The sequence below is a fragment of the Macrotis lagotis genome, chromosome 1 (assembly GCF_037893015.1).
Source record: "Macrotis lagotis isolate mMagLag1 chromosome 1, bilby.v1.9.chrom.fasta, whole genome shotgun sequence".
Classification (NCBI taxonomy): Eukaryota; Metazoa; Chordata; class Mammalia; order Peramelemorphia; family Peramelidae; genus Macrotis; species Macrotis lagotis.
Genome location: NC_133658.1, coordinates 455,205,576 through 455,277,664, shown reverse-complemented (window position 1 = coordinate 455,277,664; position 72,089 = coordinate 455,205,576). Strand labels below are relative to the sequence as shown.

Here is a 72,089-nt window from a genome sequence, read left to right as displayed (position 1 = left end):
ATAGCAAATTAGAAATTCTAAAAATTAAAGGAGTAATTAATAAAATCAAAACCAAAAAAACTATTGAATTAATAAATAAAGCCAACAGTTGGTATTATGAAAAAAACAATAAAATTGATAAACCCCTGGTCAATTTGATTAAAAAAAAAGAAAGAAGAAAACCAAATTAATAGTATCATAAATGAAAAAAGGTGAACTCAAAACCAATGAGGAGGAAATTAAATTAGTAATCTGAAATTATTTTTCCGAACTCTATGCCAATGAATTTGATAATATAAATGAAATGGAAGAATATTTACAAAAATATAAGTTGCCCAGGTTAAATGAAGAGGAGATTAAATACCTAAACAACCCTATCTCAGAAAAAGAAATTCAACAAGCCATCATTGAACTCCCCAAGAAAAAATCTTCAGGGCCTGATGGATTCACAAGTGCATTCTACCAAACATTTAAAGAACAATTGGTTCCAATTCTATATAAATTCTTTGGAAAAATAGGGAAAGATGGAACTCTGCTAACTTTTTCTATGAAACCAATATGGTGCTGTTACCTAAACCAGGAAGAGTTAAAACGGAGAAAGAAAATTATAGACCTATCTCCCTGATGAATATAGATGCAAAAATATTAAATAAAATCTTAGCAAAACGATTGCAACAAGTTATCAACAGGATAATACATTATGACCAAGTAGGATTTATTCCAGGAATGCAGGGCTGGTTCAATATTAGGAAAACTGTTAGTATACTCAATTATATCAACAACAAACCTATCAGAAATTATATGATCATATCAAAAGATGCTGAAAAAGCTTTTGACAAAATACAGCATCCATTAATACTAAAAACACTAGATAGTGTAGGAGTAAATGGACTGTTCCTCAGAATAATTAGCAGTATCTATCTGAAACCATCAACAAGCATTATATTCAATGGGGAGAGGCTAAGATCAGGGGTGAAACAAGGGTGCCCATTATCACCACTACTATTCAATATTGTATTAGAAATGTTAGCAGCAGCAATTAGAGAAGAAAAAGAAGTTAAAGGAATTAGAATTGGGAAGGAAGAGACAAAACTCTCACTCTTTGTAGATGACATGTTGGTCTACCTAGAGAATCCCAAGAAATCATCCAAAAAACTACTGGAAACAATTAGCAATTTTAGGAAAGTTGCAGGTTATAAAATAAACCCTCATGAATGCTCAACTTTTCTATATATGTCTAACAAGATAAAGCAGGAAGAGTTAGAAAGAGAAATCCCATTCAAAGTAACCTCAGACAATATAAAATACCTGGGAGTCTATTTGCCAAGACAGACTTAGAAACTTTTTTGAAAACAATTATAAAACACTTCTCATACACATTAAATCAGATTTAAATAACTGGGCAAATATCACCTGCTCATGGATAGGTAGAGCTGATATAATAAAAATGACTTCTACCAAAAATAAACTACCTGTTTGGTGCCCTACCAATCAAAATTCCAAAAAATTACTTTAATGAGCTAGAAGAAAGTTGTAAGTAAATTCATATGGAGTAATAAAAAGTCAAGAATTTCCAGGAACTTAATGAAAAAATATGCAAAAGAAGGGGGCTTAGCCCTACTTGATCTAAAATTGTATTATAAAATATCAGTCATCAAAACTGGCATTTGCTAAGAAATAGAGTGGTGGACCATTGGAATAGACTAGGTGCAAAAAGCAGGAAACAGTTATAGTAATCTGCTGTTTGATAAACCCAAAGAGTCCAGCTATTGGGATAAAAACACTCTTTGATAAAAACTGCTGGGAAAATTGGAAGTTAGTCTGGAAGAAAGTTAGATTAGACCAACACCTAGCACCCTTTACCAAGATAAGATCCAAATGATTTCAGGATTTAGAAATTAAAAAAATACTATAAGCAAATTAGAAGATCAAGGACTAGTTTAACTGTCAGATCTATGGAAAGGGGAGCAGTTTATGACTAAGGAAGAGTTGGAGAACATCACCAAAAACCAACTAGATGATTTCAATTACATTAAATTAAAAAACTTTTGCACAGATAAAACCAATGTAACCAAGATCAAAAAAAATGTAGTAAATTGGGAAACAATCTTTACAACTAATGATTCTGACAAATGACTCATTTCTCAAATATACAGAGAACTGAGTCATATTTTTAAAACAAAAAGCCATTCCATAATTGACAAATGGTCAAAGGATATGCAAGGCAATTTACAGATGAAGAGATCAAAGCAATCCACAGCCATATGAAAAATTGCTCTAAATCAATAATTATTAGAGAAATGCACACCTCTAAGACTGACCAATATGACTAGAAAGGATCATGATCATTGTTGGAAGGGTTGTGGGAAATCTGGGACACTATTACACTGTTGGTGGAGCTGTGAACTCATCCAACCTTTCTAGAGAGAAATTTGGAACTACACCCAAAGGGCAACAAAAATGAGCATACTGGGGTAGCTTGGCGGAGTAGTGGATAAAGCACCGGCCCTGGAGTCAGGAGTACCTGGGTTCAAATCTGGTCTCAGACACTTAATAATTACCTAGATGTGTGGCCTTGGGCAAGCCACTTAACCCCATTTGCCTTGCAAAAACCTAAAAAAAATGATCATACCCTTTGACCCAGCAATACCACTACTGGGTCTATACCCTGAAGAGATGATGAAAAAGGGTAAAAACATCACTTGTACAAAAAATATTTATAGCAGTCCTATTTGTGGTGGCAAAGAATTGGAAATCAAGTAAATGTCCTTCAATTGGGGAATGGCTTAGCAAACTGTAGTATATGTATGTCATGGAACACTGAGGTATTTGCATGAACTGAGGCTGAGTGAGATGAGCAGAACCAGAAAAACACTGTATACCCTAACAACAACATGGGGGTGATGTTCAAACTTGATGGATTTGCTCATTCCATCAGTGCAACAATCAGGAACAATTTTGTGCTGGCTGTAAAGGAGAGTGCCACCTGTATCCAGATAAAGAGCCATGGAGTTTGAACAAAGTGCAAGGATTATTCCCTTTAATTTAGAAAAAAACAGTTATCTTATTGTCTGATCTTGTTATCTCTTAGACTTTTTGTCTCTTCTTTAAGGATATGATTTCTCTCTCATCACACTCAATTTGAATCAATGTACAACATGGAAACAAAGTAAAGACTGATAGATTGCTTTCCGTGGAGGGGGGGGAGTGGGAAGTAAGATTGGGGTGAAATTGCAAAACTCAAATAATTTCTTTAATATAAAATTATGTAAAAAAAGAATCTCTTTACTCAGTTTCTCTCCTGCTTTTTGGAGGTTTCTGCTTTACAGAATGATTCTGGGAACAAAGCAACTCTGAAAACATGCAGAGAGAACTGGGATTTCAGAGACTGAAGAGCATATAATACTCATAAATTTTTCTCCAAGTGCAGAGCTAAAAAACTTATTTTTATATATCAGTGGCTCATTTATTTCCTCCAGGAGCAAATAGAACTTCTTTGACACTTTAAGACTTTCAATTGAAGATCAGACCCCAACTTACCTTTCTAGCCTTATTCACATACTCTACAACTCAAACGATCTTGCCTTCTTACTTCTCTTCATACATAACACTCTCTTCATAAATAACAGCAACCACTATGCCATGGCCATATCTGTGCCTGCAACACATTTATTCTTTACTTTGAACTCATGGAATCCCTACTTTCCTTTAAAGCTCAATTCAAACATCCCCTTTTTCATGAGACTTTATTTGTTCCTTGCTAGTGCCCTTCCCTGAATCTTATTATATCTGTTTTATATATTGCATATAATATATTACATTCAGTTTCACATATATTTGTTGTTGAGTCATTTCAGTTGTGTCTGACTCTTCACGACCCTATTTGGGGTTTGTCATTTTATTCTTCAACTCATTTATAGATTAAGAAGCATTTGTAAACAGGGTTTACCAGGGTTGTGATTTGCTCAGGGTCATTTAAGTATCTGAGGTTCAATTTGAACTCCCCAAAATGAGTCTTCCTGACTCATCTATTCTTTTTTCTTTGCATTTCCATCCCCTAACATAGTGCATAATATATGTCATTTAACAGATGTTTATTGATTGATTTATTGATTAATACCCAGTCTATGCTCTAACAAAATTTAGCATTGAAGGGCTTCCTTAATATGCCTGAAGAAATTTAAGAGAAAGAACATGAGTAGAGTTAGCTGTCACTTTTCAAAAGTCTAGGATCCTTGAGAGACAGAGAAAGAAAGTAGGACTACTTTCTTTGATCATTTAAGAGGCATTTGAAATCATATGGTGCTACCTGATCATATTCATCATATGTTTTTTCATTGTCCTTCAGATAATTCCTGAATTCCTTTCTGAGATAATAGAATTGCATGACTCTCAGCCATATACCACTACCTAATTCTTTAATTTACCTCAAACTTTGCCTGGCATTGTGGGGTTGATTTTCATATGCTCATTAAATGCCTAAATACAAATAGAGCTAAGGTGGGAACTGGACTTACCATAGAGGCAATGGAACATAAAGCAGAAAACAAAGCATAAGTTCAATAGACCAGGTGGTTTTGAATACATGGTATCCCAAATGATTTAGTGCAGTGAATATACCAAACATCTTAGTGTACTTTTAATGTACTACACCTAAATATTTAACATTATTGTCTCCATTTAACAGATGAGGATATTGAGCATCAGACAGATTAATAGATTTGCTAATGGTAACATTCTAAGCTCAGACATCTCTGAACACCCTTGCAATCTCTCCATCATTGCCTATGATGAAGGAACTGGTGAAAGAGTAGTTTTTAGTTTATTTTTTAACATTTTACTTTACAAATTAGGTTCAATTTGAAGACAAATGAAATAGTAAGATTCACTAGACAATAGTAATTTTGATGGAAGAAGACCTACATTAAAATTTCCATCTTGTTATTCATTTGACTTTATCTCTAGGTTTCCATTTTTTTTTTATTCTGGAAAATAAGGGGATTAGACTAGATGCTTTTTAGAATTTCTTGCTCTGGTAATCAAAAAGCAGTTATAACCTATCTTCTCTCCTTTTCAGTTTTCTTACACCTACTACCTCCCCATCCCACATGCATATTTGGTGATTCAGTGACTCTGAGCTCTTTGTTCTTCCTTAAACAAAGTATTTCACCTTTGGACTTCAGGCATTTTTATTGGATGTCCCCTATAACTGGAATGCTTTCTATCCTTATCTCCCTCTTTTGACTTTCCTGGCTTCCTTCAAGTTCTAATTAAAACCTCATATTTTCATGAAGCCTTTTTCATCTCCCTAAAATTTCATTGACCTCCCTCTGTTGATTATTTCAAAGTTATATGTATGTACATTATCAGTACATAGTTATTTGCCTGGTGTCTCCACCATTGGACTCTGAACAATTTTTGTATTCTTTGTATTCTTAGGGATTATCACAGTGTCTGATACATAATAGACATTTAAATAAATGTTTATAGACTGTGACTATATGACCCTTTCATCATAATTAAACATTAGGGTGTGGATTGAATATATGACCTGATTGTTTTGCTCTCCACTCTTAAAGTAGCCCATAATACCTAATTTACCACCTGAATTCTATTAATTTAATATATGTCATTGCTATTAATTGCTTCCTCCTGTTATTGAAAGGTTTTGAAGTTCTTGTTTATTTGACGTGTACTTGAATATACACATATTCATTTATGCATATTTTTTCTTGGAGAAGGATCAGTTTTCCTTATTTTCAAATAGATTGTGGAGTACTAGAATTGTTTTTGAATGTTTGATAGGATTTATGCCAGATGGTCTTGAGTTCCCCCCATTTTTGAAACTTCATTTATGAATTATTCAGTTTTTTTGAAGTTGAGCTATTTAAATTCTCTCTTGTTTTGTTAATCTATTTTATTCATCCTTAAATATTCTTCCATTTCATAAAATTAAATATTTTATACAATATAATTGGGCAAAATAGCTTCTGATAACTTTATTTAATCTTTATTTTCTGTCATTTCTCTTTTTTCATTTTTGATAATAGCAATTTAGTTTTTATTCCTCCTTAAAATTTTTTTGTTTTTCTTTTTTTAGTTTTCTTTTTTTCAAAAAAAGCTCATAGTTCCTCAAGTTTAAAGAGATTTTTCTTGTTTGAGTTTTTTTTTGTTGTCAGTTTTCAGAATTTTTAATTTGGTGGGGTTTGGGAAATTATCTGTGTTTATTTTTGATTTTATAGTGTCTGGCACATATTAACCACTGAAATATTAAATTTTCATGCAAAGATTAATTCTATTTTATTAGAATTTTTTAGTTTCACTAAAAGTTCCTTCTTTTTTGTTGGTAAAAGAGTTTTATAGATAGAAATTTTCCCCTAAGGGATGCTTTGACTTCATCCTGAAAGTTTTAGTAAATGCCACCTCATTATTGCTATCTTCTTTAATGAAATATTCTATTGTTTATAGTATTTGTTCTTTGACCAAACAGTATTAAATTTATTTAGTCTACAATTGATTTTTAAAACATTTTCAAAGATCCTTTACTGAATATATTTTATCGTATTGCGTTTGTTAAGGAAATATTTAATACTCTTGCTTTTCTATACTTGTTTGGGAGGTTGATATGTCATAGTAAGCAGTCAAGTTTTGCTAGAGGTGACTTGCACAGGTTAAAAATAAAACAAATCATGAATCTTTCTGTTCCCATTGTCATTGCCAGAGATGTATCATATCCAACTTTCCTGAAATTTTATGCAAATTCAAAGCTTCATTCATGTTTCTCTTTTTTGTTAGCTTTGTAAAGGTCTTAAAAGTGATTTATTGACCATAAAACTTTAGAGTTTTATAGTCTATTTCCCTCTATAGTTAAATTAACTTTTCCTTTAAGTATTTAAATTCCATTCTATTTGATATCTAAATATTGATATTGATTCATTATCTACAGTGCCTTTAAGGATGACGCAGTTTCCCTGTATTTCTTTTAATTGTGCTTGTTTTACTCTTTCCTCAGTAGAGATCATGTTTACTACTCCTTTTTTGTTGTTTGTTGTTATTGTTATTGTATTTAGTCCACCTGTAATATAATAGATTTTGATCCAAGTCTTAAAAAATACAACAAGAAACTTCCTTGGGAATCATTATCTTCAACTTTGTGTGTGTGTGTGTGTGTGTGTGTGTGTGTGTGTGTGTGTGTGTGTACAAAAACAAAAATATATACTTGGATTCTGCTTTCTAAATCATTTGCTATCTTATTCTATTTTGTGAGTTAGTTAATCCTATTTATGTTCACAATTATGATCAATAATTGTTCATTTCCTTTCATCTTTTGCTCAGTATTTTTCCTCTCTTTACCCTAGGAACCTCTGTATAACTAAGAAGATTTTAAAATGGGAAGCTACTTAGCAGTGGTGATCTATAAAAGAAGGGATCTATTTCTGTTCTGTTGCCTCTCCCTCACCTAACCTTTGTCATAGATGCTTATTCTTTTTTTCTTTACTTCCATTTCTTTCTTCCTTATCCACCCTCCAATATTAGTATTTGTTTTGCTCATTTCACCTCTGACTGAACCTAACCTTCTGAAACCCTAATATCCTTTCCTATCCCTCTCTTGGGGCAGTTAGGTGGGATTAGGAAGGTTCATTTTCATAAATTCCAATCTAACTTACAACATTTACTAGCTGTGTGATCCTGGGCAAATCACTTAGTCCTGTTTGCCATGGTTCTTCATCTGTAAAATAAACTAAAGAAGGATATAAAATAACAAACCATTCCAGTATCTTTGCCAAGAAAATTTCAAATGGAGTTATGAAGAGTTGCACATGATTTAACAAGAACATTTATCTATTGAGTTTAATGTATTTTTATACCAAACATTGTATTTATGTCTGTTGCCCATTTGAGAAGTAAAGTTCAATAGCAGTTATATTTACCATTTTCCCCATGTTTATGTATGCCCCTTCCTGAAAAGTCAAATCATATTATAGGGAGTATCTTGACCTCTTCCTGGCTTTCTTTTCTGTCCTTTTTCTGTCTTTTCTTGACACCATCCAAAAATAGTTGAAACCATTCCTCATTCCACTTTGCTTTATTTAAATTCTTTCTATGATCTTTAAAAACATTAAGGTTTTGAAGGGACACTTGTTTCTCCCCACACCTTTTGTTTTAGAATGTAAATACTATGCCATCATATAACACTTTACTAGTGATTGCATCAATTTGCCTTTCTAAGTTTCTTTTGAATATTGTGTTTGCTTTGGAAATTTCTACTCAGTTATAATATTTTCATCAGGAATGATTTTTAAATCCATTAAGGGTCAATTTTTCCCTGTAGTTTTATACTCAGTGTTTCAAAGTAAGTTATTTTTTGTTCCCCATCCCCCCCCCCATTTCCCTTTCCCTTTTAGAATATCTTATTCCAAGATCTCTTTTACTAATGAAATTTGTAAGTCTTCTGTGATACTGACTGTGTGGTTACTTCACTCTTGAAATCTTCTTTTCTAGTTGTTTACAATATTTTTTCTTTGATTTAGAAGTTCTGGATTTTAACTATGATAATCCTAGTAGTATTTATTTGGGGATTTCTTTCAGGGAATGACCAGGGTATTATTCCTATTTTTACTTTGCTCTCTGATTCTAATATATCAGAACAATTTTCACTTATTATTTCTTCAAATACGGTATTCAGGCTTTTTCTTTTAAAGTTTTCAGATAGTCTGCTGATTCTTGTCCTTTTCCTCAAGTCAATTGTTTTTTAAAGGAAATACTTTACATTTTCTTCTCTTTTCAATCTTTTCATTTGCTCCTCTATTTCTTATTGCCTCATGAAGTAATAGATTTTTGTTTGACTCATTCCAATTTTTAGGAAATCTTTTCCTTGGACAAAGTTACCACTTTCTTTTCTAAGCTATTAATCTTTTCCCCAGAATTTCATTTAATTTACAATCTCTTGCTTCATTTTTTTCTAGGTCCTTTTTATAACTAATCCCTTAATCATTAGTAACATATAGACTTATGGCTAGTAAGGTTCTTTTGAGAGGCTCTACTTGTATTGGAATTCTTTTCTTCAGAATTTTTATTTTAGATGACTCTCAATCAATAATATTTTCCATAATATTTGGTATCTTCTGGCTACTCACATCTCTATCTTCAGGTCTTGATATGGAAATTCATTTTGGAGTGAGGCTCTGACTGACCCTACTCACATTTTTGAGTATGGTGGTCAGGCTTGCTTGGTCCAGGTTTTGATTTCCTAATTTCCTAACAGTGGGTTTTAAAGTTGGTTAATCCTTAGCAGCAACTACATTAAAAACTAATAGACTTGGACTATAAGATTCCAGAAGGCAAAAGATCTCTGAATGCAACCAAAAATCAACTACCCAGCAAAACTGAATGTCCTCTTCCAGGGAAAAAGATGGACTTTCAATGAATCAGGGGAATTTCAAATGTTCCTGTGGGAATGGTCAAAGCTGAACAGAAGGTTTGATCTTCAAATACAGGACTCAGGTGAAGCATAGTGAGTGGAGGAGAAGGGGGAAAATATGAGGGACTTAATGATGATGATGAACTACATGTATTCCTGCAATAGAAAAATGATACTGATAATACTCATATGAACCTTCTAATTTAACAGAGCAGGTAGAAGGAGCTTTTATAGATGAAGCACAGGAGAGAGCTGAATTTGAAGCTATAATATAGTGTAAAAATGGAGTCAATGGTTAAAAGGGAAATGTAATGGGAGAAAGAAAAAGGAGAGGTGGAATAGGCTAAGATATTTCATATAATAAGATGTTTTTATTACTAAAAAAATAAAGTTGGTTAATCCTGATCAAGACAAATAGTTGATTTTGTCACTTTTGTACCCAATCTCTAGATTCCTTGTTTAAGGTATTGCCTCTTCTGTGTCTACTGAAGCTTCCCTGCTTGGGTTATTGCTATGCTGTACTTCCTCCTCTTTTCTTCAGAATTTTGCACATTAGAGTACTGCCTCTTTTGTGTACTTCCCCCCTTCCCCAGAGTGCCTACCCTATCGCTTTCCTGGAGAGTTGCTAGATGAGGCCTCTTCCACTGGGGACTTTTGATCTGTTTGGCTGCCTTTGTGCTGATTCTTTGATAAGGCCCCCTCATCCATTTTGGTTACTTTCTTGGTCAGTCCTATACTGAATGAAACAGTTTACTAAAATTTTCCTTGATATTTTTTGTCCAGTATTCAATAGGATGCTCCTTCTGTTGCTGTTATTTGTCCTTCATTCTTGAAGATCATGACATCCAGAAAGTGATGCCGTGGCTCTTGCCTGAATTGAATGTGAGTGAGGGGTTGCTGTGCAATGTCACCAGTCTCACTTTTTCCTCCAGAGACATCTGGGTCCAGGGGCCAGATAAAACATTGATTGGTCAAAGTGGGAGAACTGGGTTATTAAGTATCTTTCATAAGATCAACTTATATACATCTTTTTCTGGAGGTAACATATCTCTATTTAATTTTAAAAAAAAAACAAGATAAGCATAAAGGAAATGATGAGAGAGGGTGTTTCCCTGTTTTAAAAAACTTGCTGATGTACTGGTCAATATGACCAGAAAGGATAATGATCATTGTTGGAAGGGTTGTGGGAAATCTGAGAAAGTATTACATTGTTAGTGGAGCTGTGAACTCATCCAACCTTTCTGGAGAGCAATTTGGAATTATGCCTAAAGGGCAACAAAAATGTGCATATCCTTTGATCCAGCAATACCACTACTGGGCCTATACCCTGAAGAGATGATGAAAAAGGGTAAAAACATACTTGTACAAAAATATTCATAGCAGCCCTGTTTATGGTGGCAAAGAATTGGAAATTGAGTGAATTGGAAAATGACTTAATAAACTGTGGTATATGTATGTGATGGAACATGATTGTTCTATTAGAAACAAGCAGGGATGGGAATTCAGGGAAGCCTGGTAGGATTTGCATGAACTGATGTTGAGTGAGCTGAGCAGAACCAGGAAAGCACTGTACATGCTAATAGCAACATGAAGACAATGATCAACCTTGATGGATTCGCTCATTCCATCAGTACAACAATAAGGGACAATTTGGGGCTGTCTGCAATGGAGAATACCATCTGTATCCAGAGAAAGAACTGTGGAGTTTGAACAAAGATCAAGGACTATTTACTTTAATTTAGGGAAAAAAAAAACCCTGATATCTTATTATCTGATCTTGCTATCTCTTATACTTTATGTTTCTTCCTTAAGGATATGATTTCTCTCTCATCGTATTCAATTTGGATCAAGTATATCATGGAAACCATGTAAAGACTGGCAAATTGCCTTCTGGGGGGGAGGGGGAGGGAAGTAAGATTAGGGGGAAAATGGTAAACCTCAAAATAAATAAAATCTTTAAGTATGAAAAAAATATGCCTATGTGACTAATTCATTAGATGTTTTCTAATGCCTACTGAAAGGCATTTTCCCCCCATAGGATGAAATGACCCTTTTTCTTCTGAAAATTGTTACCTATGTTTGAGTAACTATATCTTCATTAAAACACTTTTCTTGGGTTAGAGTAAAGGGAGGGCTTAGTGGGCATCATATTCATAGAAAGAAAATGGACTTACATATTCTTACCATGATGTAGTCTCATATTCTGATGCTGCCCCATTTTCTCTTTTGTTATTTCTTGACTTTGATTAGGAACAAGTAGATACCTGCTAACCTTCCTATGCTGAAAGTCTTAGCTCTAAGAGCTGTGAGCTGGTTATCCAGTTTTCCCATTAAACTTATGCCTGGAGTGCAATTTGTAAAGGCTAAGAGAGCCAAGAATTCCAGTAACAAAAAATTCTCTGCTTTGCATATTTTTTTTTCATTTTAGAGATGATATTTCCTGTAAACAAAAGTCATTTGCAACTTTGGCTTCCCTTAACCTATCTAGAGCAGAAGTCATAACAAGACCAAGTTAGTTAAATTAACAGCACCAAACATTTATTAAATATTACCTATATTCCTGGCTCTATGGTGTATGCTGGGTAATATTAATAAAGAAGGGGGAAAAACCCAACAACAACCATTCTTGCTCTCAAGAAGTTCACAATAATTCAAATTAATAGATATTTATTAGACCAGAATTGGGACCTGATAAAAATAGTTTCTCATTCCAGATTCCTACATAGGCAAAATTTAACCCTACCTCCAGGGATCAGGTATTAGAAAGAATCTAACCATCTAAGATCAATTACTTCAAGACTCTGAAATTCATTTTAAAATATTTTTCTTTCTTTCTTACTTATAAATTAAATCATTATAAACTAAAGATCACCAACAAATGCAGACATTTCAGAACTCAAAGAACAAAATCACAGATTGCTTATGAAACAATGAATTTCTGTTATGTATCATTTTAGCAAGGTAGTACAAAATTACCATTGGTTTATATACTTCCTTGAAATTGTTTTCTCCTGGGTGTTTCAATGATATGCTCTTTAAAAATTTTTTTTGCATTTTAATCACTATCTACTTACTCATCCTTCACATATCAAATAGAAGCTCTCCTTTATTTCCAACAAATATGATTTTAGCAAAGCAAATCAATACATTGGTTGTAGCAAAACATGCTTGTTTCATTCTTTGCCTCTAGGCCATCACCCCTCTGCCAAGAGGAGTTCTTTTTTTTTATTGTGAGTTTCCTGAAATCAATATTAGTTTTTGTGTTGATTCAAGTTCTGAAGACCTTCAAAGGTATTTTTATGTACAATATTGTGACATTGTACAAATTGTTCTGTTGGTTCTCTTCTCATTTTAGTTTATAAAAGTTCGGACAAGGCTTCCCTGGATTCTTCATACTTGTTATTTCTTGCAGCAAAATAATATATTATTACATTCATATAGCATAATTTGTTTTCCCTGCCTCATTATTCAATAGGAACCAACTTGTCAGATTACAGGAATGGGGTTCAGCTAGGTGTCTCTTATGGGTAGAACATGTGACATGGTTTTTCCAGAAAGTAGAACATAAAGAATGGAAAGGGGGCAGGATTTACACTGAGTCAGACACAGGAAATCAGGTTCAGAGTTAGTTACTGATACTCCCCTACTGCTGATAAATGGGTTTCCTTTATGTTGATTGAGGCTTTAGGCAATTGTTGACAGACAGGTAAGAAAGTCTAATAGGAATTATAAACTCAATGAAGTCTGAACTGGTTGTGATGTTAGAGACATTTAATAAATACCTTCATTGTACAGGTGAGAAAACTGGGAGCAAGAGAAGAACAAGGTCTTCACCAGGTTCACATACCTAATGAAGATGGTAATAAGACTAGAACCCAAGTTTCCTGTTTCCCCTGCAGTAGCATGAAAAGTTGATGCCTTAGAGATGCTTATGTTGAAAAAATTGGGTCAGATAGGAGTGAAGCTACACTTCCAAGGAATTAACCAAGTGAGCACAATATTTAATATTATAACTGTCCTAATGGATAGTCTGTACTTCCTCAGAATTATTTGTTTTTCATTGAAAGTTCTGTTAATCCTTAAGAACTGACTTCTACTTACAAGGTCATCTGCTCTCTTTGCACAGTTCTCTGGAACTGCACACTCTTTAAACATTTTTTTCCTTTCATAACATATCACAAAGAGATCCACTATGAAAGGCAAGATGGGAATTTTAAATCTATACCAATTAGGAGGAATATGCATCCCGATTGGAAAGGGATGAAAGTGAGAAGGACATAGTCTTATTTATTTTTATTTAGGCAACAAACATGGGTTTGGGAAAAGATACCTAACATTTATCTAAATGTTGTTTTTAATGCAATTTTCTACTTTTTTTTAGTTTTTGCAAGACAATGGGGTTAAGTGGCTTGCCCAAGGCCACACAGTTAGGCAATTATTAAGTGTCTGAGAGTGGATTTGAACTCAGGTACTCCTGACTCCAAGGCCAGTGCTCTATCCACTGCACCACCTAGCTGCCACTAAATGCAATTTTCTTAGCCAATATGACTTTCATTTTTTTTCTACAAATTTTATAAAGTGCCTGAGATAAGTAAGATAAAAATATTTCTACATCTTGAATGTTAAAAAGTTTTGGAAATCCATATTATTATTCCTTTTCCAACTCATTTTCCTAAAATAAACTCCAGGCCCAGACTAAGTAAAGAAGGCAATTTTCATAACCAAAATGAATAGATACCAGTGTCCTAAAAAAAAAATAAACAGCCATTAGCCAAAAGCAATAATAAAGTGAGATAATAGGGTTTTGCTCCAAGGTTTTAAAAATGGTAAGATTATCTCATGGCCCCTTCACCTTTACTTGGGGACTAATGGTATTGGAACCATGGGGTGATATTGAATTCTCAAGGTAGCATATCACCTTCTCTCCTGTAGAAATTGAACCCGAACAAGATTTTCCTCTTTGCCATGCCTACACAATTGAGTTTTCCTGTACACAAGAATTACTAGCTTCAGTTCTGTATCCACTGGGCAAATATTTCACCAGCATTTTAGTCAGCTCAAAGTCACACCACAGAACTGAGATTCAAACTTAAATGGAGCACTTTCCCTGAGGACCACAGATATGGTTTTGAATGGGGGGGTGTCTTGGAAATTCACTTAGAGTAGACCCTAAATATCATCTACACAAACAACCTCCATTCTGCACCTGCCTGTGGTATCCCATTAGAATATGATAGCATACTGAAAGATTGGTGATTTCCTATCAAGTATGCTCTACATGTCCTCTTTCTCTGAAGCCTAGAATAACTCTGATATAGCCAGGATTTATTTTGCCTCCAAATAGAGTGCTCTTTCCACTCTACCACGCTGCCTCATTATTTCTGACATCAAATACCCAAAGGATTGTAAGATATTAGATTTGTTTCTGGAAAAAAAAAAAGCTTAACAGGGCAGTTATTCCAAACTCTTCATTTAACAGAAACTGAATGACTTAATAAGCTGACCTAGGTAGGTTATAGGTGGAAGAGATGGGAAACTGTTTCTGATTCCAAATTCAGAGTTCTTTTGACTGTAACCTTCTTCCTTTCTATTAAGATTCTTAGAAGCATTACTGTTATGTGTCATCACAGTGAGGATAACTAGAACAAGTGGGTGTTGGAGGGAACTGATTTCATCTTAATCGATATAAAGAAGTAATTAATCATTTGAGCTGTCCAACATTGGAACAGACTTCTGGATGTGCTAAGTTTATAAGCCCTGAAGCAGTATAAATAGAAATCTGATAATCATCTATTGGGTAGGTTATAAAGGAAAGGAACTGTAGATGAGGTTGTCAAGAAACAATGGCAGAGAAGGGACAAAGTGAGAGGTATATTATAAAACCTGTGAGGACAAAGGAAGTTGAAAGAAGTATGAAATGTTTGTCATTGAATTCTGTTGCAAAAAGTACAAGATTTGGACACCCAGGCTAAATAATTTGTAAGTGTTTTTCTTTACCTAAGAACATTATGAGTTAATGGAGTTAATATGGTAGCAGGGAAGGCTAATTAGACATCTGGGACAGCATGAAAAAACTTGTGGCTTCTAGGAAGATTCAAGGGATAGTTTGCAGCTTTTGGTTCTGATCAGACCACGTGTAGTGTATAGTACACTTTGGTGTACCCTATATTATAAAAAAGATATTGATAAGTTAGGGTATCCCCATAAGAGGTCAATCAGGAATATCTGAGTTCAAATTTGGCCCTAGATACTTGCTACCTGTAAAACCGAGGAGTAATAGAGAAGCATGGAAAAAATTTAGAGAAATATGGAAAGAATTACTTGAATTGATGATGAGTGAAGGGAGAAGAAGCAAGCCAACATGATGATCAACTTTGATGGATGCAGCTCCTCTCAGAGATCAAGGATAATCCTGAGAGACCTATTATAGACAATTAAACTACTTCAATCTGTCCTAGACATAACTTGTCTAGAATATTGTGTGTTCTGTTCTGAAATCCTCATTTTAAAACAGGAGAGGGTACATGATGTTAAAGTGATTTAAGGCCATGATATATGAAGTCTGCCTGAAGGAAACAGAAAAAAATGGGATGCAAAAGAAACATCAGATGGGGGGGAGGAGAGATAACTGTTTTGAAATATGTGGTGGGTTGTAATGTGGAAGACAGATTAGACTTGTGGAAAATAGAGAGAGAGGCTTATTGTAAAGAAAAACTTCCAAACAATTCTGGTTCTACAAAAGTGGAATGGGCATTTCAGGAAGCCCTCATTAAAGGTCTCTAGGTGAAGGTGAACTGTTATTTCTGGCCAGAGATGTATCTGTGATTCCTACTCAGGTACAGTTTTGAATAAGTATCCTCTAAGATTTTCCATTTTAGGATCTGCAATAATGTTATTCTGCCTTTTATACTTTGATTAGAAGTTCAAACAAACACATTAAAAAGAATGGAAGCTCCTTAAGGTTAATGAATTTTTTTTTTTAATTTTTGTAATCTTGTACTTAGCACAAAACTCGTCACTTAACAAAAGTTTATTGTTTTGCATTATGTTGAATTCAACTGATGAGATTGTTATAAGGTCCTTCCATCTCTTTCACTTAAAAGGGAAAATGTGGAATAACATAAAACAGGGAAGTGGGCCATCCTTGACTTGTTTCCTTGGCAATTTTGTTGAGAACCAATATTGCTAATTAACATTGTTTTGAATCTCAGAGATTAACCTAGATGTTAGACCAGAGAAGATCTAATTTTTGACTCAAAGGGGCAGAGGAGATTGTCTTAAATTATTGTAAAATGTGCCCTCGTGACAATGTAATAATGTTAAATGCCAAGGAACAAGAACATCTAAGGGTATCCAGCTGGGTTTTGGGGGGCTTCATGGCCCTTCACTGCTTGTTTGTTTTTTATGTCCTACTACAAAGTGTTTAACCTAGAGTTCCCTGCATTTTACATTGCAAAACCAGAATCCACAGCTGAGTTTCATTTATTGTCAGAAACTTCAGAAGACCTGGAACAGAGAGAAAGTTTATAATCAACTGTATTCTTCTTAGGAATCTGCTTCCAAACATTTTTTATTTACCAGCAGTGACTAAGGAATCAGTCTCCCCTCCCCCCTCCCCCCCTACCCTGCGCAATGCGAAACTCATTAGGACTTGCAATATTGGGGAACCTTGTGTGGCCTCATAGAGAATGAAGATGTACTGCATCATGGTCTTTCTGTTTCTTCTTCTTGCCCCTAGATCTTCCATGTTATAATCTTGATAATTTTATGGAATAAAAACTCTGTTTTAGGGACCTCTGGAAAGACATTGTATACACTGCCTCTTCTCTGACTTTGCTGGATCATTTGTTGGTATGTTGAGAGAGAATGTTTTTTCAAGAATGGATTGGGGTTTGTGATTACTGAAGCCTCTTATCTGAAATTCTTTGATCCTGCCATTTAATCATGTTGATGAGAATGATCTATCCACAGTCTCTCCTATCAAAAGCAGATCCAGTGATAATCTACTTCATCTGGATTTCCTTCTTCTAAAGAGTTGTGATGGGCTTTACTTGAAGAACATTATGAAGGAGAAATGGGCTGCCCAAGAGTAGTCTCTTGTAGTAGAAGTTATCAGTGACAATCTAGTGGCAGTATATTTGGAGAAAATGAATCTCCTTCAGTCATAAATAAGTAATATCACCTGTGAATAAGGGCTTGGATAACAGGGGTAAACTTCTCTTTAGTTCTTGTCACTCAATAAATGTGTGAAACACTTATTATGCACCAGATAATGTTCTAACCCTGGGAATATAAAGCCAAAAATAGAGACTGCATTTTATTAGGGAAGACAATATGTGAGCATATGTATACACCATACATATTAATATATTATGCCTATATATTATGAATATGAGATATTTGTCTCATATATATGAATACAATATATGTATATCTATATAGCTGTATATATATATATATATATCCATACATACAACTATAGACATACAGATTTATGTAAATATTTTCATATACCTATATGACAGATGGTTCATATGAAGTATGAATTGACCCAGATTTAAAAAGGGAAGAGGAATGTTTTACCTGTCACTACTTCCCTACTTCATGAAGGGATATTTCCTATAATCTTCCATCATCTCTGTAATATTTTGCAAATAAATCTATATCTCTTTTCACTTAAAAAGTAAGTAAAACATTTGTTCTGTAAAGCTTTTTAAAAAATCTTTTGGGGCAGAGCCAAGCTCTCTCCAAAATATTTCAAAAATCTTAAAATTATGACTCTAACTAAATTTTTGAGAAACAATCCACAGAAAGATGCAGTGAGGCAATTCTCCAGCCCAAGATAGCCTGGAAAATAGTGGAAAAACTCTATTCCATGGACTTAGAGGGGTGGCCCCTGCCAGAGTGAAGAAACTTCAGCCTCCTGGAAACAGCCCTAGGATGCCTGGGAGCCATGGTTCTTGGCAGCAAAAGCAGTTTTCTGACCTACACCCCAGGGAGAACCAAGCACAACTTGGAAGATCAGCAGGGAGACCTCTGCCAGAGTGAGCGTGAAGCTCAGGCCCTGAGCACAGTCGCAACACTCAGTGCACTTGGCATGGGATCTAGGAAATGGTAGCAGGCCCCATGGAACCAGCAAGCAGGAGCCTCTAGGCAGCTGAGTGCTCAGCCCACCAAAGGTAAGAGTGAGGAGGGAGATATCAGAGGTTTTTCCTCTGTCCCTGAAACAGGACTGTGAAGCTCTGACCACATTCAGATCCTGATTGCAGTCTAGGCCCCCCATAGAACAAGGACCTCCCCCACCCCCAGCTCCATGGCAGAGGGGTTCAGTTTGTGGCCATTCACAGACCAGGAGAGTAGTCAGATCCTCACATACTGTGGTCCTTGTGGGGGTGTCCTAATAAAACTAAAAAAGCTCAGGAAGCACCCCAAAACCAGGCGCAAACTGGGGAAATGAGTAAGCAAGTAAAACTCAAAATAAATAAAATCTTTCACTGGGGAAAAAAAATATCTAGAGAACTGTGCTCCACCAGAATGAGTGTGAATGAATCTGCAGTGAAAATCTGGAGAAAGCAGCCTGCATCCGCAGAGATGATTAGGGAAGGCTGCAGAGATTTCTCTGCTTTCCCTGTGGTAGGACTCTGCTGTTTGCCTACACTCAGATATTGCAGTTTGGGCTTTCATACTAAATAACCAAGCTGGATCCCTCCTTATAGCCCCAGGGAAGAGGCAAGTAGGGGTGGGGTGGGGCATCTACATATCAAAGCACAAGCTAGAGAGCATAAGACCCTAGAGGAATAAAGGTCCCAATGGTGTGTCCCCCCCCCCCCCAAAAAAAAACAACCCCAAAGCCTTGGAAGTATTGTAAATAAGACTTGGGCTGAGGAAATGAGTAAACAAAAGAAAAAGAAGAATCTGATCATAGAGTATTACTTTAGTCCCATGGAAGGTCAAAAACATACTCGGATGATGACAAAATCGAAGCTTCCATATCCAAAACCTCCAAGAGAAATAAAAAATGGGCTCAGATGATGGATGAGCTCAAAAAAGACTTTCAAAAGCAATTAAGGAAAGTGGAGGAAAATTGGGAGGAGAAATGAGAGGCAAACAAAAAATCATGAAAACCAAATCAAAAGCTTGGTGAAAGATATACAAAAAAATACTGAAGAAAATAATATGTTAAAAACCGTTTAGGCCTAATGGAAAAAGCAAAACAAAAGGCAAATGAGAAGAATGCCTTGAAAAAAGCAGAATTGGCCAGCTAGAAAAGGAGATAAAAAAGTTCTCTGAAGAAAATAACTCCTTCAAATGCAGAATGGAACTAAAGGAAGCTGATGACTTTGCAAGAAATCAGGAAGAGATTTATCTCTTCCAAAAAAAGCCAAAAATTAGAAGAAATGTGAATATCTCATTGGAAAAACAACCAACCTCAAAAACAGATACAGAAGAAATAATTTAAAAATTATTGAGCTATCTAAAAGACATGACCAGGAGAAGAGCCTAGACTTCATTTTTCAAGAAACAATACAGCAAAATTGCCCTGAGATCCTAGGAGCTGAGGGTAAAATAGAAATTGAGAGAATTCACCAGTCATCCCCTGAAAGAGATCCCAAAAGAAAAACTTCCAGGAATATTATAGTCAAATTCCCAAACTCCCAAATCAAAGAGAAAATTCTAAAAGCTGCCAGAAACAAACAGTTCAGCTACTGGGGCTCCATAGTCATGATTACACAGGATCTGGCAGTATCTACATTAAGGGCTCATAGGAATTGGAATATAATATTCTGGAAGGCAAAAGATCTTGGTTTACAACCAAGAATCAACTACCAAGAAAAACTGAACATCCTCTTTCAGGGGAAAAGATAGACTTTTAATGAAAGAGGGAATTTTCACACTTTCCTATTGAGATGACCAGGGCTGAACAGAAAGCTTGATCTCCAAGTACAGGACTCTGGTGAACCATAGAGGGAGTGGAAGAGAGGGAATAACTATGAGGAACTTGATGATGTTGAACTGTTTGTATTCCTGCATGGGAAGAAGATATTGATAACTCATATGAACTTTCTCAATTATAAGAGCTGTTAGAAGGAGAATATATAGACAGGACATAGGAAGGAGCAGAATATAATGGTATGATGTGGTAAAGGGATGGAGTCAATGGGTGATGGGGAAAGTACTGGGAGGAAGGAAAAGGAGATGAAGAAGCTGAGAGATTTCACATGAGTCAAGGAAAAGTTTTTTCAATAGGGTGGAGGGGGAAGGGCAAGGGGGAATGAATGAGCCTTCATTCTCATCAGAAATGGCTCAGAGAGGAAATGACATACAGACTTAATAGGGTGAGGAAATCTATCTTGCCCTGGAGAAGGATGGGAGGAAAAGGACAGGATGAGGGGGAATGGTGGGAGGGAAGGGGGGAATAGGTGATAGAAGAGAGGGAAGATCGAGGCAGAGGGTACAAAGATTCAACACACTGCATAGACCCAGGATGAAAGGAGAGAGAAAGAGAATAGAATAAATGAGAATGAGGAGAAATAGAGTAAAGGTATAGCTAATAATAGCAAGTAAGGGAAAAATATTGAAGCAACTTCTCTAGTGGACTTATGATAAAGGATGCAAGTCACCCCAGAGACAGAGCCATTGAAATCTGAACACAGACTGAAGTACTATTTTTTTCTCTTTCTATTCTTGAGGTTTCTCATCTTTTTTTGGGCAGGGGTTATGTTTACTCTTATAACACATTCAATTTACATCAATGTGTGGCATGGAAACAATGTAGAGACTATCAGATAGTCTTCTGTGGGGGGAGGAGGGAAGGGAGGGTGAGGGAAAAATTGTAGAATTCAGAGCCTTGCAAAAAATGATGGGTACATATTACTATTGTATATAATTGGAAAACAAATAAAATGTTAAAATGTCTAAAAGTTAAGTGACTTGCCCATAATCACACAGCCAAAGGCAGAGGTTGAACACAAATTTAACATACTTAATCATAAATTTAGAACTGGAAGGTAATTTTGAGTCTTTGGAGAAAAGTCACTGAAGTTGTTCAGGTAAATTGAATCATAGATCTCACAAGAAAACACTCATTTGTCAATTATCACAAAGAAGAACAATGAAGAAAATGACAAATAAATATGTGTATAAGTATGAAGCAAAGAAAGTAGAGCCAAAAAAAATTGTATTGATGACTATAGCAATTCAAAAAAGGACATTGTTCAATTTTTTTTCAGGCAAAAAAAGATCCTTTGATTTCTTCATGACAACACTGGTTAAAGTTCTGTGATATTCTGTGTCTATGTCCTTTATTCCATTGGTTAAGCATTTTCCATTTTTTATAAGGTGTTTGAATATGTCAGGGTTGAATTTTTTTTTGTTTTTTGTTTTTGTTTTTTGGCATGGAGTTGTTTTATTTCAATACACACAGAACGCAAAAGGAGACATCTGATGCCCAACTGTGCAAGAAAGGCAAACAAAGAATCCAAAAAAGGTCGACAACCAAAACAAACCCTCCTGATGAGAGGTCTCTCCCAGCAGCACTAAAGATGTACTGGTAAAGTCCTCTCTGGCAGGGAGACCAAGGGTGATGGGCTTCCCTGTTTGGGTGAGTGGCCTGACCTCGTCTGAGGAGGGCTGGGGCTCGTGAAGGCATTATCAAGGGCATTGCTCAGCTCACACACACACTAGGCCTAAATGTGTAACTATTGTGAGCTATGAAAATGTAAACTCAAAAATAAATCAACAAATTAAGAACAAAGGCATAAAGATCATCAATGGCTCCTGTAAGGCATCAGGGGCTGTTGGTTCAGCCCTTAACAAACTGGGCTGACACAGTGGCTGACATTTTGAGATTCCCCAGAAAACCCAACACTCAGCAGCCTCAAGTCAAGGACTCAAAAGAAACTGCCTTTTTTTATGGTAGTATTTCGTATAAAACATGAAATCAAGTTTTTTTATTTCTTTTAAAAAAGTATTTTGGGGGGCAGCTAGGTGGCATAGTGGATAAAGCACTAGCCTTGGAGTCAGGAGTACCTGGGTTCAAATCCAGTCTCAGAAACTTAATAATTACCTAGCTGTGTGGCCTTGGGCAAGCCACTTAACCCCGTTTGCCTTGCAAAAAAAAACCTGAGTATTTTTAGATAGGAATATATATATATATATATATATATATATATATATATATATATATATATATGTATATATGTATATATATATATATATATATATTTCTATATTTCTTTAAAAAAAAGACAGGGGCATTCAATAATATTTCAGGAGTCTCCCCCCATGCTCTGACTGGCCGTTCTGGGGCAAAGGCTCTTGGACTTCTCTGCCTTGGCAAATGGTGTGGCCTAGGCCAGTGACACAGCCTCTCCCTCACGATGACTGAGCCATCTTCCATGCCAAAGTAGACTCTTTAAGCCATGTTGATAAAGAGACCTGTGTCCACAACACCTGGTATCATTTTGATGGCCGTGTTCACTTCACTCCATTTGTGGACTTGGTCAGACTTCCAATCCAGCAGAAAGTTCCCATTGTTCATCACCACAGGACCTGCCTTGTGCTCAGCCATTGGTAGCTCAGCCACTCCACCAAACCTCTGGGACAGGGCCCTGGACATGGGGATGTAGGCCATGGGGATGACTTCAATGGGAATGCTCTTCACCCAGTGGTCACCAAGGTTTTTTGAATCCTTCCTATAATCAGCAATAACGATGAAACATTTGGCATAGCCAGCTACAATCTTCTCCTGAGTCAGACAGCCTCCACCACCTTTGATGAGATTGAGGTCAGCATCTACTTCATCAGCAGCAAGATCAAGCTCTGGGTGTCAGTCCAGGTCACTTAGGGGTAAGCCATTCTGAAGAATTAGCTGCCGGGCCTGAAAGGACGTGGGAATATAGACAACGTTCAAGTTTTCTTGTTTCACTTTCAGCTATCCTAGGGTTTAATTATTTTAATAATTTATCATGTTTTCACCATTTTTATTCTTTTAACTCCAAACAACATCCAATAGTAATGTTAGTTCTCAAACAAATTTCCGAGGAGAGAAACATAGCTTTCCTTATCCTATGCCCAATGATTGTTGTCCTTTGAAATGGAAGACCACAATATCAAGTGAATGATGACATGACATACACATTATATGATTTAAATGAGGGGAATGTTGTGCAAAGATATCCTCCTTACTGACTCTTCTAGAACTATTAACCCAGTGACCTGAGAGTATAGGAAACAGTGCTTCTGGTCTTGGTCTGGATACAATAGGAGGCCTTGACCCCTTGGATTTGGTGTTTCCCATGTCATTAAGGCACCACAGTGCTAGGCAGAGCTTCAGCATGTGTTTTCATGGCAACAAGCTTAGGGATAGTAAAGCTAACCTGTCACTAAATGGTCTATGTTTCTCAGCTCAGCTCACCCTGGAAATCAAAAACTTTGATTTTCTGGAGGCTACCTGGTCATGAGAATAATGTTGCTGGATTGCAAGTCATCATCATTTATGGTTGGATCTATGCTGGTTTGATTGTCTTGAGTTGAGGACCAGCTTCCATAGGAGTGAAGATAGATGTCCCTGGAACTAAAGTAACCAAGGATAAGCATTTATTCTTGCTCATTAATGGTTTGGTTGGCTCATCAATGAACCTGACCATCTGTGAAGCTAGAGTTGTGTGGGAAGCTTTTTGATTTTAAGTCTACAGACTTAGAAGGATAAATATAGTAAATGTAACCAGCAGCTGAGTTTCATCTGACTTGTTATATTTGCGATGAGTTTTGTCATAAAAGTCGGAATATTCAAAAGTAAAAAGAGATTGTTTCATGACTTTAAGTGTTCATGCTTTCTTGACATCTAAGTGTTCGTGGGACATCTCCTTCAATGTGGCTCTCAAATAAATGCCCAGAAACACATCTGAATTATCACAGATCTTAGAATCTTCAACTTTCATTTTTGATTAATGAAAACATTCTTGGCAAATGTTTTTGCTCTGGTCCATCTTGTGTTGGTCCAAGAATTTCACCTCTAGCAGCACAATATGAATGCCTCTGGCTGTCCCTCTTAATCATGACCCTAGTTCCAAAAGCCAACAAAATAGAACTTGAATTCTAAATTACAATGTATGAAGTAGGCCTGAGTCACCTGGATACCCCAGTTAGAAGTAATGGAGTATGTTAGCCCACATTCTCCTTCTTAAATTAAGTAGCTAGGAGTAGACTCATGAGTAATTTTGTCAATTGAATTCGATACAAGTCAAAGCAATAAGTGCCAAACTGTGCTAAGTACAGATTACAAAGATTAAAAAAAAAAGACAATCCTTGACCTCAAGGAATTTCCATTATTTTTAATGTACTTATTTAAACTTCTAAGCAATGTATAAATTCCAGTACAAAATGATCACAAACAAAATGTAATAATTGCAAAACCTCCAAGTATGAAAGAATACAATTAAATCTGAATTGAACAAGTTGATGTTCTGACTGTATACAGAAAATTGAGGAATTGTTCCTATTTAAAAATAATTTCATTTTAATGATATAATTTGGTGCTAACCATGTCAGTCCCTCCTCAATTTTTTTCTCAAAGAAGCATTTGTTTTATATACATTATATATGTGTACACATATAAATACTTATATACATATATATCCACATGTGTAGTCTGTAAGCCTTTGGCTTCTCTTAATCATTATATACATCCTATTTTCCAAAAGATTACTATCTTCATTTTTGCACTGAAGTCACTGAATAACAAAACATTTTTTGACAAGATATATTTTTATTGGCATATGAAAATTTTTTTTTAGTTTTTGCAAGGCAATGGGGTTAAGTGGTTTGCCCAAGACCACATAGCTAAGTAATTATTAAGTGTATGAGGATGGATTTGAACTCAGGTACTCCTGACTCCAGGGCCAGTGCTCTATCCACTGCGCCACCTGGCCACCCCGGCATATGGAAATCTTACTGAAGGATTTTCCTCTACTGATATAAATCAGAAAATCATTTGCTATTTCTAGCTTTAGAGAGTTACCTGGGCTACTGAGGTGAAAGTATGCTGCTCAGGTTAACAGAGTCTTTTTCTGTGAGGGGATGTGAACAAATCTTCATGACTTTGAGAATCTTATAGAGTTCTTTGTAGAATTTACCCACTTTTATCCTTTTTAATAGATGTTGATGTGTAAACTAAAATTATTTTCATAGTGATCTTTGCAAATATTTGTCATGAGCACTGATATGAAATGATCAAATATCCCATGAAATGATACTTCTTGTTGCTTTTAGATATACAGTTCATGTTCAGTTGATTTCAACACTGTGTCTCTATCTTAAGTTTTTCTTGGATTCTGAAGTGGTTTGTCATTTCTTTTTTAGTTCCTCTTAAAAATAAGGAATGGAAACAAACAGAATTAAAATGACTTGCCCAGGATCACATACTTAATAAGTTCTGAGGCCAGATTTGAACTTAGGAAGACCTGATACCGAGTCTGACCCTTTATCTACCATGCCACTTAGAGACCTAAAACCAAGTCTATCAATTCTTTTATTATTTAATATAAGGGATATGAACCAGGGAGATCTCTAGTCAAACAGATAGGATTATAGGCCATTGTTTGAAGAGAAGAATTCCTGATCCTACATGTTTTTCACATGGAAGAGTTTTTATTTATTTGAATAAGATCCCCAAATCTGGTCATCTTGCAGGGAGAAGGGATGATTTGATAGTTGCCTTGCAGGTAATTCTAATTCAAGGATACTAAGAGGAGGAAATAAAAAGAAGAACATTCTAGGCATGAGGAAGAGTAAGGATAAAGGCATATATAGAGAGACCATGCATAGTGTGTGAGGAATAGCATTCCCATGTCCTGGTACATCCATGCCATCCTAGGATTCAAAGTAAAATAGAGAAACAGTAAAGCCTGGAGAAATAAAATGAATGATCCAGGGCTAAACTGACAATCAAGTAAAAGAGTTGGGATTTTCAATCTCTATCCAAAATTATCTCAGACAAAGCAGAAGGAAAATGCATGAGGATAATAGGATATTATGAGGATAATGAGTATAATTCCACAGATGCCATATTCATCCTAAAACACTGCATGTAAGTATAATGCATAATTATGTGTATAATAATGTAATGTAAGTATAATCAACTCCTCCCCCCACCCACTTTATTTAAAAAAACAGATTCTGAAATTTAGTTAAAAAGCTCATTGTTTAGAGCAATTAGAGGTTTATTTCAAGGAATTTCTTTGGGGACTTCAGAGAGTAATAAGATAGCTTTCAGGGCTGATTGCTAAAGTCCTAGAATAGGCTTAAGAGATTTGCATTTTCCAAAAAGAAACTGGTTTCAGTTTTAGGTTGAAAAAAATACTTGTATACATACATTTTTAATGCTCACAAATGTTTAATTTATTCATCTGGATTTTTAATGAAAAAACTGGTGTATTTGTGTTTTGAATGTGGCAGTCACTTGAATTTTCAATAAATAGCTTTTGGGAGAATAGGTTAGAGTTATCTGAAAATAGAGTTTTCATAGTCACTGGAGTTTGACAGGTGTTTAATTTAAATTCAACTCAACAAACATTTATTAGATTTTTAATTATGTGCAATGTAATAAGCTAGATACTAGGGATACAAAGATGAAAAATCAATATTATTGACCCTAAAAGTATTTAAAATAAAATAGGGAATAAGAAGTATATAAATATGCATGATACAAGCAAAATTGTGATAAAGACAGGAGAGGTCAAAACAAGAAATATGATGTGAGAAATATAACTTTCTGGTTTTTTTTTAAAGTATGTAATACATTTATGATAGTGGAGGAGTGTGTGTGTGTGTGTGTGTGTGTGTGTGTGTGTGTGTGTGTGTGTGTGTGTGTATGAGTAGTGGGAAGAATCAGGGAAAGCTCTATTGAAAATCTGAAACCTGAACAGGGCATGAAGAAAGATACGAATTTCAATAAATGGACCTGTAAAGGGAGTTTGATCCAGCTACCTCCCATGTAAAGGCATTATAGCCTTTGCAAATACACAGTTTGGAGATGGAAGGAAAAGTCAAAAAAACAGGTCATAGGTAAGTTATAAAAAAGGCAATTAAGTGACTCAGTGGACTGAGAACTGAGCAGTCAGAAAACTTGAATTTAAATCTGGCCTCAGATGCTTTCTAGCTGTGTGACCCTGGATAAATCACTTAACTTAATCCACTGAAGAAGTAAATGGCAAACCAATCCAGTATCCTTGTCAAGAAAATCCCTTAGATAGTATTGATGTCCTGTGGTTCATAGATTTATGAAGAGTCAGGCAGGACTGAACAGCAATAAGATATCTAAAACGGTGATTTCAAACTCAAATAGAAACAAGAATGCTATCCTTTCATGAGAATGTCTGTGGGTTCATATTTACATAGAAAAGCCAAGAATTCACAATACTTACGATTTGCTATTTTTAATATATTTTATTATGAATTTCTCAGTTACATTTTAATATGGTTAAACATTTTTAAAAAATGTTCAGTTTCAAATTCCCTCCCTCCTTCCAGCTTTCTCCCCGGCTTATTGAGAAATCAAGCAAAATGATAGCAGTTATACATGTGAAATCAGGCAAAGCACATTTCTTCCATTTTAGTCAGGTTGCAAAAAAAGCAAGAAAAATAAAGTGAAATGCTTCAATTTACCCTCAGAGTTCATCAATTCTCCATTGATGAAGATAACATTTTTCAAGTGCTTTAGAATTATTTTAGATTTTTGTATTGATTAAATTAATTAAATCTTTCACAGTTGATCATCATTATGATATTACTATTATTCCATACAACATTTTTCTGTTCAGCTCATTTCATTTTGCATCAGTTTATGCAAGTCTTCCCAGGTTTTTCTGAAACTATCCTCATTTCTTTTATTTTTCAAAAAAAGTTATTTATTTTATTCTGCACTTAAGAAATAAAACAAGCATTTCCATAAAATAAGAGAATAGAAAGATGATTTTATGTGAAACTGCAAATATATTTTACAATCTGTTATTTCTGTCAAGTGTATAATAAAGTTATCATGTAACATTCTTTTTTTCTTTTCTCCCCTTCCCACCTTAGAGATAGTTACCATTAAACACGAATATAAATACATATACATATATGCATATATAAAACAGTTCAAATCATACTTCTATTAATTAATTCTTTCTCAACATTCAGATAATAACTTCCTTCTTATGTCCTTCGCAGTTAATTTGGGTATTTATAATAGTTGAAATGACAGTCCCTCAAAGTTGTTATTAAAACAGTATTGTTGTTATATATATAAATCATTCACTCATTTTGTAGTACTTCTTTTATCCTTCTCCATTAATTCTTCTTTATTTTGCACAAATCTATCCAAGGTTTTTTAAGATCATTGAATTCATTATTCTTATAACACAACAGTATTCTATCTCAATCATATATCACAATTGATTCCCCAGCCATTCCCCAATTTATAGCCATCCTTGAAAATTCTAATTCTTTGCCCCCACAAAGAGAACTTCTACAGATATTTTAGAACATAATAGGTTGTTTTCCTTTTCCCCTAATCATCTTTGGAAATATAACTAGTAGTGGTATTATGTTATTATTTTTTCTATGTTAGTAAAATAATTTTTGGTACTTTAAGTGGGATGGCATTGAATATGTAAATTAGTTTATATTAAATTCTCAATTTTATTGTCTGCCTACTAATGAATAATTAATATTTATTGAATTATTTAAATCTAATTTTATTTGTATAAAAAGTTTTTATTACACTTTTATTCATATAGTTCCTGGGTTTGCTTTGGCAGGTCTACTCCCGGATATTGATTTTAAATGGGGTATCTCTTACTTTCTCTTTTTGCAGAATATTGTCTGTGAATTATAAGAATGCTGATGATTTATGTGAATTTATTTTATATGCTGCTCCTTTGCTAAAATTCTTGTTTCAACTAACTTTTTAGTTGAGGCTTTGGGATTTTCCAAGTATATCATCATATCTCCACAAAGGTTCATTTTCTTACCTTTTTTTCCTTCTCATTGCTATTGCTGGCATTTCTAGTACAACACTGAATAATACTGATGACAGTGTGCATCCTTGTTTTACAACTCATCTTGTTTTAATAACTTCCAGTTTATTCCCAATACAGATAATGCTTATTGTTTTAGATAAATACATTTTAGAATCCCATTTATATTTAAACTTTCAAGGCTTTGTCAAAAGCCTTTTTTGTCTCTATTCATATAATTCATATGATTTTTGTTAAATTTATTATTGATATAATCAATTATGTTAATAGTTTTACTTATGTTAAACCATCCCTACCTTCCTGATATAAATTCTGCTTGGTCATAATATATGACCTTTAAAATATATTGTTATATTTTTCTTAATATTATATTTGAGATTTTTGCATTCACATTCAATAATGAAATTGGTCTATGATTTTCTTTCTCTGTTTTTACTCTTTCTTAGTTTAGGTATTTATTTCATACGTGTTTCATAAAAGGAGTTTGATAGGATACCTTCTTTGCCTATTATGCCAAGTAACCTGTTATTAGAATTAGTTGATCTTTAAATGATTGATAAAATTCAGTTTTTAAAGCCATTTGATCCCCATGCTTTTTATTTCCTTCTGAAGCTCATATATGCCCTATTTAATTTCCTTTTCCTAAATAGGTCTATTTAGATTTTTGTTTCCTTTTCTATCAATCTAGGCAATTTATACTTTTTGTTAATATTCTTCCATTTCAACTAAATTGCTAAATTTATTGGCATATAAATGGACAAATAACACCTTATAACTACTTTAATTTTATCTTCACTAGTAGCATATTTACCCCTTTCATTTGTAATGCTTAGAGATTGTTTTTGTCTTTTTAAAAAAACAATTAACTAAGATTTATCCATCTAATCCTTTTTTCTATATGAAAACCTTTTATTTATTAATTCAATTACTTAATTAATTTGATGTTCTTTACATTCAAATTTATTAATTTCACCTTTATTTTTCAGGATTTCCAATTTAGTGCTTAACTGGGGATTTTTTGTCCTTTTTCTATTTTTTAATTGTATATTCAATTAATTGATCTACCCTTTATTTTATTGATGTAAAATTTTATTACTCTGATAACTGCTTTTGCTGTATTCCATAGGTTTTGCTATGTTGTCTCATTATTGTCATTCTCTTTAATGAAATTAATGATTGTTTCTATGATTTGTTCTTTAATTCACTTGTTTTTTTAAGATTTGGTTGTTTACTCTCCAATTATTTTTTAATCTATGTGTCCATGGTCTCTTAAAGATGATTTTATTGCATTTTGATCTGAAGAGGATATTTTTAATATACCTGCTATTCTGCTTCTAACTATAAAGTTTTTTATATTTTGATATATGGTCAATCTACCATGAACTGCTGAGAAAAAGGTATATTACTATTTATTTCCACTCAATTCTCTCCATATAACTATCTTATCTAGCATATCTAAAATTCTATTTACTTTCTTGACTTGTTTTTATTTATTTTTGTTAGATTTATCTAGTTCTTAGAGGGGAAGATTAAAATCTCCCACTATTATAGTACTATTATCTATCTTCATCTGTGCAATTAATTTTTCTTGTAAACATTTATGTGCAATAGTATTTGGTACATAAAGGTTCAGTATTAATATGCTTCATTATCTCTGTTACTTTTATCAAAATGTAGTTACTCTGTTTATCTCTTTTAATTAAATCTATTTTAATCTAAACTTTGTCTGAGATCATGATGGCTACCCCCTATCTTTTTTGCATCAGCTGAAATATGAGAAATTTTATGTCAACCCTCCATTTAACTCTGTATCTCATTCTTAAAAGCATTTCTTGTAAACAACATATTCTTGGATTCTGATTTTTAATACATTTTGCTATCCATTTCCATTTTATTGGTGAGTTCATCCCATTCACATTCAAAATTATAAGTAGTATTTGTGGATTTCCCTCCATTTTATTTTTACTCACTGTTGTCATTCTAAGACTTTTTTATATTCTATCCCTCTTACCTTATCATCTCCCATTACTCTTCTATTCCTTATTCTATCTACCCTCTAAGAATCCTCCTCCTTATCCTCTCTCTCTACCATCCTAAATATTAATCTACATACCCTTCTAAATGTTCCTCCTTTATCTATCCCTTAGTCCTCTTTTTTCTGTGTAAGTTTAGAGGACTTTTATACCTTTTTACATGTATATGTTGTTCCCTCTTTAACTCAGATTCAATGAAAGTAGAATCCAACATTACCAGCCTTTCACCGCTGTGTCCTCAAATCAATTCTTCCTTTCATGGCCCAATTTTATGAGGTAATTGCTTGATAGAAGTTTTTATTGTTGGGTTCATTTTTGTTGTTCAATTTTCCAGTCTATTGCTTGACTTTGAAATTTATATTAAAGTTGAACTCTTTTCCTTGGTTTGAAGGTGTTGATAGGTGGGAACATTGCTCAAATTTCAGCCCTTTTTTTGCTTTTTCCCAACCTAGTTCTTGGGGTTTGGAAGTTTTTGGTACTTCCAAGGTGATGTGATCTGGGAATGGGTGTGGTCACTTCTTTTTTGCTATGCACTGTGGTCCTTAACCAGGAAGGATCTCTATCCCTTGAGATCCTAAATACTACTGATCTTCAGGGCCCCTGATCCTCTTTGACTGAAGTGCTCCTCTCCACCCTTGATCTATAAATGAGGATGGGCCATGGAGTTACCAAACAATGCCAGGTCCTAACGTGATTTCCCAAAGCTACTGCTGCTGCTGCTGCTTTTGCCATCTCCAAGTTTCACAACTGGTGTTACTTCCACATGTGTTCTAGGCCAGCCTCCACTCCAGTGTCACAGACCTCTTCTTCTGACCTCCTAAATTGTCTTATCTCCTCGCTGTAATTTTAACACCTCTAGTCTAAAACATAGAGTACATTAAGGGGATTAGAGTAAATAAATCCAGGAAAGATTGAAGTCAAATTTTGGAGAGTCCTAAATTATAAGACAATGGGGAAATAGTAAAGAATTTTGGCCTGGAGAATGCAATTATCATACTTGTGTACTAGGAAGATTATTTTAGGTGTTTGAATTACACAAATCAGAAATTTAATCTGAGGGTTGAGATTTACTTTGTGACCATCTATCCCAAACTGATGGTAAATAAAAATCTTCTCTATAAGTGATCATCTAGTTTTCACTTGAAGACATGGAGTATGGAAGAACCTACCATTTTTTTCTTTTTTTAAATTTTTTTATCCATATTTTAGTTTTACAAATCATGTTATGAAAGTTTTTCAAAATCCATTCATATGCATATGTATATTTTTAAGTTACAAAACCTCCTTCCACCCTCCCTTCCCATCTACCTCCCCTCAGTGGTAAACTGTCAGGTCAACATTGTATATACATATTTTTGATGACCATGTTTATAGAGTAGTCATTTTTGGTATGAGGAATTAGGATTAAGGAAAAGAGATATCTAAGAGATTATTTTTTATAAAGTGTTCATCAGATTCTGAAGGGTTTTTTTTGTTTTGTTTTGTTTTTCTTCCTCTGGATGGGGTTAGCATTGTCCATAGTTGGTCTAATAGGGTTGTCCTAGCTCTCTGAACTGCTAAGAGGAGCTGCTTCCATCAAGGTTGATCATCTCACAATGATGTTGTTAATGTGTACAGTGTTCTCTTGGTTCTGCTCCCTTCGCTCAGCATCAGATCTTGACCATTTATGGTTTCTTATAGAAAAATAATATTCAATACTATTCATGTACTTTAACTTGTTTAGCCATTCCTCAATAGATGGGCATCCCCTCAATTTCCAATTCTTTGCCACTACCAAAAGAGCTTCTATGAATATTTTGGAACATGTTGGACTTTCCCCATTTTTTTGTGATTTCTTTTGGATAAAGGCCTAGAAATGGAATTGCTAAGTCAAAGGGAATGAACAGTTTTGTTGTTCTTTGATCATAGCTCCATATTGCTCTCCAGAATGATTGGATCATTTCACAACTCTCCCAGCAATGCATTAATGTCCCAATCCTCCTACCACCTCTCCAACATAGATCATTTTCCCTTTTTCCCATTTTAGACAATCTGATAGGTGTTGAGTGGTTGTGATTTGCATTTCTCTGATCGATAATGGCTTGGAACATTTTTTTCATATGATTGCATATAGCTTTAATTTCTTCATTTGAAAACTGTCTGTTCATATCCTTTGACCATTTATCAATTGGGGAATGACTTGTAAACTTATAAATTTGATGCAATTCTCTATATATTTTAGAAATGAGACTTTTATTTGTGAAGATTATTTCCCAGCTTTTCTTTTGCTTTTCTTCTGATTTTGACAGCATAGATTTTATTAGTGCAAAACTCTTTTAATTTAATATAGTCAAAATAGATGGGCATTTTGTAGTTTATAATTTACTTTCTTGTTTGGTCATAAATTAGTTCCTTTTCCATAGATCTGATAGAGTATTTCTTGGTCTATTAATTTATCTATGGTCACACTTTATATCTAAATACTGTACCCATTTTGAGCTTATTCACCAATTTTCAAAGTAGTTCATTATACTCTGAAACAGTTCGAATTTCTAGGAAAGGTTTTTTTTAATATGAACTTTAAAGTGCCTCTCAGAAACTTCTAATGTTATTAGTTTTGTCCTCCAGAGCTGAGCAAAAAAGTCTAACTCCTTTTTCAGTACGAATGTTCTTTAAATATGTAAAGACAACTACAATTCCAATCTTTTGTCTTCTCTTCTCCAGGCTAAACATCCTTGGTTCACTCAATTAGTTCTCCCATGGAATGATTTTGATTCATTTAAGAGTTGCGACACTTCATCTAGGGAAACTTTCCAGCTTATCAAGATCCTTCTCAAAATTGAATGCCAAGAACTGAACACAATACCACATATGGGGTTTGAACAGGGCAGGATATAAGAAAATTATCACCTCCTTCATTCTGGAAGGTTTAATTTTTTAAATGTAACCTAATTTACTAAAAGCTTATCTGGCTAAGTTGGTGTACTACTAATTCTTGTTGAACTTGCAGTCAGCTAACCATACCAGGAGTTCTTCATATGAACCCTGACCTAATGGTTTCACTTATGTCCCTTATTTTTCATTTCGGATTTGTTTAGTTGATTCCTCAACAATCATTTTCATCTTGAGAGGAAGCATGAAATGCTGGGTGAAGGGCCATCCTTGTATTCAGGAAAACTTGGGTTTAAGTCCACCTGTCCTTGAGACATCAACCAATTAAAAAGTATGTGTTAAGTATATATTATATGACTTGTCTGAGGATACAAAGAAAAAAGAAAAAACTATTAGTGCCTTTTAAGAAATCATATTTGAATATGTAAGATTACATGGATATAAATTGATACATGCAAAATACATGATTGGTTGTTCTCAAAGAGGTATGAAATGTTATCACTATGTTAGAGTCAAGTTACAGTATTTCTGATTGTAGTTGATCAGACCAATATGAGCTCAGAATGCTCTGCTGCAAGTTGGGCATAAATAGTCCATTGGTAGTATGTGGGATAGATTCTCTAATTTTGTGTTTCTCACATTTCTCTTGAGCTACTTCAGTTACGCTTTGCTTATAGAGTATAGTAGGTAGACCATACTGGGTGGTCCTTTGCCAGAGTCTTCTATGTCATGCAATCAATTCCAAAGTCCTTCAAGGAAACCATGAGGGTGTTATTTATTATATTGGTTATTCTGATCACCATGTGAGTGTTTGTCTTGTGTGCATTTCCATTTGTAAAATACATGTCTACTAGATGGAAGGTAACCTTAGAAGGGAATGTTGTATCAGATGGACTGACTACAAAAGGCTTTCTGTAGAAGACGTTTGCTTTAAGTCTTGAAGGAATCCAAAAATTGTAAGAGACAATAGTATTAATAAACTATTATTAATAAAAAAAAATAAAGCAGCAGGCTTGAGAAACTGAAAATAAGCCTGTCTAAACCACAAAATGAGTAGGAAAGGTAAATAGGATGCAGGTTGTGAAAAGTTTTAAATGCAAAAGGAATTTATTTCTGATACTAGCGATAGTAGATTCACCAGAGTTTTATACAGAATTTGTGCTCTTGATGATGTAATTGGAGAGAGAAGGGATCAAGTATAAGAGATGTTGAAGAATTGGGAATAAGCAGATTTGGCAACTGAATGGATTTGTGGAGTGAATGAGAGTAAAGTGTAAGGACACTAAGGTTACAAACTTTGGTGATTGGAAGATTGATTGATGATGCCCTTAACAATGATATGGAACTTCAGAAGAGGTAGATTTATAGTAATGATGAGTTTTGTTTTGAATATGTTTATTTTGATGTGCATTTATGATATTCAATTCAAAACATATCTTGGGAAATTATCTTAATTTTTTCAATCAAGTATGAAGAGAGTATGGTGTGCTAAAGAAGAATTGAGATAAAGTGTGGTATAATCACTGTGTTAAATGGGGTAGAGAATTTATTAGGGAACAATAGAAGAATTTTATGCTGTAATTAGGGCCCAGTTATGATTAGATAAAATTTTAGTGGACTCATTCATCATAGTTTTGTGACTCTTTTAGGTCCATTCAGAAATGTGTGAGTGAGTGAAAAGAAGTAGGAGGTAATCCAGATTTGGGTGTTGTTAAGGTATAATTGATATGATTAAGGAGCAAAAGTTTTCTGAGTTATGGGATAATATTGAGCTGAACTGACTCAAAAATTGGTCAACATTGGGAAGTTCAGTCAATGCAGGGTTCATGGATTGAGAAACTGAGGGACTGGAAGATGTGATAGAACAGAGGTAAAAGTAGATTGGAGAAAGATTAAGTTAAATTCAGAGTTCTTAAAAATAGAAGTTGTACACTTATAGTTGATATAAAATTAAGGGTATGACTGCCCCTTTCTTTATCTGAGGTAGTGTGGAGGGGTATGTCACTGGAGATGAATTAAGGAATGATAATTTGGTGTACTTAAGGGAATAACAACATAAAGGCAGAAAAAGTTAGGTAGGGTAGAAAAGGAAACTCTGAGTCAGGCATTGAACCCATTAAGGAAGGAGAGAGAATGTCTCTGGGTTGGATATGGGTTGGACAGTAAATTTAGATAGAATAAAGCTCAAAAGAATTTGTTGAGTGCTAGAGGTAGAGGAGAGTCTGAATATGTCAATATATATTATGACTCCCTTACTGGGACTGATGAGTTGGGGAGCATATGGTAAAGTGCAACTAGGGCTGGTAAGGGATACAGGGATACAGTGTTATATCATTGGCCATGTCTCAGTGAGTATCAAGAAGATGGAAAGAAAAGGAGTAGAAGAGCTCTACAATGAAAAGGCATCCTTTTGAAATTACAGAGGAGTTCAATAGGACATGGTGAAGAAGAGGAGGAGGAGAAGACATGGGTAATAGGGCCCAGTGCATGGGTATGAGAGAATAGATATCTAGGCTAAAGATACTGTATCAGTATCAAAGATATGGGGCAGGAGTATACTGATCATTAAAGAATAAGTTCAGTTCGAGGAACAGTGAATGGGAAAAGGTCTGTCTGTTGCAATATATGTTTGGGAGTAGGTTATGAGAATGAGGAGGCAAAAGATGGGAGTTTTGGAAAAATAGCCAGGAGGCAAGAGTTAATGTGTCCTGGGCTCCTGCCTAGATAAAAGTACACATGATTTGTAGCATTCTGCTTTTTTTTTTTTAGCAGAGAGGCTCCCTGAGGAAGGCAAATTGATTAAGTTTCAAGATCACTGCATAAAGTTTCTATCTCATGACAAGAAGAGTTGTTATGTTCTGTAACACCTGAGAAAATCCACCTTGCAGGTAGGTGCAAGCAGAGGGATATATGATTGAGGGAATTTGAGAAGGAGAAGAGGAATTCCAATTAAAAGACCCACATTCTAGGTAAAGGCAGTAAGTTAACCTCTTGGTTCCCACAAGTAACTTTCTAAGACAAATACAGACAAATTTCTGAGTTACATCAGTAGAAGGCATAACTACACTAGAGTTCCTCAAAATGATGAAATTACAAACACTGATTAATAGCAACAGCCCCTCTAGCCCAGCCCCTTTTGCTCCTTAATTATACTAGATGTATCTCATCTAAGTCTTCTTAGATCTTGTTGAATAGACTAGGGTTATGGATTAAAAAAGGGAAAAGAGATGGTGAGAGGGTAGAGACAAGGAGACCGTTTGAGAGGCTGTTATAATAGTCCAAACATGAGACGATCAGGGACTGAATTATCAGTTATAATGAGAATACAGAAAAATGAAGAAATTGGAACTATTGGGGAGAAAGAAATGATAGTGTTTGGTTCATGAGATGCCTGTTACTTCCAGTTCTTCATCCATGTTGGTTTACTTTTCATCACATTAAACATTATTATGTGAATTAGTAAGTTCTCTCCATTTCTTCTCTGTATATTCCCCTTTCCCTCCCATTTCATTCTTCTTCTAAGACCATAAATAAGAAAAACACATACCTAAACTTTTTGCAGAATTTTAAGTTCTTCTATAAACTTTAAGACATTAATATTCTGTGAAGATTCCTGTTTGTATAAAGAATTCATCCTCACATAGGTTCCTTTCAAGTAATTGTATATTTATTGTTTGGTTTCCCATGATTCCTACATTTACATTTCAATATTTCTACTTGGTTATAAAAAATTCATTTCTACTCCCTCCCCCAATACCTCTGTAAGTTTAAATTTAATTTTTATCTGGATAGGTTGTTATTGTAAGCTTATAAATCTTTATTGGATCAAAGGGTATACAGAATTCAATTTCTTTAGGTGGATAGTTCTAATTGTTGTCCATAATGGCTATAACAATAAATAGTTTGACCAACTATGCATTAATATGTCTGTTTTCTTATAGCCCTTCCAAAATTTGTATTTTCCTCTTTTTTGTCAAATTTGCCAATTTGATAGGTATGAGGTAAAATGTGATGTTTTTTCTAATTATTAATGATTTTGAAACATTTTTTCAAATGTCCAAAGATAGCATTTGTTCCCCCTCCCCTTGAGAAGTATTTGTTCATGTCTTTGACCATTTATCAGTGGGACAACGGGGCAGCTAGCTGGTGCAATGGATAGAGCACTGGCCTTGGCCAGGAGTTCAAATCCAGCTTCAGACAATTGACACTTGCTAGCTGTGTGACCTTGGGCAAGTAACAGAACCCTTATTGCCTCACATCCAGGGCCATCTCCAGTTGTTTTGCTCCATATCTGGCCACTGGACCCAGCTGGTTTTGGAGAAGAAAGTGAGACTGGTAACTTACAGCACCTCCTCACTCAAATCAAAATTATGTAATTGTCATGGCATCACTTCCCTGATGTCATGATTTTCTTTCAGAACAAAGGATAAATATCATCATCATCAGTGGGATAGGTCTTCATAGTCTTATTAATTTGAATCCATTCTTTAATATATCTTGAAAACTAGACCTTTATCTAGGAAAATTGCTTAAAATTAATTTCTTCCCTTCCACTTCTAAGCTATACATCTCACTATTTTTTACTCTCTAACTCTCATTTCATTTTGCTACTATATTTTGTATCTCTTGATATATTTCTTCAATATATTCTCTTTTTTAAAATTTTTGCAAAGTAATAGGGCTAAGTGACTTGCACAAGGTTACATAGCTAGGTAATTATTAACTGTCTGATGTCACATTTGAACTCAGGTCCTCCTGACTCCAGGACCGTTGCTCCACTGTGCCATCTGGCTGCCCCTCTTCAAGATTTTCTTATAAATCTCTGTGTGTGTGTGTGTGTGTGTGTGTGTGTGTGTGTGTGTGTGTGTGTGTGTGTGTCTATGCTCATGGTGCAGCCACAGAATCTAACTGAACTATAGCTTATAGACATTTTTCTTTATTATTTCTTTTTGTGTTTGTATAGATTTCCTGGGGTGCTTGTGAAGTATCTTGACTCCTTTGGATTCTAAGATGATGCCTTTTTTCATATTTCTTCACATATTTGTTTATACTTAAATCAATATGCAATCTCATCAATACCATCCAGTTATGCTTAGCACAATCAATGTATTCCTGTGCAACCCTCATTAATTTCCTCCCACTAATTCATCAGTGTCTATAAAATATGCTAGGGCCTTTCTTACATTCTTTTGTCATCATGACTATTCAAACTATACCCTCATATATTACCAGATTATCTTCTTTTTTTCATTCAGTTGTTTTGTTGGCATTTTTTGCTCCACTTCTACTACATAACTCCTTGTTTACAATGTGTTACGTCATCTTTGCAGCTACTATGCACACTGCATTGCTCTTTGACTAATCTTCAGTTGGAGTTTTTGGAAATTGTAGTATAATATGACTCACATCATACAACATCACCTGAAAAATAATAATAATTATGATGATGATGATGATGATGTTTGTCCTTCATTTTCAAAGAAGACCACTATCAGGGAGATGACACAACAAGCACTTGAATTGGATTCTGAGTGAGGGGCGGTGCTGTGCCAAGTCACCAGCCTCACTTTCTCCTCCAGAGCCACCTGAGTCCAGTGGTCAGATATGAAACAGGGCTATTGAAGGCCAGGCAATCAGGGTTAAGTGACTTGTCCAAGGTCACACAACTAATAGGAGTTAAGTATCTGAGGCTGGATTCAAACTCCTGTCCTCTTGACTCCAAGGTCAGTGCTTTAACCACTGTTCTACCTAGATGCCCACATGAAAAATATAGTATATATTAAATATATATTAAATATATTAAAAATATTAAAAAGATATTAAAAAGATGAGTTAAGATCATTTTGAAGCATCATTAAAAAAAGGTTTGCAATTTCCTGAAATTAATCCTCGTGGTTCTCCTCTTGCTTAATATTAGATCACTGTTCATTGACAATACTGTCTTCCATATTATATGTTTTTGGACAATCTCTACAAATTCTATAAATTGTATATCAGAATTTGAACAGTATTCTTCATCTACTTGGTTTTTCTTGCATTGGTGGTTAAAATAACTTCCTTTCATGTGATTATAGGATCATTGATCTAGAATTGAAAGGATCATTTAGGCCTACATGTTCAACTCTTGCATTATCCAGATCAAGAAATTAAGGTTCATTAGTTGTTTGCCCAACATCACAGAGTAAATGATTAACTTTAGATACAGCTCATGTCCAGTGATCCCAGGTTCAATATGTTTTTTATACTATTATGTATGTAATTATATTTTATACTATGATGCTATTATTTATACTATATTATATAATTATGGGTATAAATACATTATTTCCAGTCACTGATGAAGTTCTATCATTAAGTCTTACTACTAAATCTCAGAATAGTCCCTTTTTGGTAGAAATATTGATGGCAACACCTCCAATAGAGTTCCGTGTTTGTTCTCCTAATAAGCATGCACTTCACAGCAGAAGAAGGGAAACCAAAAAAAATATCATTTTGACAGCTGTAGAAACAGATGGGGAACTCTTTTCTTTCCTTTTCTAAGTAATTTGAAAAAATGGAGCATAATTCTGCTACATGTTTGAGTGAAGATAACAATGTACATGTAGAATGATGTGACTTTGCCATCCCCAGACCACAAGACGAAGTATAGACCATGATGATTCAAAAGTTGAGGCTACTTTCTGGGTCTTTCTATGAAGTCCCAGTTCAGCTTTGAACTGCACACCTTGAAAGTACCATCCTAAGCTTTTATTTTTCCTTTGGGAAGCTAGTCCACTCTTGGGGAACATCATGCCCAAACAAACTCTCTAGCTCCTATATTTTTCCTCACTGTTCAACCTCTCATAGCAGTTTATACCTTTCCTTACTGCTCAACCTTTCATGGTGGCTTTGGATGCTTAGGTTATTTGGGTTGCTTAGAAATCAGTGATTTCCTGCCCTTTAGTTTCTTTTACCCTTTAGCTTCTGCTAACCACAGTAATACTTAATTTTTTTATCTCCCCCCTCCAAAAATAATAAAAAAAATGCCATCCTTTCCTGAAGGCTACTCAATCTCTGAATGGTTCCCCTCCAAATTTCCATTTAAGGAGGTCTCTCAGGTCAGTCATCTCTTTATTTCTCTCCAGACTGTGCACCAGACTTCTCCATCATGCCCCTCATGCTGGTCACCTAACTATTAAAACAACTTAAGATCTCTGACATTCAGTTTTCTCATCTGTCAAAATGGAAATAATATATGCTAGAAGTATCCCTTGCAGGCTTCCTACATGATGCCATCTTGGCACAGTCATTTTGCTCATAATCTGTGTTTTTCTTTTCTTTTTTTAGAGGGAGGGAGAGGCAAGCAAGGTTAAGTGACTTGCCCAGGGTCCTGTAGCTAGTATGTGTCTGAGGCTGGATTTTAAACTCAGGTACTCCTGACTCTAGGGCCATTGCACCACCTTGCTGTTCCATAGATTTTTATTATAGAAGCCATTCAAAGATTTGTGATAGATGCTAGAGGAAATAAAAAGTGGAGTTTAAAAGAGTCTGCCTCAGAAGAGAGAGATGGGAGATGGGAGTAGGGATCATAAACCTGAACTACATTTATATACTTGCTCCATAGCCATGTTGACTCTGAATATTAAGATTCATTTCTTGGGAGAAAGGATTGTTTAAAATTTTTTATCTATTCTCATATTTAGTGTCACAGAATTTACTAAATGTTTGTTGATTGGTTAGATTTAAGGACCAATTTAAAACAAAAAACACAGATTTAAGGAACTCTACCAAGAAACTGAGCAGTGAAAAAGAAAGAATAAGACAGTAGTAGCTGGATAGGATAAAAGGCTCAAGGGAAGACTTGGGCATGCTTTTAAATGAATAGAAAAAGTATATAGTAAGGGAAAAGTTTGAAGATGTGTAAGAGAAAGGGCAATACTGATGGAGCAAGGTCCAGGATAAGGAATGGGAAAATATGATTAAGGGTGCTGATATATTATATTCAGGGCAGGAGAAGTTAAATGACTTGCCCACAGTCACATAGCTAATAGGACTAAGACACAGGATTTGAACTTAAGCCTTTCTGATTCAAAGTTTGATGCTGTCTAGATGACTCTAAAACACAAGAAAAATGCACTCAAGTATAATACAAGGTGGTATGTGATAAAATTCTAAAATTCAGTGGCAGAAGTAATAGATATTGTAGGAGCTCAGAGAGTGAGATATTAGTACTATCAGCATTAGAGAAGTTTGCATCACAGGAGTTGGGCCATTACTTTTTTTTCTTTCTTACTTTGGATTCTACTTTATTGTAATAACATTGCAGGACTTTGAACCAAAAAGTGTGTTGGAAATTGACTAGACAATTATACTTTTCCCTGCTTATATTTCACAATTTTATTCCCTTCCTGTTTGTACTTTTTCAATATGTACTAAGTCTCAATGTACACATAGGCTTTGAATAATTGTAGATGGATGCAATGACTGAAAGGTCCTTTTCAGTGCAGAAACAATAACTGATGTCCTTTGAGAGGACATCTTAGGGATACCTTTTCTTGTTTCTGTCTACAGGTGATAAGGTACTATAAAAGGATGAGGCGGGATGTTTAGAAATGAGTGAGGAGGGGTGGCTAGGTGGCATAGTGGATAAAGCACCAGCCTTGGAGTCAGGAGTACCTGGGTTCAAATCTGGTCTCAGACACTTACTAATTACCTAGCTGTGTGGCCTTGGGCAAGCCACTTAACCCCATTTGCCTTGCAAAAACCTAAAAAAAATGAGTAAGGGACCCAGATATATTTTGGGATCAATATGATTTGTTTTCCTCAGAGAGCTTTCTTATCTCCTTTTCCAATTGGCCAATTCTGCTTTTTAAGGCATTCTTCTCCTCATTAACTTTTTGGATAGCTTTTTTTCCATTTGACTTTAACTGATTTTGAATATAATATTTTCTTTGGCATTTTTTTGTTTCTCCTTTTCCAAGCTGCTACTTTGTTTTCCTAATTTTCCTGTATCTCTCTCATTTCTCTTCTCACTTTTTCCTCTATCTCCCTTATTTGACTTTCAAAAAAATTTTTTGAGCTCTTCCATAGCCTGATACAATTCCTAGTTTTGTTGGAAGCTTTGGATACAGAAGTTTTGTCATCTTCTTAGTGTGTGTTTTGATCCTCCATGGGACCAAAGTAATTATCTATGGTCAGATTCTTTTTTTTCTGTTTATTCATTTTCCCAGTATATGACTTGATTTAAACATGCTGCCTAAACTTTTGACTATTTTGGGGACACCCCCCCAATGACCTCAACTCCTTCAATGATTATGAAAGACTCTGACTACTCTCCTGTCCTGTACTCTGGTCTATGGATGACCACAAGCACACCCTACTGCCCTGGAGCTGTGAAGAGGATTCCTGCTCCTCTATGACAACAGGGGACCCTGGACTGCAACCAGGGTCTGAATATTGGCAAAGCAACAGAGTCTTGTCCAAGGGATAGCAGAGAGACCTTGTAGTCTCCTCCCACCCCTTTACCATCTGGGGGCTGAGCACTATGGAAGCAGCTGCAGGGTAGTTTATGACTAGGTGGCCCCCGCAGTCCTGCTTCCATTTCTTGGGCCAGGTCTGTGCTGAGGCTTAAACTGCACTGGGCTCCATACTCACTCTGGCCAAGTTTTCCTGCTGACTTTCCAGGTTGTCCTTGGTGGTCCCTGGGTTGAGAGGTCTAGAAATCATTCCAGTTGCTACAAAACCTGCCATCCCCAAGAACCCAGGAACCCTGGGAAGGCTGGAGCTGGTTCATTCTGGTGTGGCCCTGCAGTCCCTTCCAACCCTGGTGGAATGAAACCTTCCCACAGACCTTCCAAGTTATCTTGGGCTGGAAAATTATTTTACTTGGTGTTTCTGTGGGTCTGTCACTCTAGAATTTGGTTAGAATTATACTTTTAAGATATTTAGAGCATTTTAAAAGAAAACATCTGGGAATTCCTGCCTCCACACTACTATCTTGACTCTACCCCCTCTTAGATCTCATCAGTCTGATTTAAAAAACAAACAATCAAGCCATCATGGTACAGTGGAAAGAAAATGGGACCCTTTTGAAGATGAGAATCCTGGGTTTCATTCCATGCATTGAAATTTACTGTCTCTGTATACTCAAGTCATCTAGCATCTTTGAAATTGATCTGAAAAAACAGGAATATTAATACTTGGCATTCCTATTTCAGTGTTTCTTTGAGGGTGAACCTTAAAGTATACCAGAAGTGAGAGGTCTTCTTGCTGAGACTTTACTTACTATGACCTAGAACCTTCCTTGACCCTGTGTGCTGGTGGCTCTGGGGATCAGGCCATACCAGAATGTGGAGTGCTAACAAATGAATGCATGTGATACGTCTGAATCTGTTTCCTCTCGTAACCAACAAATGAGGAGACTTTTTTGCTGCAGTGGATATGCTCGCCAAGAGAATTGAGTGGTTGCTATAGAAACTTCCTGAAGTCCTTCAGTTAAGCAGTGAATGCAACAATAGAGAAATAACATAAAAGGCCAACCAGATTCTTTATGGGTCAGGCATAGGGTTAAGTTGGAGGGGACAGTAGGAATTCAAAAAGCGTCTTGGAAACAGCTTGTCACTGTAATTCATTCTGTATATGCTCTTCTGCCTGTTATGGAGGCTCACAAGAATGACCTTCATTTCCCTTGCAATTTAAATTAAATTATATCAGAAAATGGTAAATAAATTATAGTACATAAACTTGATGGAGCATTTTTCTGTTGTAAGAAATGAAGTACACAATACCGAAAAGCATAGAAAGATAGGAACTGATGAAAAATGAAGAAAGCAGAACCAAGGATCTAATTTATGCAATATATGTATATTAATGTAAATGGAGTGCATGATAGCATAACAAAATCTTGAAATCCCAATATTGCAAAATGATAATAACTAAATTTTACCCCAAAGAAGAACAATGAGAAGCTACCTTCCCTTGCTTTTTTGCAGGACTAAAGGACTCTGGGTGTGGAATACTATATATATAAAATTAGGATTTTTTGATATGTTGGTTGGTTTTACAAAATATTTTTCTCTTTCTCTTTTTATTGATTATTTTAAGCAATATCTCTCTGGGGAATGAGGACACAGTTGAAAATATAAGTGATATAACAAAAGATATTGATAAATATTTGTATTAAAAAGAAGAGACTTGCCCAAATACAATCATGTAAATCAAAAAATGCTAGAGGAATTTTGAATTTTGAATCATTGTAATGACTAATTTTTTGACTAATTTTGTTTCTAGAGAAAAGATAATGAAATATATTTCTCCTCTTGGCAAAAAGTAAGCATCTATAGAAAAAGAGTATTCCATGCAATTTCAAATAATTTCACTGCAACACAATTTTTGATTTTTCATAAGAGACTGTTCAATTCTAGTATTGGGGATTGAAGTCATATTGGGTTGTGGTCAAGATACAGAAATGAGAGTTATAAAAATAAAAGGTACTGGTGCAGCTAGGTGGCACAATGGATAAAGCACCGGCCCTGGAGTCAGGAGTACCTGGGTTCAAATCCAGTCTCAGACCCTTAATAATTACCTAGCTGTGTGGCCTTGGGCAAGCCACTTAACCCCATTTGCCTTGCAAAAACCTAAAAAATAAAAAAAATAAAAGGTACCAATAAGACTTTATTTTTAAATTTAAATTTAAAGAATTAAAGAAAAAAGAAAATAGGTTTATCTCTCTCTGTTCCTCTAAACATGATGTCATTATTGATAGAACTTGTTAAATAGTTTTTTAAAAAGAATAACAAGATTCCCCTCTGTACTTCAGTAATCTTCATGGACAAGAGGTGGTATTGAGAACTCAGTTGTACCTAGCAATTTATATGCATATACCTCTTCTTGGAAGATTCTACTCTACTCTTCTGTACTAAAGGAAAAGGTTATCTAGTAATTCAGGACAAAAGTGCTTTAGGTATCCCAGAGACAACCAGAGACACAGAAATATCATTACAGGCCATCATCAAAATACAGATGAAGCTGCATGACAGAGCAAGCTGACTGGTATTTGAAGAAATAAGTTCTGGCAGATAATATACAAATTGCAAGAAACTGTGCTCAAGAAGGCTGTGTTGCAGTAAGGCTTCTGTGAATGTTGTCTGTCTGTAACCTGTATATCCTGTACATGTAAAGAAAGAAACTTTGGAGTTAGAAGACCTGGGTTCAAATCCTACCCTAGAATTAACTATATATGGATTACCCTGGATGAAGACTCAATAAGTCTAGGATATGTCAGGCACTTTGCTATGTGCTAGAGATAGATAGACAAAAAGAATCAGCTCCTTTCTCCCCTCTAGGAGAATTACATTTTAATCCCAAATGGTACAGTGCTTAGAACTCTGACTCTGGAGTCAAGATAATTTGATTTCAAATTTAGCCTTAGACGTTTATTAACTCTATGAATCTGGGCAAGTCCATTAACCACCACCTACCTCAATTTTCTCATCTATAAAGTGGGATTAACTATATAACTATTCTCATAGTTAATATGAGAATAAACTGAAATAATATCTGTAAAGGATTTTGAAAGCTTTAAAGTATTATGAATTCGGGGGGTGGAGCCAAGATGGCAACAAGAAAGGATTGAGTCTTACACGCTCTCTGATAAAACTTCTAAACTGAGGACCCTAACTAAACTTTCTAGAGACAGAACCCACAGAGGGACCCAATGAGGCAGTTCTCCTACTCAAGGTAACCTGGAAAAAGAGCAGAAAGGCTCTACTCCCTGGGGTCAGAGGGGTGGCCCACGAGAGGGGTGGCCTGCCAGAGTGAAAGAACTTCAGCCTCCCGGAGGCAGCCCCAGGGTGCTGGGAGCCCCAGCTCACAGCAGCAGGGGAGTCTCCAGAGCTGCACCCTGGGGAGCACCGGGCACAAAGTGGGGGAACAGCAGGGGACCTCTGCCAGAGCGAGCACATGGAGCCCAGTCCTCAGGGCACACAGCAAGCAGCATGGTCTTTCTGCAGCCTAGATCCAGAAACAGAAGCAGGCAGAGCCAGTAAGCAGGTGGCCCCAGGGCATGAGCCCATTGAACCTAGGGAGAGGAGTGAAGAGAGAGAGAGAGACTACAGAACTCTGTCCTCTGCATCTGCAACAGGATTCTGGGGCAGGCTCTGACCACATTCAGATCCTGATTGCAGTCTAGGCCCCCCCATAGAACAGCAGGGTCCCCCCACCTCAACCCCGTGGGAGAGGGGGGCACATATGGTCATTCACAGACCAGGAGGGAGGACAGAGCCTCACACACTTGAGATCCTTGTGGGTGTGTCCCAAAAGGTCAGGAAGCACCCCAAAAACAGGCCCAGGCTGGGAAAATGAGCAAGCAGAGAAATAAGAGAAACACCATTGAGAAATATTTTGCAAATGAGCCCAAGAAGGATCAAAATAGTCAGTCTGAAGATGAGGAAGCACAAGCTCCTGCATCTAAAGACTCCAAGAAAAACAGAAATTGGGCTCAGGCTATGACAGAGCTCAAAAAAGACTTTGAAAATCAAATGAAGGAGTTACAAGAAAAACTGGGAAAAGAAATGAGAGAGAGGCAGGAAAAACATGAAAATGAAGTCAGTAGCTTAGTCAAGGAAATCCAAAAAAATGCTGAAGAAAATAGCATGCTAAAAACCAGCTTAGGTCAAATGGATAAAACAGTTCAAAAAGTTATTGAGGAGAAGAATGCTTTAAAAAGCAAAATTGGCCAGATGGAAAAAGAGATAAGAAAACTCTCTGAGGAGAATGAGGAGAACAAATCCTTCAGACAAAGAATAGAATTCAGGGAGATTGATGGATTTACCAGAAATCAGGAATCAATACTTCAAAACCAAAAAAAAATGAAAAATTAGAAGAAAATGTGAAACATCTCATTGAAAAAACAACTGATATGGAAAACAGATTTAGGAAAGATAATCTAAAAGTTATTGGAATACCTTAAAGTCATGATCAGGAAAAGAGCCTTGACATCATTTTCAAAGAATTACTACAGGAAAATTGCCCTGATATTCTAGAAGCAGAGGGCAAAATAGAAATGGAGAGAATCTACTGATCCCCCCAAGAAAGAGATCCCAAAAAAACCAACCCCTAGGAATATTATAGCCAAGTTCCAGAACTCCCAAGTCAAAGAGAAAATATTACAAGCAGCCAGAAGGACACAGTTCAAATATCTTGGAGCTGCAGTCAGGATCACACAGGACTTAGCAGCAACTACATTGGAAGCTCATAGGGCTTGGAATATAATATACTGGAAAGCAAAAGAGCTCAGAATGCAACCGAGAATCAACTACCCAGCAAGGCTGAATGCCCTCTCCCAGGGAAAAAGATGGACTTTCAATGAACCAGGCGAATTTCAAATGTTCCTTTTGGAATGGCCAGAGCTGAACAGAAGGTTTGATCTTCAGATACAGGACTCAGGTGAAGCATAGAGAGTGGAGGAGAAGAAGAAAATATGAGGGATTTAATGATGATGAACTGCATGTATTCCTGCATAGAAAAATGACACTGATAATACTCATATGAACCTTCTCAGTTAATAGAGCAGGTAGAGGGAGCTTGAAGCACAGGAGAAAGCTGAATTTGAAGATAAAATATGGTGTAAAAATGGAGTCAATAGAAAAAAGGGGAAATGTAATGGGAGAAAGAAAAAGGAGAGGGGGAATAGGCCAAGATATTTCATATAATAAGATTTTTCTTTATTACAATGAGCTATTGCAATGATATGGAAGGGGGGAGGCAAGGGGGAATGAGGGAACCTTTGCTCTCATCAGAGGTGGCTAGGAGAGGAAACAGCATATATGCTCAATGGAATATAGACATCTGGAGTAAGAAGGAGGGGGGAGCAGGGGGAAGAGGTGGGGATGTGAATAAAGGAGGAGAGGAGGGACTATGGGGGGAGAGTGGTCAGATATAACACATTTTCTTTTTTACTTCTTGCAAGGGGCTGGGATAGGATGGCCTATATGGGACCATAGGGCCAGGTGGATGCTGGGCCTAAGGGGTGGTATGGGGCCTCAGGGCCTCTTGGCCCCAGGACCAGGGATCTGTCTGCTGCACCACTCAGCTACCCTACAGCAGAGTCAGAGTGAAAGGAGAGAGAAAATATGGTACATGATAGTGGAGAAATATGAAAGGACGGAGTTGTGATCAGCAATGGCAACATTGGAAAAATATGGAAGTAACTTTTGTGATGGACTTACCATAAAGAATGTGATCTACCCATGACAGAGTTGTAGGTGTTGGAACATAGACTGAAGCACATTTATTATTATTATTATTATTATTATTATTATTATTATTATTATTATTATTATTATTATTTGGGGGAGGGTGCAGGGCAAATGGGGCTGGGTGGCCTGCCTGGAGACGCATAGCAGGGTGATCGTTGGTTGTCTGAGGCCGGATTTGGACCTGTGTGCTCCTGGCTCAAGGGCCAATGCTCTATCCGACACCCAGCCACCCCTACTATTATTACTATTTTATTTTATTTTGGGTCTTTTTTTTTCTTCTTTTTGGTTTTTGCAGGGCAGTGGGGATCAGGTGGCTTGCACATCACACGGCTGGGTGATTGTTGGGTCTACAGGGCTGGATGTGGGCTTGGGTGCTCGTGGCTCCAGGGCTGGTGCTTCATCCATTGCGCCACCTGGCCATACCTACAATTATTACTATTTTATTTTATGTTATTTTTTTCTCTCTCCCCTTTACTTTATCACTCAAGCAAGTCTATATTTATGAGGGGGAGGGGTATTTTGTTTACTCTTAAACAAGAATATTTCATTAATGTAAAAAAAACCCATTTGTACAAAATGAGAATAAAAAATAAAATCAAATATCAAATATCAAAAAAAATTGACCAACTGTATGACATTGAGCAAGTCACTCTTAAACCCATTTCCTTAAATAAAATTTTAAAAAAGAAAAAAAAGTATTATGAATTCAATTTATTATTATTGAGGAAAACAACAGTTAGATAATAGATAGACAGCACATACAAAACAGAAAGGCAGTAACCTTTATGGCAGCAAAGATCATAAAAACATATGGAAGGTAGTGTTTGAGCTGAATCCTGAATAAAAGCTAGAGATTCCATGAGTCAGAGATGAAGATGGAAAACTACCAATGTTAACAATCAATATAATGGCATGGAGTCATGATTGAAGTGTCAAATGTGAAGTTCAGGAAAAATGCCAGCTTGCCTGGACAGCAGAGTGCAATGAAGGGAATCATGTAGAACCAGATTGAAAAGGCAGGATGGAGTTTTAAGATCTTTAAATGGCAAACAAAAGATCCTAGACATAATAAACATTGAGATTTACTGGGGAATTGGAGGGGTATGGGTGACCTAGTCAGATTTGTGCTTTCAGGAAAATAACTTTGACACCTATGTGGTAGATGGATTGGAGTGGGAGGGACTTAAAGTAGAGTGACAAAGCATAAGGCTACTTGCAATAAGCTAGGCAGGAGGTGATGATAATGTTTGTCCTTCGTTCTCAAATAAGATCATGACATCAGGGAGGTGATGCTGTGATAAGCACTTGAATTGAATTTAGTGTGCTAAATCTCACTTTCTTCTTCAAAGTCATCTGGGTCCAGTGGCCAGATATGAATCTGGACAACTGGAGATAACATATGAGGCACTCAACATCAAGTGACTTGCCCAAGATCAGATAGTTAGTAGGGTCAAGTGTCTGAGGTCAGATTCGAACTCCCATCCTCTTGATTCGAAGAGCTCTATCCACTGTGCCACCTAGCTGCCTCAATGAGGCAGGAGATAATGTGGAACTGGAACCACAGTGGGGGCTGTGTGCATGAAGAAGAAGGGTTGGATACTAGACATGTATAAATAAAAAAGGTAAGTTTTAGCAACTGATTAGCCACATTGGGTGAGGGCAGGGAAGAGTCAAGGATGACACCTAGAATGCAAACGTAAGTAACTGGAAGGATACTTTCTAAGTAACTATGAAAGAGGAACAGGTATGAGAAGGAATGATAGTGAGTTTGGTTTGGGGTATGTTGAGTATGAGATACTTTGGGAATATTCAATTCAAAATGTCCAATAAGTAGTTGATGATGCCAAATTTGAGTTCAAGAAGGTGAACAGATCTGGATATATAGACCTGGGAGTTATCTGATTAGAAGTGATATTATCATCATCCCATGGGACCTGATGAGATCACTAAGTGAGAGAATAATAAAGGAAAGTCACTTCCCCTTTCCAGGATAGTTTTCTCATCTGCAAAAAGGAATGTGCCATCCTAGGTAATTCCCTTCCAGATTTAAAGCTTATGATTCTATAATTGTCTCGTCCTTTGAATTTGTATTTTTTTTTGTTCAGTCATTTTTCAGTTGTGTTCAACTCCTCATGACCCTATTTAGGGTTTTCTTGGAAGAGAAACTGAAGTGATTTTTCTCTAGTTTATTTTACAGATGAGGAACTGAGGCAAACAGAGCTAAGTGATTTGCCCAGAGTCACAAAGTTATTAAGTAGATTTTAACGTAGAAAGAAGTGTTTCTAACTCTAGGCATTGCATTCCATACACTATGCAACTTTGAATCCCTATTATTAGAAATCGTTGTTTGAATGAGTGATTGGTTCCTTTGGAACCTAGGTATTTAAAAGATTTTATTGATAGCTTTTGTTATATATGCCAGTATTGGAGGCATCCCATAAGTCATGAATTTAATATCTCTGATTTATACCACAGACAATTTCCAATATGATTCCTTCCTCATTGAACCTTAACTTATGCCAAAGAAATACATTTAAGCAAAACTGACCAAGTGATGGGGGTCTAACAGTCAATGGAACATTTTCACCTATAGTCAGTCCTGCCCCATTCTACTAAGGTCTTTCATCATTTGTCCTTTAGGACCCAGAAATGTTATTGCAATAAATCATAGTCTGGCTACTCTTTAGGGTTTTTTCTTTACATTTAAATTTATTTTACTATATTATACTGATTCAATTTATTGTTTTCTTGCTTTTATTTTGTTTTTTTTTTGTTTTGGAATGGAATTTTATTTTGTTTACTTGCTATCTTTTATCTCTATTAATTCATATATCTTCCCATATTTTTCATATTTATAATTTCTTATGGACATAGTAAACTTCCTGTATACTCTTTACAACAGTATTCTCAGTCATTCCCTAAGTGTTGGACATATACTTTTAGAGCTCTTTGGTCCCACAAAAGTGCTGCTATGAATATTTTAGTATATGATATATTTCTTTAAAAAGCTGAATTTTCTATGATAAATCTTTACTCACTGGGTATAATAGAGTGACTACAGTAGGATGTGAATTTGAAATCAAAACCACAACAGATGGCTCCATGGATGCTAGTGCATCATAAAACTTGATAGATCAAGAAAATCACAACTTAGATCAGGTCTACATGGCCAGAGGTAAACAAGTATGTCATTGTACATCTATGCTGCCTGATCAGGTTTATGGAATTTGTTGGGGGGGGGGGGGTGTTACAAAGCTTACAATTAAGATTGTCTCTTCTGTCCCTGATCATGAACTTCATCCCCTGAATGAGCTTTCACAAAAGTTGATTTGGTTCCAAGGTATGTTTCTGTTTTTCTTTGTTCCTAAGTATATCAAGCAGAGAATCAAACTAAGCTGATTTGAGAGACAGGTGAAGAATGCAGGTGTTGGTTATTTCATCATGAGTCTCCATGGAAACAGAGCTGACTGGCTTTCTTGTTATGCCTCCAGCTGTGAAAGGCCTCAAGGCAATTATGACTTCATGTTGGAATCTTCTTATAGTGAGCAGAGGACAGTGGGACTTGATGGGGAGAGGGTGGGGGGAAGGTGGAGGAGGAGGAGGAATAGGGAAGAAGAAAGTTATCTCCACGGGCATATTTTGCTTTGTCTTTACAGTCATAGCTTAAAAGATGAAATTGATTCATGCAAAGAGTAGACCCCCAGTGAACAAGAAAATGAAACATCAGAAATGGTTTTTAGAATTTTAAATATCTTTTCTCAAGTTGGAACTGGCCTTCTTAAGGGGTGGTGGACACCCTGGTCTTGCTTGATGAATTAATTGATGGAGATGGAGATAAGGCAGATTCAGCACCAGCCCCTTCTGTGGCTTATGACTCCCTTGTATATGGAAACCAAGGACCATCAAGGAAAAGACTAGATACATGGAAATTGCCTGCCTTTAGACCACAGTGAACACTAGCTTCAGTGTTAACATCCATCAGATGGAAGGAATGGTAAGACCTTAGAAAGATACTGGAGCAAGTGAACAGGTTGTTATAGCAATTAGAAGTGGAGTCTCCAAATTAGTGATTCAACATAGAATGCTAAGAAGCTCTGGTTGGGTGCTTGTCCTGGGACATGTGTATGAAGTGGAGCAAATGATTTCAGCTATCTGAACCTCATTTTCTTCATTTGTAAGATGGGAAAGTTAATGTGGAATCCTAGAGCTAGTGTTCTATATATAAATAAGCTTGGGCACTCTGCTGTATACAGTGAGTGAAAAATGTACTTATAACCCTGGACATTGGGAAACAAATTTGTATAAAATCATGGCAATGAAGAATGTCAAAGCAATAGCTATGAAAAGTATAAATTATACAAGTCCTACTCCTAGAGAGAAAACTGATCTGAGCAAGGTTAATTACTTACTCTTTTTCTTTGTGAGACAAACTTCTTTAAAAAATTCAAGGGCTCTGACTGCAAAAGAATCTACCTAAACTATCACACTATCTCTCTCTCTCTCTCTCTCTCTCTCTCTCTCTCTCTCTCTCTCTCTCTCTCTCTCTCTCTCAGCTCTCTCTCCCCCTTTCTCTCTCTCTCTCTCTGTTTTTTTTTTTTTTTTTTTGACAAGGCTCTGGGGTTAAGCGATCACACAGCTAGGTAATTATTAAGTGTCTGAGCCTGACTTTGAACTCAAGTCCTCCTGACTCCAGGGCACTGCACCACCTAGCTGCCCTCAACTGAGCTCGTTTGGATGAGAATGGCTAACCAGACCCAAAGCTAACCAGAAGACTTTTAATCATTTTTAAAGAACCCTATCTCTCCTTGCACTGTCCAGTCATAAGTGCAAAGGCAGCTTGTTCATTTATTCCACAAACACAAAATATCTACTCTTTGCCAGAGTCAGTATGTTCTAGGGTTATAAGGATGTAGACACAATGCAAAGAAGAGTGTTTGCAAAGGAGACAAACAGGCAATATAGATTAAGCAGTTTAAGAGGATGGAGACCACTTTTGCTTGAAAACAAATAATTATTATACATTTTGTTCTTTTGTCATTTTTCCAGACATATCAGACTCTGTGATTCTATTCTGAGGATTCTCTCAGCAAAGATAGTGGAGCAATTTGCTATTCCTTCTCCAATTCATTTTGCAGATAAGGAAACTGAAGCAAACAGGGTGACTTATGTGAAACTTTCACACAGATATTAAGTAACTGAAGCCAGATTTGAATTCAAGATGAGTCTTCTTGACTCTAGGCCTGGCACTGCATCGCCTAACTTCTTAAAATACATTTTTAAACATTTTAATGTTTTCAAAGCATTTGATCCTCATAACTCCTCTATGGGAAGGGTGTTATTGTTATGCCCATTTTACAGATAAAGAAATTGAGGCTCAGATATGTTAAGTGATTTGCCCAAGATTAGGTGTCGTCTACAAAATTCTAATCCAGATTTCTCTAACTCTTAAGTCTAACACTCAACTAAGTATTCTGTGCTCCCAAGATAGCAGCACCTGAATTGGGCCTTAAATGAAGTGGGAGAGATTGACTCCTCCTTCTTTCTCTGTATTTGTATCTCAAGTCAAGCATAATACTAGCATATTAAGTGCTTAATAAGTACTTACTGACTGATTGATTAATAAAGGGTAAGAAAAGAAAATTCCAGTCATTAGAGATGGTGTGATAGAAGAGAGTGCAACAAGATTGGAGCATAAATAAGCACTATTTTAGTCAGTCTGGAGTTGGGGGATGGGCTGATTTAGGGGAAACTTGATGGGTTCATTTGAAGGAAGTAGTTCATGATTGTGGGAGGTCAAAAATCAAAAGATATTTTATCTCTCTGTTCCAGACTTTACAGAAGAAAAATAAGATCAAAGAGAAACCTACCTCTATGATCCCCTATGGGAAGGCATTTATGTCCTCTCTTCGGTTCTCTAAGGATGATACTATTACCAGGGTTGCTTTCAATGCCAGGAAATCATCCAAGCCAAAGATGACCATGTCTTTGGAATACTTACCATATGTTAGAACATGTGAAGGGTCCTCTGATGAACCATCAACTTTGAATTTGAGATACTGCCTGCAAGAAGAAGAAATCACTGGAGAAAAAGAATGCAGGGACAAGAAGGACTTTTTCCCCTCCATTGGATTCTTTCCATATTATCGATCTCAGGATGAATTCTTAAACAACACAATTCTACGGCATAGGTTTGGCAGAAAACACAGTATAAAATTCAGAAATGAAGAAAAAAGAGGAGATGCTAATAGGAAGTTTGCCAATCATAACTGTGGAGTAAGTCTGTTTGGAATCCCTTCCTCTCCTTTGGCAAGGAGAGGGACTTGGAAGACTTCGTCACGCCTTTGCCATAAGATCTGCCCAACTCTTTACTCACAAAGTTTCAAATGGGGAAAAGGAAAAAAAAGGCTTGTTCCTGTAAACTACTTTGATAGAAATTCTGGAGTCTTTGGCTCTACTGGTGAATATAATGCAGGAAATTGGAAAAGATTGCTGGCTCCTATTCTCAGATTGGTTATCCAGAATCTTCATGGTCTCAACCTCTGTATCTGCTTCCTTGTCTCTCAAATGAAGATGATAATACCTTCTTTGTCTACCTTGCAGGGCTACTGTGTTAACCACAGCAGTACTTTACCTCCATTATTTTATTTGATTGTCTTGGCAACTTTGGGGGGTTAAGTCCTGGAGGTATTATTATCTATCTTGTACAAATTAGGAACCAAGAAAACTATTTTCAGAGAAGTGAAGTGATTTGCCCTCATGGATATACAACTAGTGAGAGTGAGGAGCAAGATTTTAATCCAGATCTTTCCTGACCAGAGGTCCAATGTCCTTTCCACTATGTCTTTGCCTCATTCTAATAGAATTATAGGAATATGAAAGTCAATATGAAAAATCAATTAATAAACTGTCTATCAGTTGAAAGATGTATATGAAAATGCTTTAGATCTCTATATGTAGTTATATATTTGTATATACAAATATCTAACCTAAATACACAAAGTCTATTGGATAGACATTTGTATGTCTTATACAAATGTCTATCCTAAAGCAATATATGTGTCTATCTGCATATATTTAAAGCATTTTCATGTTCATATTGATATAAATATTTAAAGCATTTTCAGATATCAAGATCCTATCTGGATCAAGAATTTGGTAAAAAAGAGTTTTGAACCTAGGGAGCAGGAAGAACCCAAATTTAAAATTTGCCCTTTGCCACATATTAGCTGTGTGATCATGGAGCAAATTGTTTAAGAATTACTTTAAAGATTTATTTAATTAATAAAGTTAAATAAACATATAAAAGATAAAATAATAGTACATATTTATTATAATATACTTCTATATTTCTAAATATTAATATATTTATAGTATGGATATATTTATGTCATAATATAATAAAAATTGAAATACATAACAATTAAAATTAAAATAAATATTAAATATTTATATGAAAGTACAATATATATTTATTTTAAATATGTCTATACAATTTTATAGATATATATTTACATTATAACTAGGGATAGAGAAATTTATTTTTGTCTATATTATATCTATAGATAAATCTCTATCTAAAATGTCATTAAACACAACAAAGTAACATATGCCCACATTACAATTAGTCTAGTAACTTAGGACAATGCACAGCCTCTCTCTCCAACCTGAATTTTCATATCTATAACATGAATGTCTTCAGTTAAGTTGTTTCCTAATATCTCTTCCAGCACTCAATCTTATTTTTTCTCTTTTAATCTGGAGTGTTGTACTTCCTTTTCAGGCCTCCTTGCTAGGTTTTAAACCAAATTTTGATCTCCAGTCTTTGACTAAGAACTCTCCTCCTCGTAGCCCCTTTCTCTTCTTCTCCAGTGAAACCTCTGAAGAAAATCAACTGGAAGTCTCTGTTTTCAGTGATGACACCATTTGCTCTACAGGGTTCATTCCCTATTATAGAACTGAAGAAGTACTCCTGGCCAGCCCCATCCCAATATTTTTTTCTTCAGTTTCCAGAGGTTATGAGTGGGGTGGCACTGAAATAAGGAGAAGGAACTGGATGGTACCTGCTTACTATGGGGTGTGTCGGAAACATAGCAAATCTTAAAGAATACAGATTTGCCGATGAAAAGATGAGAAAGGATTCCAGCAATGTGCCTATTCCTCCAATAGAAACAGCTCTATCAGCCTGTAACAAGAAGAAAATAGCAGAGTGGAAGCTGTGAAACATCTGGAGAGGAAGCACAGGGAGGGAGTTTTGTCCATCTGTGTTTCAATATTGAGAAAAGAGAAGGAACTTGATCTGAGGCTTGAGAACATGAAAGAAAAGTGGGGAAGAAAATTAACTCTTTATGCCAAAGTGCACAGTTGTTCAACTCCAGAGAGGAACTGAAAGCTGGCTCCAGGAGTCTAGACATACATTCAAACTAAAAACAATTAAAAAACTGAAGTTACTTAGTAGATCTTCTCCAACCCTCTCTATCCTCCTCCCTGTCTCCCCTTACCACCACCCCCATATTTCAGTGATGAGTGAATGACCACAAGTTGAGCAGAAAGATCTCAAAGCACCAAACCATCTGGTAGAGAATTAGACTTAAATCTTGTGTTTCTGAATGTGCTTTGGGATCACAGTGCCTTGTAATACTCATTGATTCAATAGTTACCATCCCCTTATAATGTGAAAAGCTAATCTATTACACCCTTGAAATATGCTGTGACCTTTAATTCCAGTTGCTTCTTTAGATGGTAGCACTTGGGAGGCCCTTAAGTCTATTTGTAAAAATTCTTATGGTGTGCCACTCTGAACACCTTGGTCTTGAGAAGATGTCAGATCAAAGTCTACATCCAAAAAAAGATGAAGTTAATTGAAGTGTAAACAAGATCATCAATACTTTGAAGTTAGTTTCTCTAATTTGTTATGATTAGGATAGCCTTCAAAGAGAATCACTTGGATGCACAGTGATTACTAAGTCTTACCTTGGACTTTGATTAGGGAATTGAATGAGACTGAATGCCTTTTAAATTTTTTTTATAAATTAAAAAAATAAAGGTAGCACCAGGACTGAAAAAGCATTTGGAGCCATATTATTTTCGTAATAAACAATCATGTTAACACAAAGGTCAGACTGAGTCCATTTCTTTCATTGAATAACTTGAAATTTATATTAGAAACATCAATTTCCTATGGCTACATATGTGGTTGCCCTTCTCAATCCAGTCTGTCTTTCCCCAACTGATCCATTTTTCACTTTTATTCACCTGAAGGATTATGAGACTCTGAATATATCTTCTAGGAAGCATCCATTGATTTTCTTTCTCCAATAAATGTTTTATCATTCCTGTCTTTTTACTTTTACCTTGTATGCACATTCAAATTGTATGACACTGCTGCCTCTACTATTCCTCTACTAGAAACTAACATAGTCATTTGTTCATATAAATATCAGTTGATAAAAGCAGGGATGAAACCTCTTAATCCTGTGGATGGTATAGATTAAAATTGAGCCCCTCTGTCCCCTACCCACCAAAAAAACAGCCTACAAACAAAAACCAAAAATAAAGATTCGTTGGAAAAGAATCAAATGCACATTTTCAATATTTGGTGTGAAAATATTTTGCTGGAGCCACAGTTTACAGTATCCTGTCTTTGCTTTGCATACCTGGTTACTTTTAATATGCACCTGTCTCTTTAATGATGCTGCTTCTCTGACATAAAGAGAAAACTCTTTTTTGAGAAGTTTCTGACTGTTTGCATTTTTTTTCCTGAGGCACACTATGAGAGGAAAAAGAGGAATCTGGTCTCATTTAGGCTATGGAGAAGGTATTTCTCCCACCTGCCTCCACCCTCTATCAACTTTTGAACTTTTTTTAATCTATGAGTAGAGTAAGAGATGAGCAATAGATAGTTTGCAAAGTTGGTAGGGTACTGACCCTTCCACACAAATACATCTGGTGGGCTCTAGGGGAAAAAACCTCTTACTCCCTTACTGTAACAGATAAAGAGGAGAGGGTGGGAAAGAAGGCAAATGAGTGCTTGGTTGATGTAACTACAAGTACTTTTAGATATTTCCTTTTGTCTAAATATTCTGTTGGGTAAGTGGAATTCAAGGACTTATAGTAGATGATCCTGAAAGAAAATACAGGCCAGCACTACCACTATTAGGTTTGTCTGCCAACGTGATCAGGGGAAAAGGAAAAGATCTGTATGTTCTAAAATATAGTAGCTCTCTCGTGCTAGAGAACTGGGATTTCAAGGGATGTCCATCAATTGGGGATTGACCATGCAAATTGTGGTATAATGTTGTGATGGAATACTACTGTGCTGTAGGGCAGCTAGGTGGAGCAGTGGTTAGAGCACTGACCTTGGAGTCAGAAGGACAGGAGTTTGAATCCAACTTCAGACACTTGACAACTAGTTATGTCCTTGGACAATCATTTAACCCTGATTGCCTCACATCCAGGACTATCTCCAGTCACCATAATTCATTTCTGGTCACTGGTTCCAGATGGTTCTGGAGGAGAAAGTGAGGCTGATAACTTAGTACAGCATTCCTCACTCAAATGCAATTCATGTGCTGCTTGTGGCATCACCTCCCTGATGTCATGGACCTCTTTGAGAACAAAGGACACCATAATTAAAAAAACAAAACAAAACTGTGCTGTAAGAAATAATGAAATTGGGGCAGCTAGGTGGCACAGTGAATGGAGTACTGGCCCTGGAATCAGGAGTACCCGAGTTCAAATCTAGCCTCAGACACTTAATAATTACCTAGCTGTGTGGCCTTGGGCAAGCCACTTAACCCCTTTTGTCTTGAAAAAAACAATAAAAAAAGAAATAATGAGCTTATTGATTTTACTTTTTAAATAGTATTTTATTATTTTTCCAATTACATATGAAGATGATTTTTAGCATTCATTATTTTGAAAGATTTTATTTATTTTGTTTTACAATTTTTCCCCCATTCTTGCTTCCCTCTCTCCACCCCCCTAAAGAAGGCATTTTGTTTGTCTTTACATTGGTTCAGTGTTATACATTGATCTCAGTTTAATGTGATGACAGAGAAATCTTATCTTTAAGGAAGAAAAATAAAGTATGAGATAGTAAAATTACATAATAAGGTGTTTTTTTTTCTAATTTGAAGGTTAATAGTCTTTGGTCTTTGTTCAAAGTCCATACATAATTCTTTCTCTGGATACAGATGGTACTCTCCATTGCAGATAGCCCAAAATTGTACCTGGTTGTTGCACTGATGGAATGAGCAAGCCCCCCAATGTCCCCCAATGTTGCTGTTAGAGTGTACAATGTTTTTTCTGGTTTTGCTCATCTCATTCAGCATCAGTTCATGCAAATCCTTCCAGGCTTCCCTGAATTCCCAACCCTCCTAGTTTCTAATAGAACAATTAGGTTCCATGACATACATATACCACAATTTGTTAAGCCATTGCCCAAATGAAGGACATTCACTTAATTTTCAATTTTTACCACCACAAACAGGGTTGCTATAAATATTTTTGTACAAGTGATGTTTTTACCCTTTTTCATAATCTCTTCAGGGTATAGGCCCAGTAGTGGTATTGCTGGACCAAAGGATATACACATTTTTGTTGCGCATAGTTCGAGATTGCTCTTCAGAAAGGTTGCATGAGGTCACAGCTCCACCAACAATATATTAGTGTCCCAGATTTCCCCCATCCTTTCCAACATTGATCATTGTCCTTTCTGCTCACATTGGCCAGTCTGAGAGGTGTGAGATGGTATCTCAGAGCTGCTTTAATTTGCATTTCTCTAATAAGTAATGATTTGGAGCAATTTTTCATGACTATGAATTGCTTTGATTTCCTCAGCTGTAAATTTCCTTTGCATATCCTTGACCAGTTGTCATTTGGGGATTGGCTTGTTTTTTTGAAAATTTGACTCAGTTCTCTGTATATTTTAGAAATGAGTCCTTTGTCAGAAATTGTTTCCCAATTTACTACATTTCTTTTGATCTTGGTTACAATGGTTTTGTCTGTGCAAAAAACTTTTTAATTTAATGTAATCAAAATTATCTAGTTTGTTTTTATTGATATTCTCTATCTCTTCCTTAGTCATAAACTGTTTACCTTTCCAGAGATCTGACAGGTAAACTACTCCTTGATCTTCTAGTTTGCTTATGATATTTTTTTATGTCTAAATCCTGTATCCATTTTGATCTTATCTTGGTATAGGGTGTGAGGTGTTGGTCTAATATAAGTTTCTTCCATAGTAACTTCCAATTTTCCCACAATTTTTATTGAAGAGAAAGTTTTTATCCCAATAGCTGGACTCTTTGAGTCAATCAAACAGCAGATTACCATAATCATTTCCTGCTATTGCACCTAGTCTATTCCACTGATCCACCATTCTAGTTCTTAGCTAATACCAGACAGTTTTGATGACTGATGCTTTATAACATAATTTTAGATTTAGTAAGGCTAAACCACTTTTTTGTACTTTTTTTCACTGAATCCCTGGAAATTCTTGACTTTTTATTTCTCCATATAAATTTACTTGCAATTTTTTCTAACTTATTAAAGTAATTTTTTGGAATTTTGATTGGCAGGGGGCTAAACAAGTAGTTTAGGTTTGGTAGAGTTGTCATTTTTAGTATATTAGCTCAACCTATCCATGAACAGTTGATGTTTGCCCAGGTATTTAAATCTGATTTTATTTGTGTGAGAAGAGTTTTGTAATTGTTTTAAAAAACAGGTAGGTAAACTCCCAAGTATTTTATTTTGTTTGAGGTTACTTTGAATGGGCCTTCTCTTTCTATCTCTTCCTGCCATATCTTGCTAGCCATATATAGAAATGTTGAGGATTTATGAGGGTTTATTTTTTATCCTTCTACTTTGCTAAAGTTGCTAATTATTTCTAGTAGTTTTTAAATGACTTTTTGGGATTCTCTAAGGTATACCATCATGACATCTGCAAAGACTGAGAGTTTTATTTCCTCCTTCCCTATTCTACTTCCTTCAGTTTCTTTTTCTTCTCTTATTTCTGAGGCTAACATTTATAAAATGATATTGAATAATAGTGGGCATCCTTTTTTCACCCCTGATCTTATTGGGAATGCCTCTAGCTTTTCCCCATTGCATATGCTTGTTGATGATTTCAGATAGATCTTGCTTATCATTCTAAGGAACAATCCATTTATTCCTATGCTCTCTAGTGTTTTAGTAGGAATGGGTGCTGTTATTTTGTCAAAAGCTTATTTAGCATTTGTTGATATGATCTTATGAATTCTGATAGGTATGTTATTGATATAATTAATTATACTAAGTTTTCCTAATATTGAAATAACCATGCATTCCTAGATTAAATCCTAACTTGATCATAATGTATATCCTAGTGATAATGTGTTGTAATCATTTTGATAAGATTTTATTTAAGATTTTTGCATCTATATTCATCAGGGAGATAGGTCGATAATCTTTTTTCTCTGCTTTAACTCTTCCTGGTTTAGGTAGGAGCACCATATTTGTGTCATAGAGTTAGGCAGAATTCTGTCTTCACCTATTTTTCCAAAGGGTTTACACAGAATTTGAACCAATTGTTCCTTAAATGTTTGATGGAATTCACTTGTGAATCCATCTGGCCCTGGAGATTTTTTCTTATGGAGTTTTGAGTAATGGCTTGTTGAATTTCTTTTTTTGAGATAGGGTTACTTAAGTATTTAATTTCTTCTTCATTTAACCTGGACAACTTATATTTTTGTAAATATTCATCCATTTCATTTAGATTATCAAATTTATTAGCATACAGTTGGGCAAAATAATTCTAAATTATTACTTTAATTTCCTCCTCATTGGTGGTGAGTTTACCTTTTTCATTTATGATACTAGCAATTTAGTTGTCTTCTTTCTTTTTTTAATCAAATTGACCAGAGGTTTATCAATTTTATTGTTTTTTTCTCATAAAATCAGCTCTTGGTTCTACTTATTAGTTAAATTGTTTTCTTGCTTTTGATTTTATTAATTTCTCCTTTAATTTTTAGAATTTCTAATTTGGTATTTAATTGGGAGTTTTTAATATGTTCTTTCTCTAATTTTTTAGTTGCATATTTAGTTCATTGATTTTTTTTCTTTCTCTAATTTATTCATGTAAGCATTTAAAGATATAAAATAACTGCTGGCAGCTGCCTTGAGTGTATCCCATAGGTTTTGGTATGTTGTTTCATTATTGTCATTATCTAGGAAGAAATAATTAATTCTTTCTATAATTTGTTGCTTGATCCACTCATTCTTTAAAATGAGGTTATTTAGTTTCCAGTTAATTCTGGGTCTATATCTTCCTGGGCCAATACTGCATATGATTTTTACTGCATTATAATCTGAGAAAGATGTATTCACTATTTCTGCTTTTCAGCAATTGATCATTAGGTTTTTATGTCCTAAGTACATGGTCAATTTTTGTGTAAGTGCCATGTATTGCAAAAAAAAGGAAAAAAAAAAGTATATTCATTTTATATGCCCATTCAATTTCCTCACATAGGTCTATAATATCTAGGTTTTCTAACAATCTATTTACCTCCTTAACTTCCTTCCTGTTTATTTTATTATTTGATTTATCTTATTTATTTTATGATTTGATAAATCTGAGAGCAAAAGGTTGAGGTCTCCCACTAGCAGCGTTTTGATGTCTATGTCTTCCTGTAGCTTTTCCAGCTTCTCCTCTAAGAATTTGGATGCTGTCCCATTGGGTACATGAATATTTAGTATTGAAATTACTTTATAGTCTATGGTACCTTTTAGGAGGATATAGTTTCCTTCCTTATCTCATTTAATGCAGCTGCTATGTCTGAGATAAGGATTGCTACCCCTGATTTTTTCACTTCAACAGAAGCAAAATATATTTTGCTGCAACCTTTTACTTTTACTTTCTGCTTCAAATGAGTTTCTTATAAGCAGCATATTGTAGGATTCTGGTATTTAATCCACTCTGCTATCCATTTATCTTTTAAAGGAGAGTTCATCCCATTCACATTCAAATTTATAATTACTAACTCTTTATTGCCCACCATGCTATCTTCCTTCTGTTTGTATTTTTCCTCTTTTTTCCCTTTATCCATATTCCCCAGAGTTTTGTTTCTGAATACCGCCTCCTTCAGTATGTTTGCTCTCTTATATCTATCCCCTCCCCTTTCTCTCATCTTTTCCCCTTTTTCTCCCCTTTCCGTCCCCCCTTCCCTTTTCCCCTTTTAATGCTTGAAAGGTAAGATAAATTTCTTGACTTAATTAGTTAAGTCAAGTATTAAGTTAAGTATGTCTAAGTTAACTTTAAGTCAAGTCTGATGAGATGAAGACTCAGGTGGTTCTTACTTCCTTCCTTATTCCCCTCAATTACAATAGATCTTTTGTGCCTCTTGATGTAATGAGATTTACCCCCATTCAGTCTCCCTCCAAACTCCCTTCTCCTTACTCCCCCCCCCCCCTTTTAAGGAAGTATTGTTTTTAAATCATTCTATCTGAGTCACAGAAAAGTTATAAGTGTCTATCACTTCTGGCTATGTATATTCTTTTTAATAGAGTTACAGTTCTCAAGAGTTATGAGAATCTTTCTCCCAAATGGGTATATAGCCAGTTTCATCTTATTTGATAGTGGTTTTTTTTTACCCTTCTCATGTGTCTCTTGTGCTGGGTTTTTATTTACAACGCCGGCTTCTTTATGCTAGTCCGTCCTCTTACTCACCAGTCCAACGCGTGATGAGTCTTCGGGGTACCTCCGGCCCCCACTCTTTGATGGGGGAAGAACCAGACAGAGCGCCTGAGGTGGGTAATCAGTCTTTATTCTTCTGTGATCACATTCCCGCTCCCCCCCACCTCTCAGCAGACCCTTTTATCCCCTCTGTCCTCCCTCCCATGAACTCTTACCCAATGAGGGGCCGAGTTCTGTAACATTCCCTTATAAGGTGATTATGTTTCCCCCTCTAAGCGACCGCCAAGCCTCTTCCCCCCGCCCCCAACATCTTGAGCATCCTGTTTGATATCCAAATTTTCTATTTAGCTCTGGTCTTTTAATCATGAAATCCTGGAAGTCTCACATTTCATTAAATGTCCATCTTTTTCCCCCTGGAAGAGAAGGCTCAGCTTTTCTGGGTAGTGGATACTTGGTTGCATTCCAATCTCCCTTGCTCTCCGGAATATCTCATTTCAGGCCCTTTGATCCCTTAATGTTGCTGCAGCCAGGTCCTGTGTAATCCTCACTGTGTCTCCTTGGTATTTAATTTTTTTTTTTCTTTCTGGCTGCTTGTAGGATTTTTTCCTTTTATCTGATAGTTTTGGAATTTGGCCACAACATTTCTTGGTGTTTTCATTTTAGGATCTCTTTCCAGAGGGGCTAAATGTTTTCTTTTAATAACTATTTTTTTCCCTCTAGTTCCATGATGTCAGGGCAATTTTCCATCACTAATTCCTGTAATATTAAATTTTTCCAATTGTTTTTTAAATTCCTTCCTGATTTCTTCAAGGAATTCTTTCTGTGCTGGAGACCAATTCATATTCTCCTCAGCAATGCTAGATCTCTCTGGGTTAGAATCTGTCTCTTCTAAGTATTTCTCCATGATCTCCCCTTTTCTCTGATCTTTTTTCATCTTTCTATGACCTTGTGTAATGGGGGTAGGGGAGCTGGCTCTCAGAAGTTTGCTTTTGAAGATCCTAGAGGTTTTGTTCACTTGTCTTAGTATTTCCAAGGTCCAGCCAGTAGGGGGGCACTGGTTGCTTTCTCTGGGGTGTTTGAGGTCCTCAGCTGCAGGGTCTCAGTTGACCTTTAACACTGGGGTGGGCCTTGGGGGATGGAATTAATCTCTTTCTATTGAGTGAACTCTTTTGCCCTGAGGGGGTGGGGATGGGGGGTTGTTTATTGTTTGTTCTGGGCAAAGAGCTGTGCTAAAATCAGTTCAGGTCTATGACCCAGATGGTCGTTCTCCAGGTGTACTCTGAGACTCTGTGCTGGAACTCACCCTCCCATAGCTCCTCTCCCCCCAGCCAAAGACTCCACAGCAAAAGTTGGATCTGACACTCACCACTCATCACTCACAGAAGTCTCTATGGCTGAGGCTGGCCCTCTGCCTTCCCCCAGCTGCTGTCCCTGTGCTGATCCTCTGTTCTCATCTCTTGGTTCAACCATGGTCTCCTGAGACAGACCTTCTTGATAGGTATCCTTCTCCTAGCTTCTCTTTTTTGGGTTTTGTTGACTGAATTTTTGTTAAGAGATTTTTCTCATGTTATTTTTGAGGGGAAAGAGAAGCATTATCACAGTGCCTGTCTTCTCTCTGCCATCTTGGCCGGAAGTCCTTAGCATTCATTTTTTAAAAAAATTTTGTGTTCCCATTTTCTCCTTTCCTCCCTCACTTCCCCCTTCCCTAAGAGAGTAAGCAATTTCATATGGTTATATATGTACAATCATGTAAAATATTTCCATATTAGTCATGTTGTAAAAAATGAAACAGAACAAAAAGAAAGCACACACACACACACACACACACACAAGTATGTTTCAATCTACATCCAGACTTGATCAGTTCTGTGGATAGTATTTTCTATCATGAGTCCTTTGGAATTGTTTTGAATAATTGTATTGCTGAGATTAGTTAAGTCAGTCATAGTTGATCATCAGTGTTACTGTTGCTGTGTACAATGTTTTCCTGCTGCTGCCCATTTCACTTTGCCACAACCTTTTCAGGTTTTTCTGAAAACTGCCTACTTATCATTTCTTATAGCACAATAGGATTCCATTACATTCATATACCACAACTTGTTCAGTCATTCCTTCATTGATGGTTATCCCTTCAATGTCCAATCCTTTACTACTACAAGAACTACTATGAATATTTTATACATATGAGTCCTTTTCCTTTTTTCATGACCTCTTTGATATAATAGACTTAGTGATACTGTTGGATCAATGAGTATGCACAGTTAGTTCCAAATTGTTCTTCAGAATGGTTGATTCAGTTTTCTTACTTTGAATTTTATTAATTGATTTTTGGGAGGGATGTCCAATTTTGTTCTTAATTGGATTTTTTTTTGCAAGACAATGGGGTTAAGTGACTTGCTCAAAGTCACAAAGCTAGGTAATTATTAAGTGCCTGAGTTCACATTTGAATTCAGGTCCTCCTGACTTCAGAGCCTGTACACTATCCACTGTGCCATCTAGCTGCCTCCTTAACTGGATTTTTAATTTGCTCTTTTTTTTCTGGTTTTAGTTGCATTAAAATTCATCCATTTGTCTTTTTTTAGCAAGGCAATGGGGTTAAGTGACTTGCCCAAGGTCACACAGCTCAGTAATTATTAAATATCTGAATCCTGATTGATGGATCTGTTCTTTATCTTATTGGTGAAATAGTTTAGAAGAAATGATGTTTGTATCTTGATTGTTTTCTGCTCATCTTTTCCAGTTTTCCATTTTAAAAGGTGAGTTTTGCTTTTAGGGTGGAAGGGTCACTGTCATAAGTTTCTTGTGCTCAAAGCTACAGACCCTGGCTAATCTTTTTGTGTTGTAGAGTTGTTGCCCTCTGCTGGGACCTGTGTTGGACCTGGTTATTTGACTGGTGCTCCACTGGGACCCATGAGGAAGGAGTGAAATGATTTGCTCAGACCCACAAAGGGACTGGGGCTGTTTTGGGACTGTGTGGAGAATGGAGAGGACTGTGCTAGAATGGGGGGGGGGGGGGTGTCTCATCCTGTCTACTCTCCTGATGCTACACCAGGATCAAGGTGTTTTGGTCACTGACCTACACTAATGCGAAGGGCTTCCCACTGGCTTCCTGAAGCTGGGCTCGCTGCTTGCTTGCCAGGTCACTACCTGCCCTGCTCTAAAATCCTCTATTACCTGAATGAGACAGACATTTTCTGTAGAACTTTCAAGTTGTCTTGTGCTAGAAAATTGCTTCACCATATCTTTTGTTGGTTCTGAATTCCAAAATTCATTTTAAAGTGCTCTATTATAGTTGTTGGAGGCAAATCTGGGAGAGTTCAGGTGATTTACTGCTTACTCTGCCATCTAGTTGGTTGACTTTAGAAAAACACGGGAAAACTTGCAAGAAATAAATGAGCTGGTGGTGGCTAGGTGGTGTCCTGGAGTCAGGAGTACCTGGGTTCAAATCCGGTCTCAGACACTTAACAATGACCTAGCTGTGTGGCCTTGGGCAAGCCATTTAACCCCGTTTGCCTTGCAAAAACCTAAAAAAAAATTTTAAAAAAAGTGTAGCAAAAATTAAGTTAATTGTTAAAGAACAATACAGGGACATCATGACCTTCCCAGAAAGTACAAATCATACCTTAATCACTTATATTTTACACTTCCTTTACAGGTAGGATTTCCTTCATAGTCTCTCATTTGATCTTCCTGACAACTTTGTAAGGTAGCCAAAAGAGGATTTAGAATCTCCACTTGATAGAAAGTTTAAATGGCTTGTCCAGACAAGTCACAGAACTGAACTATATTAATAATAGCTGATATTTATATAGCATATATATATATGAGATAATCTCAATTTGATCCTCAAAAAACTTGTAACATAGGTGATATTATTTTCTCCTTTTATAAAATGACATCATATATTCTTCATGTTTTCCTACAGACACATACACACTACTAGAACATTAAAATTTTTTTTCATTAAAAATAGGGTCAGATTGCATTTAGTTTTAGGATTGTATAATCTCTTTTTAGGTCTTGGCTTCATTGGTGTGTATTCTACATTGAAAGAATATACTCAGCAAGTAATCTTTATCATAGAGCAACAGGACCCAGGCTTAAACAAAAACACATATTAAGTTTTAGTTTCCAAATGTGAAGGTTTTCCTCTCACCAATGGCATTAGAGAAACTTCCCAGTACTTATCAGGATCTTTGACACAAATGGTGTCAAAGAATCATGGAATATCCATGCCCTCTAAAATATGAAAATTCATCACTTAAAGGAAATACAGAGAGTAATGAAGAGATACAAGATGGTGGTAGGTAGGTATTTTTTTAAATGAATTGTGCACTAGAAGTATATAACACAGAAATTCTTACAATAAGATAATATCTAGAAAATAAGGGATCAGTATTCATATAAGACTTTTTAAGGTCATTCAGCGAGACCTCTGTGGCATTAAGTAGGCCCCTATTTGATAAGACAGTTTAAAAATCACTACTTATTAGAGAAATGAAAATTAAAACAACAATAAGGTATCATCCTACACCTATTAGATTAGCCAAGATGAGAAAAAGGGAAAATGATCAATGTCGGAGAGATTGTGGGAGGACTGGGGCACTGATGCATTGCTGGTGGAGTTGTGAACGGATTCAATCATTCTGGAGAGCAATATGGAATTATGCCCAAAGAGCAATAAAATCTTTTCATACCTTTTGACCTAGCAATTCCAATTCTAGGTCTATATCCACAAGAAATTATAAAAATTGGAAGAAGTCTCACATGTTCTAAAATATTCATAGCAGCTCTTTCTATTGTGGCAAAGAATTGGAAAGAGAACCAATATAATTAGATTTAGTCAAATAATGTTGATAATTGGAAGATTACTAGAGGAGCTATTTGCAATAGATCATGCTGAAGTGTCATCATCATGTTCAATTGTTTGGTTGTGCCTGACTTTTTGTAATTCTAGACCATAGCACATCTGGTCCTCCTATCATCTACTATTTGCAGAAGTGTACAGATTGCTAATTAAAGATAAGGAGATAACTTTTTTATAAGCTAAGAAAAAAGTAAAATGTAATGAAATGATAGAAATTTGACTCAGGTAAGGTTGAGATTTGGCAGCTTAGATCTTAGGACAGTAATATTGATATTGAAGGTTATAGATAAGTCAAAAGAGATAGAATAGATTAAAAGAGGAACTGAGCAGCATTGTACCTCAAAAACATATTCTCAAATGAGAAAATCCAGAAACTATGTAGAGAAGATCATTTAAGTAGAGAAGCAACAGAAACAGACTTAAGAGAACATTGCTTTATAGATCATATGAATGGATAAAAGGTTTAGGTGAGAAATTTGGGGAACCATTCAGGAAGAAACAATATTGCAATATGGGAAAATAATACTGATTGCTTTCCTAATCCTGAACCATTATTATATCTATGGTACAAATATAATTTGGATTCTTGGATGAATCATTGCAGTTTGATGGAATTTTATTTAAAATTTTTGAATTGATATACATTAATGATGTTAGTCTGTAAATCTCCTGTACTTTATTCTTCCATGGTGTAGGTAATAGAACTTTATTTGTCTTATAAAAAGTAGAAAGCTTTCTTTCTCATTGTTTAGGAATAATTTTATAATATTGACATTAATTTTTCTTTTAAAAGTTTAATGGAATCATCCTATGAATCCAGTAAAAAGTGGTGACTTCCTTCCTCCTTTATAGTTGTTGTTTGTTCTTTGTTCTCATAAAGGGACCAAGACATCATGGAGGTGATACTATGACATACAAGCGACTTGGAATTAAGTGAAGGAGGATTGTGCAAAGTCACTAGATTCATTTTCTTCTCAGAAATCATCTGGGGTTTAGTGGTCAGATATGTATCAAAACCACTGGAGATGGCTCTCCAGTGGAATACCTTGACCTTTTTAAGCTAAGGTCTTTTACAATTCTTAGTCATAGCACTCTTACAATTACTTTTATTTCCTCTTTGAGATTGGATTTTTTTTAAAAAAAAGAACTTTATTTAATTTTCTGTTAGTTTGAATATTTCATAGTTTTGAAAGGATTTCTTTATTAGTTTTCTGTTCTCAGTATTGTTGTGGTTTCATTTTGTTCAATTGCTTCTTTGTTGATTTTATTTTCTATTTTTTTCATCTAGATTGTCTAAAGGTTTATCAATTTGATTAATGTTTTCAAAGAACTAGCTTTCAGTTTTATTATTTCTATGTAATTTTTTTTGTTTCCAGATTATTTCTCTTCCAATTTTAGTATTTTCTCTCTTTCCCCCCCTTATTTTAATGGTTTATTTGTTAGTTGTTTTATATTTAAAATATATTTTATAAATTGCTCTAAATCATTACTTATTAGAGAAATGCAAATTAAAGTTCTCTCATATTGGCCAATATGACCAGAAAGGATAATGATCATTGTTGGAAGGGTTGTGGGAGATCTGGACACTATTACATTGTTGGTGGAGCTGTGAATTCATCCAACTTTTCTGGAGAAAAATTTGGAACTACGCCGAAAGGGCAACAAAAATGTGAATACCCTTTGATCCAGCAATACCACTACTGGGTCTATACCCTGAAGAGATGATTAAAAAGGGTAAAAACATCACTTGTAGAAAAATAGTCATAACAGCCCTGTTTGTGGTGGCAAAGAATTGGAAATCAAGTAAATGTCCTTCAACTGGGGAATGACTTAGTATGTCATGGAACACTATTGTTCTATTAGAAACCAGGAGGGATGGGAATTCAGGGAAGCCTGGAGGGATTTGCATGAACTGATGCGAGTGAGATGAGCAGAACCAGAAAAACACTGTACACCTTAACAGCAACATGGGGGTGATGATTAACCTTGATGGA

General features: G+C 35.7%; 1 protein-coding gene and 1 pseudogene across 2 annotated transcripts; one reads left to right on the top strand and one right to left on the bottom strand.

Moving 5' to 3' along the window:
• Positions 1–15,494: 15,494 nt before the first annotated feature.
• LOC141504611 (ribose-5-phosphate isomerase pseudogene) lies at positions 15,495–29,487 on the bottom strand (annotated as a pseudogene).
• Positions 29,488–53,142: 23,655 nt separating this feature from the next.
• LOC141519285 (uncharacterized) lies at positions 53,143–58,673 on the top strand. 2 transcript variants are annotated; one of them, XM_074231588.1, is made up of 3 exons: positions 53,143–53,555; positions 55,391–55,834; positions 57,342–58,673. In XM_074231588.1, the coding sequence occupies exons 1-3, from the start codon at positions 53,544–53,546 to the stop codon at positions 57,660–57,662; spliced, it is 777 nt and encodes a 258-aa protein (XP_074087689.1). In that variant the 5' UTR covers positions 53,143–53,543; the 3' UTR covers positions 57,663–58,673. The 2 variants fall into 2 exon arrangements, with proteins under 2 accessions (XP_074087689.1, XP_074087690.1); XM_074231589.1 differs by having other exon boundaries at positions 55,391–56,018.
• The last annotated feature ends 13,416 nt before the right edge of the window (positions 58,674–72,089 follow it).

What these genes read in the sequence shown, in the direction of transcription:
- LOC141519285 (XM_074231588.1), top strand. An exon ending in TTGCCAATCATAACTGTGGA is followed by an intron (nt 55,835 to 57,341) that starts GTAAGTCTGTTT and finishes CTTCCTTTTCAG; the next exon opens with GCCTCCTTGCTAGGTTTTAA.